General features: G+C 39.3%; 1 protein-coding gene and 2 pseudogenes across 1 annotated transcript; all 3 read right to left on the bottom strand.

The window, feature by feature from the left end:
* Window positions 1-30,123: 30,123 nt before the first annotated feature.
* LOC127105593 (DExH-box ATP-dependent RNA helicase DExH9-like) lies at window positions 30,124-30,652 on the bottom strand (annotated as a pseudogene).
* On the bottom strand, window positions 30,649-45,198 carry LOC127105582 (uncharacterized). Its single transcript, XM_051042779.1, has 2 exons — window positions 42,502-45,198; window positions 30,649-30,825 (listed from the first exon to the last, which is right to left on the bottom strand). Exons 1-2 carry the CDS (start codon window positions 45,196-45,198, stop codon window positions 30,649-30,651), a joined length of 2,874 nt encoding a protein of 957 aa, XP_050898736.1.
* Window positions 45,199-53,748: 8,550 nt separating this feature from the next.
* On the bottom strand, window positions 53,749-54,277 carry LOC127105574 (DExH-box ATP-dependent RNA helicase DExH9-like; annotated as a pseudogene).
* Window positions 54,278-72,089: the final 17,812 nt, after the last annotated feature.

Here is a 72,089-nt window from a genome sequence, read left to right as displayed (position 1 = left end):
CCAAATTTGGTCATTGATGATGCCAGAGTGCATGGGCGCGCATAGGACCATAAAATCGTTGCCATAAGTCCATAAATAAATGTTAGATAGTATGAATTCAGCTTGGATTGCAAGGCAAGTGTGCATTTGGATTTGAAGTTTGATCCTTGCCAAGTGATGACACCATGTTCATCCCATGTGCAACCTACGCATTCCTTGTCCAAAATGAATGAATTTGAGCTCTCTGGAAAGGTGAGATCAAGAGGAACAACTTTCATGTTCAACACCTTTTCATTTGGAGCTCGGAACTTGAAGAAATTTGAGGTGGAAGTTTGGAAATTTTTGACATATCAAATTTTTTCTAAGTGTCAAGCCATATGTCTCAATATTCCACCTTGCTTAACTTTTTATATGAGCTTCAAATGAGAAGAGTGTCTTCATAAAAGTTGTAGCTCTCTCAAATACCTTCAAAATCATCACCAATTTCATGTCATTTGGATTTGAAATGATAGAGTTATGCATTTTTGAAGTTTGGAAAAATCACTTGGTCAATGGTATAGGTCAAAAGTGACCTATAATGTAACCTCATATCACATGCTCAAAAATGTTGAATTAGCTCCCACTCCAAACATGAAAGTTGAAGTAGACACATTGAGTTTGATAGTGCAACTTGGAAATCTTTCATATCATAAAAATTGAGCAAGTTATGGCCTTGGGAAGTTGACTTTCAAATTAGGGTTTAGACAAAATAACCTATAACGTTTCAACATAGAAAATGATTTTCCAAGAAAAACAAGCTCTAGGTCTAAACATGAAAGTTATTTTTAATGTCATGTAGAGTAAGTTTTCTCTTGGAATCATTTTCATATGGTGAAAATTGTAGGAGATAGGGTCTAGGGAGACCCAGTTTTGATCAGATGAATCCATCTGGCCAACCACCATCAACCAACTTGCTAACTTCCAATTCTCTTTACTTTATTGGCTCATGGTAGATCATATATACCTAAGATTATGAATTTTTAAGTTTCCCTTGAGAAGTTTGATCAATTGGTGAGATAGCTTGTTGGAGAAGTTACTCAAGATACCTAGTCAAACTAGGGTTTCCAAGGCAAATCACCCTCAAACTCTTGAAGAAAACTTGATAAATATAATATGTAGAGAACATTGGGACTCATATATATATGCTCATAACCATTCTTGTATCAATTCTTGGTTGTGGTATTTGTTCATGAGGGTTGTGTGGTTTTAGGCTGCTAAGATGTGTTCATAATGACAGCAAATGTGCTGCATAATGCTGCTGTTCTTTTGAGGTACAAGGCATGGTTGTGGAAGCATGGACAAGTATGGTGAAATTGTACCTTTCTTACAATTCAAGCAACCAAGCAATGGCCTTCAAAAGAACAGCAGCATTATGCAGCACATTTGCTGTCATTATGAACACATCTTAGCAGCCTAAAACCACAGAAAAGAGGCAATGCAATGCTATGCAATGGACCATGATATGCTATGACCTAATATGAAAATGTATGCATAATGATAGGTGCAAATTTGAGGTGCTACAGCTGCCCCTATTCAATCAGCTGGGAACCCGAACGGATGATAGCAACGGCTGTCAGACTTTCAGGGTAAACAGGGATTGAATACCAAAGAACCGTAGAATTTGCACAGTACTGGATATGATACAAAAGAACCACGTCATTTACCGATGACAAATTGCATGACAGCTTCAGAAAAAGCAAAACCATTTACCGATGGTTGGAGAACTGGAAACTTGATATTTACCGATATCAACTTCAGCAAGACCATTTACCGATGGCTGCTGGGAAAACAACTTCTGAAAAGCGAAAACCATTTACCGATGGTTAAAAACCTGATATTTACCGATATCAACTTCAGCAAAACCATTTACCGATGGCTGCTAGGAAAACAACTCTGAAAAGCGAAAACCATTTACCGATGGTTAAAAACTTGATATTTACCGATATCAACTTCAGCAAGACCATTTACCGATGGCTGCTGGGAAAACAACTCTGAAAAGCGAAACCATTTACCGATGGTTAAAAACTTGATATTTACCGATATCAACTTCAGCAAGACCATTTACCGATGGCTGCTGGGAAAACAACTCTGAAAAGCGAAACCATTTACCGATGGTTAAAAACTTGATATTTACCGATATCAACTTCAGCGAGACCATTTACCGATGGTTGCTGGGAAGCAACTTGATGTAGAAAAGGAAGCAAGACCATTTACCGATGGTGGCTTCTAGGTGACTTGATATTTACCGATATCAACTTCAACAAGGCCATTTACCGATGGCTACTGCAACTGGGAATTCGATATTTACCGATATCGAAGAGAACCGGGCCATTTACCGATGGCATCTCCGCTTGGGGAGGGACAAAATCTTTATGGTGGAACCAGACAAGACGTTTACCGACGACTTCTGGGGATTTTGATTTTATTAACAAGAGAACAAAAAATGACCAGACATTTACCGATGACTGGGATGAGACTCGATGTTTACCGACATCGAAAGATGATGTTTACCGACATCCAAAGAATGACCAGACATTTACCGATGACTGGGAAGGCTCGACCAGACATCGACGGATGAATGGGATAAAACTCGACGTTTACAGACATCGAAAGATGATGTTTACAGACACCAAAAAGATCGACCAGACATTTACTGATGAATGGGAATAAGAGAAACACAACCAGACGTCAACGGACGAATGGGAAAAACTCATCGTTTATCGAAACCAACAGAGAGGTAAGTCCACATGGGGAGGGTACAACTAGACATCACCGGATGACTAGGAAAAACTCGACGTTTATCGACACCAACGGAGAGGAGAATACTTCACTTGGGAAGGAGGACACAACCAAATCATCAACGGATGATCGGGAAAAACTCGACGTTTATCGACACCAACGGAGAGGAGTAATCTTCTTCGGTCTGAATACCGGAAAATTGGCCTTGTGCCATGAGTACATCGACCTGATCGTCGGAAACTCCTTCGGTCTGAATACCGGAAAATTGGCCTTGTGCCATGAGTACATCGACCTGATCGTCGGAAACTCCTTCGGTCTGAATACCGGAAAATTGGCCTTGTGCCATGAGTACATCGACCTGATCGTCGGAAACTCCTTCGGTCTGAATACCGGAAAATTGGCCTTGTGCCATGAGTACATCGACCTGATCGTCGGAAACTCCTTCGGTCTGAATACCGGAAAATTGGCCTTGTGCCATGAGTACATCGACCTGATCGTCGGAAACTCCTTCGGTCTGAATACCAGAAAATTGGCCTTGTGCCATGAGTTCATCGACCTGATCGTCGGAAACTCCTTCGGTCTGAATACCGGAAAAACATGAGACATATTATCTAAAGCCGTCAAAACGTAGATAATACACTCGCATGGAAGATTATCCATAACCGGGTTGTGGGTTGCTAAATGAATAATCGACCGAAAAGAAAGGCATCTGGGTACCAGACTAGGTATGCAAAAGATGACCAATCAAAAGAGGATAAAGTTGCTAACTTGGAGCAAGTATCCAAAAAGAAAGTGAAGATCCAATGGGGACAATACTGTTTGATCAAAGCAAGTATCCAAAGGGGACAAGACCATTAATACCACAAAGAGGGGATTACATCTACCGGTTTGTAGGCAGGAAACCACGGAAAAGTAACCAGTCATCATCGGGATGAGCACAAAGGGTTAACTCCAGCAAGGGGAGAACGTGGGATTTTACAACTACCAGCTAGTGGGTAGAAAACCACAAAGATAGGACTTACAGCTACCGGTTCGTAGGTAGAGGCCAACAACAAATTCCGCTGAGGATGAAATGAATGAGTGCCGGTTAGTGAGCGATTATTCATTTATGCCCCAGGGCAGCACAAGAGACAGCCAACAGGAAGCCAATTTAGGATCGATCCAAAAAGGCAGACTGAAACAAGACTCATACTAATGAGGAAAGAACTCAATAGGGAAAACCCATCCCATTAGGGAGGGAATGGAAGCAACCGTCATCCACGAGGATGTATCTCAGTGGGGAAATGGCAGGAAAAGATTGACACTTTCTGCTTAAGGGGTAGACTCTACATGGAGAGATCAGACACACCCATATTTGCTTAAGGAAAAAAGAGACCCAAGCTGGCAAGACGCTAACAATTGGGGAGTAACACTGCTGGGGAAACCCACTCGACTGAGGAATCACTTGTTGGGAAAACACCAACCTCTCAACCATGCTGATGAACTCAATTCTGAAACCGATCCAAAGGCGCGATACTAAACTCTTTTCAACAACCCAATCTCGGCTGGTCACCACGGCCTAGGGCTAATGGATATGCTTGCTATGTTGATGCATGAGTTTTTTCTTGTTTTACACAATGCCCCATGATCATGGAAATGCTATGCACTAATGATGCAATATGTTATGCTTATCTAAATGATGAATGCATAAACACACGTCTCCTTCAGAGACAACACCAGGGAATTCCAGGAACTGTGCTGGGGAATGGTAAAGCGACTTCACTGGGAGGAAGACTCAACCAATCTTCAGATAGGATAAACCCTGCTTTGGAGAATGTCTGTTACTCTGCTAGGGATAACCCACGCGATCCACGGGTAGAATCAACTCAGCTGGGGATGCAGATATCAGTCTAATACAGAAACCCGTCCAATCCACTGGTGGGATGAACTCTGCTGGAGAAATAAGTACTACTCCACTAGGGACGACCCAACCAATCCATATGTAGGAGAATCACTGCTGGAGATGTATTTCATAAAACCCGCTCCACTCGGGGAACTTGCTGAGGAAAAACCACACCATTCTGCTGAGGAGAACGATCCTAGTGGAGAGAACAACAACCGTAGCAGTGAGAGTAACAACTCTGTTGAGGATGATAACACGTCATATCATACCGGAGATGAATTCCCACAAACCTTCTTGGGATGAGCACTCACGGCCATACTGGAGATGACAGCATCACAAAACCAATTGTTGGGGGACACGCCAACGGTCTACAGAAAAACTCCACTAGGGGACTCCCGGGGAAAATAGCTGCCAGGCGCTCAGCAGGGTTTGAGTCGACCGCAGGGTCGGCGCATAACATAGTGCATTTCCTCACGGGGAAAAACCACAAATATCTGAATTTTTGCAGATTTGCAGGGTTTGAGTCGACCGTAGGGTCGGCGCATAACATAGTGCATTTCCTCACGGGTCAGTGCACAAAGGCTTGAGTCGACCGCAGGGTCGGCGCATGAACCACGGGTCAGCGCACGCCGACCTATGGTCGACGTATACTGATATGATTTTCAGACTGTCCAAAACTGCAGGCTATGCGTCGATGCATAGACCTGCTATGGTCGACCGTTCGTGCGCAAACACAGCCTTTCAAGTAATTCCCACTTTGTTTGGAAAGCTGTCAAGTGGGTTGGTTGGTTTGTCACTATAAATAGAAGTTTAGTTACTTGTATCATACAACATTTGACAAATTGATTCAAGTGTACAAAGAACAAGAAAAAGTGAAATAGGTGTCCAAGATTCTTCATCTTCATCTTCAACATCTCACAACACATCAATTACACACAACCATTTTTGAAGTGCTTTGTGATTGGTTAAAGGTGATAACGTTCGAAGCCGAGATTGGGGAATCCGGTTCGGGTTGAAGCTTGCGATAGGTTTTTTCTTGAATAAAATCTTTAGGGTTTTGTTCTCCAAGACTGGTTTGATTTTGGGGGGTTTTTGGACGATTTCTTCATCAATTTTCAGCTGAGCGAAGGTGATTGAGAAGAGGAAGTCTTCATCAATCTAGTAGCAGATTCAGTGATATTGAAGGGAAGATTTCGGGTTCAATTTGTTGTAGTTGAGATCAGCCGGGCCGAGGGTTTGAAGAACTGAGTGTTATTCAACAAAGGGGCTGGAATCAGAGGTCTATCAACAATAATCGAAGGACTTGATTCACCTTGAATCAAGGAACAAGGAGTGGAAGCAACATTCAATGTCTTGAAAATTCTGTTGTATATTTGCTTGTCAATCCTTGTATAAACTGTTATACTCAACAGGTGATATCTATTAAAGCAATCTCAATTCTAATTTTAGAATTGAGGGCAGACGTACCCCGAAGCGAGGACGACGGGGGAACTGCCTCATCAAATCTTTGTCTTCTCTATTTTTCAGCATATTTGTTTTTAGCTTAACAATAAGTGATTTTTGTATAAGCACTTTTATCAAACCTTGATATTAATTGAGTAAGAAGTTAAAACTCTGTTTTTGAATCCCAAGTACAATAAGATATTATACTAGACTAATTGGAATCACTTACTCAACATAAATATCACTTGGAGTGTTTCTGCACACCAAGTGTTTGATAATTTGCCTAAACCAAAATTATCTTAGTTGTGTATCTAGTTTGGTTTGCTCTTTGAATCATTGGAACTAGGAATCCTAGCAAATGAAATAAATCATTGATAGTGTGACTAGTGTAGTGATTCTTATTCTACATTATCACTAATCCATAGGCTAGACGCATATCCGGTTTTCCAATAACCGTTCGTTTTAGACTATATTTTCCTCGGCCGCTTCCGCACTTAAAACATATTTTCAAAACCAATTTTTAATTGGTAGCGCCGACTCAAATTTTAACTGGGATCTATTCAACCCCTCCCCCTTCTAGATCCATGCCATAGTCTAACACATATAAATGAGAGATCAAAACCTCGTAGTTCGTGCTATAAATTTCAAAATGAGTGTGCTGTTTTTAACAAAATTAAGTTTGAAAGGCACAAAGGCCTGAAAATGGTTTGGATGAGTTAGTTCTTTTTGGATTTTTTGAAAGTTTAAATCAAGTATAGTTAAGTTTACTTACAAGTTTGATTTAAGAAATAAAGTTTGAAAATGCAATGGCATAAGGCCAAAGTTTCTACCTTTTTTGCAAAAATTGGTCTAAGTTTAGAATAAAAATAGTTCACACAAAGAAGGTTTTGAAAATGGAGGGAGAGATTTTGAAATTAAAGAAATGGGGAGAAGATGAAGAGACTATCCTAGATACAAGAAATTTAAGAGTTTAAAGTTGAAAAGATCTGACCAAATGGGAGAAATCCAATAGACAAGTATGTCAATAGAAACCCAGAATTCCCTTGGACTTTTTTAGACTCAGACAACATATAAATGCACAATTATCAATCTTGAAGAGCAAAGACATCAAATAAAGATGGCCTTATCCAAGCTTATCCACTTCAATGATCTTCTTTAGAATAACATATGTAGCAGATGAATTCCATAAGTCACAGGTTCAACATAACAACTTAACAAGGATCCATGTTGTAGATGAATCATGAGAGATCTTGAATGATGTATCAAATGAATTTAAACTTGCAAGTTCTTGGTCTCTCAACAAATTGGCATTGGCCAAGTCCATTAGCAAAGGAATGTTGCCTAAATTCTAAGTCCAATTAGGGAGATCAAAACAACAGTCCACTCAAATTGTCTTTTAGGGTTTTTGTTATTATTATGTGCATTAATGGTCAAAGACCAATCAAACAAACAAAGCAACAAAGTATATCACACAATATGGTCCAAGTGGACAAAGTGAAAATTGCATAAACATAAACAATTAGAATGATATGTACAATGACAAATGATAATAGAGCAATAAAGATAAATTGCATTAAAAGTAAAAGCTTGAAAGTAAAAGTTTATGGTTAGTAAGTTAATAGTTAGTCTTGTTTTGTTTTTTGATGTCAAGACATTCTTTGGAGAACACTCAACCCACTTGCCACAAACATGGATCCTTGAACCAAAACATCTTCCAAAGGAAGGAAAGAAGGCCAAGTTTCCACACAATACCATGGAAGAGGGGAGACTTACAATCTCACTAACTAGAATGCTTATGCCTTTGTGTCACAAATTTAGCGCTATGTTAAGCAATCGTAATTGGACTTATGTAAAAGTCACAACTATTTGAGGCCGGACAATATACTTTTGGTGTTAATGCATGTTGGAGACATAGTATTAAGAACTATGCTCATTAAACATACCACACACACAAAATATGCAAAGGTGTGGCCTAATCTCATCCATACTCATGTTAATCTTTCAATCAACTAACATTAGGACTTAGAGATGTCATTGGCCAATTGAAATGAATGGATGAAGAAGGGGGGATTAGATGAAGAGGGAAAGGGATGAATGAGATCACAAATTGGTCAAAGGAGGACTTTTACCAAATTAATATTATTCATTCATTTTGGGAGATGGAATGTACATTCCATCAATCCCCTAAGTCCAATAATATTAATTTAATAAAGTAAAATCAACCTTGACCAAGGCCCAACAACAAATGAGAAACTCAAATAAATTAATCCAAATGGTCAACACAATTAAAATGACATTTATTCAATTAGAAATAGTATTAAAATAATGCATTAAATTCAAATATGTTTTGTCCAACTCCTAAAATCACATCAAAACACCAAATATATGGCCATGTTATTTATCAAAGGTCAAACAAGGTCAAAGGACCTTGGATAAAAAATTTCATAATTTTTGGACATTTAAAAATATTTTTAAACAATTAAAAACAAATTAAAAATCAATTAATTCATGAAAAGTATTAATAGTGATCCAAAAAATAATTTTAATTCAGAATATGAAAGAGAAAAATATTTGAATTTTTTTGGTGAAAGTCCCATATTTTTTGGATCAATACTGAATTTAATATGAATTATTGAAGAAAATGAAATAAAAAGGAAAATCAGAAATTGAAAAAATACGTGGACCATCTGATCTCCCTCATTAATTGAGGTGGCAGATCTGATGATCCACAGCGCGCGTTCCACCAATGCACGAGTCCACTGTGCTGTGAACTTGGTAATCATAGTGCACGGCTTAGATTAGAACACGGGAGTTGGATCACACGGTCTAGACCTCAAACACATCATCACCGGAGCCAGAGCTCCGGTTGTCTTCTCTGGCGAGCCTCGTCGGACTGGTCATCATCAACCATCACCAAAATTTCAATCAGGGACATGATTTTAAAGAGAAAACACCATTGAGCACAAATATCACCTCCATTTATTCCAATTCCAACTATACTAAGAGATATGTGGAATTGAAAAATGAGGTTCATGATCTAAGTTGCTTCGATTCAGCATCAAAACAACTCAAACACCTTGCCTACATTAGTAGGACTTCAGCCAACACAATAATCAAGAGAATTGAACAAGAAACAAGGAGAATCAATGAGATCAAATTTTCTGCAAAATACCTTCAATGGAGGTCTGAGCTTGCTAGATCTTGATCTGAATCGTGCTTTACTTCACTCCAATTGCTTGCATAAGAGGAATGGAATGGCTTAGAATCAAAGGACTCCTGGAGAATTGAATTCCAAAACAGTGGAGATTCAAGCTCAAATTCAACAGAATTTCTCAGGTTTATCCTCTTGGTATGAAGGGTTTTCTGTGGGGAATCAAAGCTTGCGCAGTGTGTGTCCTAATTCTGAGAAATTGAGCTTCAACTTATAGAGAATTCAAGTGATAATTGCCCATTCCTTTCAAGTTTCCAATTTTGGAAAAGTGATGTAAGCAGCTGCATGGGCGCGCATAGGCCCATCAAATGATTGTTCAAAAGTCCATAATGAAGTTCAGATGCATTGGAGGTGGATTGGATTGCAAGGCACTTGAGCATTGTTGTTTGAAGTTTGATCTATGACACATGATACCAGCCTGTTTAAGCCATGCGCAGCCCATGCATTTCTCATCCAAAATGAATGAATTTGAGCTCTTCGAAAAGGTGAGATCAAGAGGAACAAGTTTGATATTGAACACTTTCTCATTTGGAGCTAGGAACTTGGAGATATTTGAGGTGGAAGTTTGGAAAATTTTGACATATCAAAAATTTTCTAAGTGTCAAGCCATATGTCTCAATATCCCACCTTGCTTAACTTTTTATGGTAGCTTCAAATAAGAAACGTGTCTTCATCAAAGTTGTAGCTCTCTCAAAGACCTTTAAAATGGTAACCAATTTCATGTCATTTGGATTTGAAATGATAGAGTTATGCATTTTTGAAGTTTGGAAAAATCACTTGATCAATGGTATAGGTCAAAAGTGACCTATAATGTAGCCTCATATCACATGTTCAAATAAGTTGAATTAGATCTCACTCAAAACATAAAAGTTGAAGTAGACACATTGAATTTGATTGTGCAACTTGGAAATATTTCATCTCATAAAAATTGAGCAAGTTATGGCCTTGGGAAGTTGACTTTCAAATTAGGGTTTAGACAAAATGACCTATAATGTTTCAACATAGAAAATGATTTTCCAAGTTTAAAACTGAAGTATTCGGCTCATGCAGGGAAACAACGATTTCACTAAGGAAAACGCGCACTCAACTCGACTGGGGAAACATTACATTTCCACACAGGAGGAGCAGAAATCTATTATCTACTACCTGTTACTGGGTAAGGAGATAGTAAAGATCTGACAGAGAGACCATCTGTCATTGGTTAGGATGAACATATCAAGGATGACTCGGTGAGGAAAAGCCAGGAAGAAAATTCATTACCGGTTACTGGGTAAGAATATCCTTGCTGGGGAAAACTGCAGAAAAATAGGATTTACAACTACCAGTTACTGGGTAGAAGACCAAGGGTGAGAATATTCGTCATCGATTAAGATGAACATATCAAGGATAAACTCGACAGGGAAGAAAATCCGTCATCAATTAATATGAACATATCAAGGATAGACTTGCTTGGGGATGTCAAGGAGGATACCCGTCATCGGTTAGGATGAACATATCAAGGATATACCAACTGAACAAAAAAAAGGGGAATTACATCTATCGAAAACTGGATAGAAAACCGTCGAAGAGAAAAATCCATCACCGGTTAGGATGAACATATCAAGGATTAAACTCTGCGAGGGGACCAAGTAGGATTTACAACTACCGGTTACTGGGTAGAAGACCAACCAAATAGAAAATCCGTCGCCGGTTAAAGTGAACATATCAAGGATAGACTCTGAAAGGGGAGAAAATAGGGATTACATCTATCAGTTACTAGATAGAATACTAGAGAGGAGAACATCCATCACCGGTTAAAGTGAACATATCAAGGATAAACTCCGCTCAGGGGAAAAGAAGTAGGATTTACAACTACCGGTTACTGGGTAGACGACCAAAGAAGAGAAAATTTGTCACTGGTTAAAGTGAACATATCAAGGATTGACTCTCTGGGGAACAAAAGAGTAGGAATTACAACTACCTTTTTACTGGGTAGAATACCAACAAGGAGAGAATATTCGTCATTGGTTAAAGTGAACATATCAAGGATAGACTCCACGGGGGAAGAAAAGATATCCGTCATCGGTTAGGATGAACATATCAAGGATATACTTTTCGAAGAAAAGATCCACTAAGGATACTGCTGAGGAGAAAAAGGGTACTTTTGCTGGGTATTGGGCAAGAAGAAACAAACCACAAACTAAGAAGAATATTACCAGTTATTGGATAATAGACTCTTAAGGGACCAAAGTAAGATCTAGAAAGAAAACGGTCAATCAAGACTCAACCCAATGAGGACATAACTCAAGAGGAGTAATTCTATCCAGAAAATTTGCTGGAGAGGAAACTGAAATAACAATCATCAACGAGGAAACAAAATTAGTGGGGAAATAGAGAAATGTTAAAGTCTTTTCTGCTTAGGGGCTGACACTCTATAATTGAAAGAGGACAGACACCAGATTTGGTATGGGGATAAAGTACCGCCATAACAAAGAATGAAAATCTCAAACAAATCAAATATGAAGATGCAAGATATGCAAATCATGAATTTATATGAATGTATATGCGTATGTGTATATCGTGATTATGCTGACAAAACGATCACGAGGGATACATAGGTGTCGCAAAGAAAATTGAATCACCGGTACAGCCCTCGGTCAAGCCATAAATCATGGAGACAAATTGCTGGAGAATAGAGAGATCAACATCCCAAAGGCTTAACACTAGCTGGGGAAGGAGATCTGTTGAGGTAAACACATCCAACTGTAGGGAATTTTAGGTCAACACCATGAAAATGGGAGACAACCCTGCTGGGGAGGAATCAAAAAGCTGCTCAAAAACCAGGAGGAACCTCTGACTGGGAGCAAAGATGCGACGATTGGTGGGGATACCAAAGCGATCTACTGGGGAGGATCAACATATCTTCTGATGACGATCTACCTGTTGAGGAAATACGAACTCTGTTGGGAAGGCCGAAACTCTGTTGGGGACAAGGACACGCCGCTGGGGATTTGAATCAATCAACTCAGCTAGGGAACAAAAAGAAACTCCACTGGGGAATCAAACACTCCACCGGGGAACTAAATCCGCTAACTGGTGATAACATCAATCTGCCGAGGAAATGAATCAATATAGACGCCTAGAGATACCCGAGGGTTACTGCTTGGGGAACCTCAGATGCTTCACACTTAAGGACTTGCTATCTATTGAAATGATGTTGATATTATTGTTACTTGCTTTGGAAAAGTTTTTTGCTTTTATATATTTAAGAAAACTTGATTTTGATTAAAAAATTTAATTTCAAAATGATCATAATAAAGTTTAAAACTATTGGCTGAAGTAAATAGGAATAGGAACAATTGGATAAAAGCTCAACTTTATTTATTGGAATGGTAGTCTGTAAATGACAAGACTCCATAGATTTTACAAAGTTAAAAAATGGTAATTTACATGGAAAAGGGTTACATTGAATACAAACGATCCTTAATCCTTCTACCAAATCTTGATATCCACTGTGTTTTTGCCCGCTGCTGAAGATGAACTGATGTCAACCCTTGTGCTCAAACAAGTCTTCAAAATCACTAAAGATCAGCAGAATGCAGTTACATGCCATAATCCCTAATTTTTGCATAAGGTGCCCCAGGGTAGAGTACTCAACTTATCGGGAAATTATTTTCTGTTTTTATGTCCCTAATTTTTGCCTGGATCGCCCTTTCAGGTTTTCAATCCACCGAGACGCTCTTTTTTGCCTAAGCCTCCCTTTCGGGTTTTCAACTTAGCGAGTTGTTCTTTTCTTTTTTAGGCGAAGTATTTCTTGACTGCATCTGCGTTCACAGAATGAGTGAACTCTTCACCATCCATAGTTGTAAGAATCAATGCACCGCTTGAAAAGGCTCTCTTGACAACATATGAGCCTTCATAATTGGGAGTCCATTTTCCTCTGGAATCTGGCTTGAACGATAAAATATTCTTGAGCACAAGGTCACCTTCTCTTAACATAAGAGGTTTAACCTTCTTATCAAAAGCTTTCTTCATCCTCTGCTGATACAACTGACCATGACACAAGGCGATTAACCTCTTCAATCATATTCAACTGGTCAAACCTGGTCTGATACCATTCAGCTTCAGTCAACTTGGCTTCCATGAGCACATGCAATGAATGAATCTTAACCTCTACGGGGAGTACTGCTTCCATACAATATACAAAAGAGAAAGGGGTTGCCCATGTTGAAGTGCGGACGGATGTACGATACCCATGTAAAGCAAACAGGAGCATCTCATGCCAATCCTTATACGTGACAACCATCTTCTGAATAATCTTCTTGATGTTCTTGTTCGTAGCTTCAACAACCCCATTCATCTTGGGTCTATAGGGAGAAGAATTATGATGTGCAATCTTGAAGTCTTTGCAAAGAGCTTCCACCATATTATTATTCAAGTTCGATCCATTATCAGTAATGATCTTACTTGGCACACCATAACGGCATATGATCTGATTCTTGATAAACCTTACAATAACTTGCTTGGTTACATTCATGTAGGATGTCGCTTCAACCCATTTTGTGAAGTAGTCAATTGCCACCAAAATGAAATGATATCCATTCGAAGCTTTGGGCTCAATCATCCTAATCATATCAATTACCCACATGGAGAAGGGCCATGGGGAAGAGATTACATTCAACAGTGTCGGAGGAACATGAATCTTATCAGCATAAATTTGACACTTGTGGCACTTCTTCACAAACTTGCAACAGTCAGATTCCATTGTCAGCCAATAGTAACCTGCTCGCAACATCTTCTTCGCCATTGCATGTCCATTGGAATGAGTACCAAAGGAACCTTCATGCACTTCGGTCATCAACAAGTCTGCTTCGTGTCTATCCACGCATCTGAGCAAAACCATGTCGAAGTTTCTTTTATACAGTATATCACCATTCAAGTAGAAATTACCGGATAATCTTCTCAAAGTCTTTTAATCTTTCAAAGATGCCCCAGGCGGGTAAATTTGACTTTGGAGGAAACACTTGATGTCGTAATACCATGGCTTCTCGTCTTTGATCTCTTCAACAACAAACACATGAGCTGGCCTATCAAGACGCATTACAGATAAATTGGGAACTTCATTCCAATACTTCACTACAATCATTGATGCCAACGTTGCAAGAGCATCTGCCATCCGATTTTCATCTCGAGGGATATGATGAAACTCAACCTTTGTAAAGAAAGTTGAAATCCTCCTCGCATAATCTCTATATGGTACTAAACCAGGCTGATTTGTCTCTCATTCTACTTTGATTTGATTCACAACCAAAGCAGAATCACCGAAGACATCCAAATATTTGATTATGAGATTCATGGCCTCTTCAACCCCCATAATGCAAGCTTCATATTCTTCCATGTTATTTATACACTTGAAAGTCAATCTAGCTGTAAATGGTAGATGCGTGCCTTGAGGAGTAATAACCACTGCCCCAATGCCATTTCCATATTGATTAACAGCTCCATCAAATACCATGCCCCAACGGGAACCAGGTTCTGGCCCTTCTTCTAGCAACAGTTCATCACAATCCTTCATTTTCAAGTACAAAATCTCTTCATCAGGAAAATCATACTGTACTGAATGGTAATCTTCAATTGGTTGGTGATCCAAGATACTACCTTTGATCGCTTTCTGAGATCGGTATTCAATATCATACTCTAATAACAACATCTGCCAACGGGTAATCCTCCCAGTTAAAGCAGGCTTCTCAAATATACACTTGATTAGATCCATTTTGGATATCAACAAAGTGGTATGATTTAACATATACTTACGCGGACGCTTAGCAGCCGAAGCCAATGCACATCAAGTTTTCTCAAGCATTGAATATCGAGTCTCACAGTCGGTGAATTTCTTACTGAGGTAGTAGATTGCAAATTATTTCTTCCTAATCTCATCTTGCTGACCAAGAATATAACCCATACTATCTTCTAGCACATTCAAATACATGATCAACAGTCTTCCTTCAACAGGTGGAGACAAAATCAGAGGCTCAAGTAGATATTCCTTGATACTATCAAATGCTTTTTGGCAGTCTTCGGTCCAATCACAAGACTGATCTTTCCGAATAAGCTTGAATATAGGCGCACATGTGGCAATCATGTGGGAAATGAATCTGGAAATATAATTCAAGCGGCCGAGAAAACATCTGACTTGCTTCTCAGTTTTGGGCGTAGGAATCTCTTGTATTTCTTTGACCTTGGCAGGATCAACTTCAATACCCTTCTCGCTGACAATAAAGCCCAACAACTTACCAGAACGAACACCAAAAGTGCACTTATTGGGATTCAAGCAGAGTCTATACTTCCTTAAACGCTGGAATAACTTCAATAAATGCTGAACAAGTTCCTCTTCATCAATCGATTTAGAAATCATGTCATCGACATAAACTTCAATCTCTTTATGCATCATATCATGAAAAAGAGTAGTCCTTGCTCTCAGGTAAGTTGCACCAGCATTCTTTAAACCGAAAGGTATCACTCTATAACAGAATGTTCCCCAGGGTGTAATGAATATGGTCTTCTCCATATCCTTGGGTGCCATCTTAATTTGATTATATTCGAAAAATACATCCATAAACAAAAAGACTTTGAATTTAGCAGTATTGTCTACCAACATATATATGTGTGGCAGAAGGAAATCATCTTTTGAACTGGATTTATTCAAATCTCTATAACCAACGCACATGCGGACTTTTCCATCTTTCTTCGGCACTGGCACGATATTGGCCACCCATTGCGGATACTCAGCAGTCACAAGGAAACCGGCATCAATCTGCTTCTGAACTTCCTCTTTGATATTCACAGCCATATCAGGATACGTTCTTCTTAACTTCTGCTTGACTGACGAGTATTCTGGCTTCAACGGCAATCTATGCTCCACAATATTAGAATCCAACCCAGGCATGTCTTGATAGGACCAAGCAAACACATCTGAATATTCTCGGAGAATATCAATCAACCCCTTCTTAGCATCTGGACACAGTCGAGACCCAATCTTGACTTCCTTCACATCATCTTCGGAACCCAAGTTGACTAACTCAATCTGCTCTTTGAACGGCTGAATAATTTTCTCATCTTGCTCAAGAAGACGTGACAATTCATCACTCATCGCTACATCACTTTCCTCCTCGGCTTCAAACACAGGGAATTCAAAATTTGGAGAAGGAGAAGGATCATTGTATTCAATGGGGTTAGGAACCAACCTGCATAATGATTTGATATTTTGATTTTAGAGATGTGAATTTGTGACCAAATATTATGCAGATGGACAATCATATTGTTTATTTATGTTTTTTGTGATTGTCATTTTCAGAAATAAGCAAAAAGTAAAAGTAAACATCAAAGATGTGGATGAATAGAATTAATTTTATTGATGATCAATTTAAAATGCCCAAACAATGTTCATTTCTCCCTTAGGCATAGGAGAAGGATTTTAAAATATAAAAGCAATTACTTAGATCGATGCAAAATAACAAGAATATCAACAACAGTCCAATTGTTGCATGTTTGTCCATGCATCACAAAGTTGGTGCAGTCTTCCTCTTCATTGTTCTCTAACACAGCAGCTAAGTGTTGTTCATTCCCATGAATGAACCCTCCGCTACGGAAACTGAGTTGCATCTCTTCTGATATAACGGTTGACGAGCCTTTTTGGAACCCCAAACCAGTTCTTCCTTTGTTGTCGACGACCTCTATCACGCGCCCCCACTGATCAACAGGACCTTTCTCAACAATCTTCTGCGCATATTTCAGAGAGGACATAGGTGCCCCAACTCTCTTCTCAGCAGCAATAGATAAGACCTGGGACGGAGTTCCAACCTCATCCTCAACTTCCACATAGGAGAAAGATGACAGATGGCTGACCAATAGCGCTTTCTCTCCTCCAACAATCACTAGTTTGCCATTCTTGACAAACTTGAGCTTCTGGTGCAGAGTGGAGGTAACAGATCCTGCCTCATGAATCCATGGCCTTCCCAATAAACAGTTGTAGGCCGGGTGAATATCCATTACCTGGAAAGTAATCTAAAAATCACTTGGACCTATCTTGACTGGAAGGTCCACTTCTCCAATGACTGTCTTGCGCGAGCCATCAAAGGCTTTGACAATTACTCCACTATACCTCATGGGAGCTCCTTGATAAGATAACTTTGACAATGTTGATTTCGGAAGCACATTGAGTGACGACCCAGTGTCAACTAGCACATTTGACAAAGCATATTCCTTGCAATTCATCGAGATGTGTAAAGCCAGACTGTGATTTCTTCCCTTCTCAGGGAGTTCTTCATCGCAAAAGCTCAAATTGTTGCACGAAGTGATGTTAGCCACTATATGATCAAACTGAGCCATGGTAACATCTTGCTCCACGTATTCCTGTTCTAGAACTCTCTGAAGTGCTTCTCTGTGCGCTTTAGAATTTAAAAGCAGAGACAAAACGTAAATCTTTGAGGGAGTTTGGAGTAACTGCTCAACTACGTTGAATTCACTCCACTTGATCAATCGGAGTACCTCATCATCATCACTATTGGCTTTCAAATTGCTGGATTCACCAGACTTATCTCTTGAACAACCAACATGATCTACACTAGGCACCTCCACCTTCTTACCAACAATCAATTCTTCCTTATTCTCCGGGAACACCGGTCCAAAAACTCGACCACTGCGGGTCACTTTCTAACATCTGCAATGCTCACCACTGAACTGGTCGTTGGCAATGGGACCTCTTGATCATTCTCTATCATCGTAGCATTTTATTGATACGGCACATCCTTATCAAATGCATACGGGATTGGGCCCGCCAACCGTATTACCAACGACGAAACTGATCTATTGTTGACGTTCGGGCTACTGTTGTTATCATACTGAATCACCAACCGCTCTGGTTGCTTGAAAACGGGAACGATGACATTAACATCGTCATCTATATGACGAGATTGAACAATCTGGATCATGCCTTCATCCATCAGACGCTGGATGTCCCTTTTCACAACAACACACCCCCTTGGGTTCACACTACAAATATCACAACCTTCGTGATCATGTTCACAGTCACTCACCAAACAGATATCTTTGTGCATCTGCACCAAAGACCTTTGGATAAACCGAACATCAAAAACTTTGAATTCGCCTGGACAACCGTCCACCATGTTCACTGAAGAATTCCCATGAGCGGGCAAGGGATTAGCTTTCACATTAGGCGCACGGTCTTCAAAAGACACCATGCTACTATTCATAAGCTTTTGCACCTCATATTTCAGCGGATAACAGTTCTTAATATCGTGCTCAGGTGCACCCTGGTGAAAAGCACAGTGAAGTTCAGGTTTATACCACCATGGAAGTGGTTCTGGTATCTGCGCTGGATTCCTAGGTTGAATCAAATTCTTGAGGACTAAAGATGGGTACAGTTCTGCATATGACATAGGAATCGGGTCGAAATAGGCCTTCTTCCTCTCGAAGCTCTGTTGTTGGTGATGATTGTTGTTGGAATTGTTGATGTTGTAAGTTATTGTTCTTTATTGTGGTTGTTGTTGTTGACGTTGATTTTGATACTGTTGTTGTTTTTGTTGTTGAATTGGTGTTGTTTGCTGATTTGAAAACACTCGAATAATGGAAGATACTTGATGATGATGATGTTGACGGGGTGGTAAATTTCTTCTTGCTCGAGGTCTTCTCTGCCTCCCACTGGTTATTGCATTTGTTTCATTATCCTTCCTCTTGCTGAAACTACTCCCATACTTCTTGCTAGCTGACGCCTCCTCTTTCGACAATCGTCCTTCACGGGCCCCTTCTTCAAGTCTCATCCCCATATTTACCATTTCGGTAAAATCACTAGGGGCACTGGCAATCATACGTTCATAGTAAAATGAACTCAGGGTTTTGAGAAAAAATTTCGTCATATCCTTCTCCTCTAAAGAAGGGGTGATCTGGGCAGCCAACTCCCTCCAACGTTGGGCGTACTCTTTGAATGTCTCCTTATCTTTCTGAGACATGGACCTCAGCTGGTCCCTATCTGGCGCCATATCCACGTTGTACTTGTACTGTTTCACAAGATCCTCTCCTAGATCATTGAAAGTGCGGATGCTTGCACTATCTAACCCCATATACCATCAGAGTGCAGCACCTGTCAGGCTATCCTGGAAATAGTTAATCAGCAGTTGATCATTATCTGTCTGGGTCGACATCTTGCGGGCATACATCACAATATGACTGAGTGGACATGAGTTTCCCTTATACTTCTCAAAGTCAGGCACTTTGAATTTTACTGGGATTTTGACATTGGGCACTAAGCACAGTTCAGCAACAATCTTCCCAAACAGATATTTGCCTCTCGGCATTTCCAGTTCGTTGCGCAACTCAAGGAATTGGTCCTTCACCTCATCCATCTTCTCATAGACATTCGGGCCCTCAGATGGCTCGGAGTGATAGATGTTATCTTCTACACGCGGCAAAGTATGCACAACTGGAGGTGGCACAAACATGACCGGGCTAGATGCCGACATGGAAGCAAAAGTTGGAGTGCAACCCTCTAGCACGAAATTAGGTAGCATTCCCCAAGGGAATCCAGCAGGCAGATTCAGAGCGAAGTGGGCGGTGGCAGCAGACACAGTAGAGGTAACCACTTCGAAAATAACTGTCCTCGCGGGAGGAGTTGCAGGAGTTGGAGAAGCTTGGCTCTGGGCAGCAAGAACTGACTCCATCATGGAAGTCAGTCGGGCAATCTCCTCTTTCAAGTCTCGGTTCTCTTGCTCAAGGTGTTCCATGATCTTTGGACGATTAGCTCTGGTGTTGTACCGGTGAGTCATCTTGGCTAAAGCACAGAAGAACACCAATCAGACACCTGGCAAAAACCTGCTCATGCAAAAGATGCTAGCTTCCTTAACTCTTTCAAGTCAGGACATCTGAAATTTTACTTCTTAGTGTTCCTTCGTCCATAATCCATGATCTGAAAATATTTGCAAACGATACCTCAGTTCCTTGAAATTTTGTGTGATGAATGTTATGATACACATGAGATGCATGAATGCAACAATCACAAGAAATGGATCACACACAAGGCAAACAAAGGTCAAGGGATGAATCAAATCATTGTCAAGATCAATCATCCATTTTGGTGGATTATGGTTTTCACCTTATCAACACCCAAGTTCCATTGATATTGACAAGACTTGATTGAATCAACCAAGAATCAAGGGTTTGTTTCAAATCACGAGCATGGAGTCTGGGTAAGAACCATACCAAAGGAGTGAACTAAGGATAAAAACCTGTAGATCATGTTCTAAAAAGTTCCCAGAGTCTTGATTCCATCTATCGAATATTACAGGTTAAGATGACTGACTCATTGACCCATAATATTCTCAAGAGAAACTCGTCTGAGCGTAGTATCGCGTAACAACTGTTATCAAGTCTACACCTGAACAGTTTCTACACTACGTCCTAAATAGGCCAAGATGGGTTAGATGTTCTAAGGTCCTCAGCTTCTCAGACCCAATTAGAAATAGTAATGCCTAACCACAAATACTTGTGTGACATTCCCAAATCCAAAGGAGTCTCCACTGAGCAGATGGATCTCAAGCCAACTTGTTAAGGACTATTCTACACAAGTCGAACATGACTATATCATCCTCCTACCTAAATTGCACTCAAGTTCGGGTTAGAACTTATCTCACCACTCAGAGATCACCAAGCACAACAAGCAGATTATATCACACATACATATATACAAACATCACATATATACAAATATATTCACACAAAAAGTAGGCTAAACCCACTGGAGACTACTCCCCAACAGAGTCGCCACTTAATTTATGTAGCGGGAAATTCATGATCATTAAGCTATTGACAAGCTAAAGATCAATTAACAAGAGTTGCCACCGCGCTTTTACTGTTTCCAAGGGAAAAGAGAAAAAGTACGAACAAAACCCAAATAGTAAGAAGTTTTCAAATAAAAACTAATAAAAGTCAGAGTTCACAGGTAAGGGGGTTGGTTACACAAAGGGAAGGTGTTAGCACCCAAAGTGTCCTAGGTACTCCTTGGGATCCCTTTTTGTGTGCATATGTATTTTTGTACAAAGTGATGTTTACAAACAAATAGAATGGTGGGATGAGAAAAGAATTCATTAATTATATTTTTGTGTTCGACAAGACCTTTGGTCTTATGCCTACGTACCAACATAAAAATGAGGGATCAAAACCTCATAGTTCGTGCCAGAAATTTTAAAGTGAGTATGTTGTTTTTAACAAAATTTAAGCTTGAAAGGCACAAAGGCCGAAAATGGTTTGAATGGGTTAGTTCTTTTTGGATTTTTGAAGGATTAAGTCTAGTATAATTAAGTTTATTTACAAGTTTGATTTAAGAAAATAAGTTTGAAAATGCAATGGTATAAGGCCAAAGTTTCTACCTTTTTGTAAAAGGGGTCTGAGTTTAGAACAAAATTAGTTCACACAAAGAAGTTTTGAAAAATGGAGGGAGGGATTTTGGAATTAAAGAAATGGGGAGAAGATGAAGAGACTACCCTATCCAAAAAACTTTAAAAGTTTAAAGTGGAAAAGATATAACCAAATGGGAGTAATCCAATAGACAAGTATGTCAATAGAAACCCAGAATTCCCTTGGACTTTTAGAATCAAGCAACACACAAATACACAATTATCAATCTTGAAGAGCAAAGGCATCAAATAAAGATGGCCTCATCCAAGCTTATCCACTTCAATGATATTCTTCAAAATAGCCTATGTACCAGATGAGTTCCATAAGTCATAGGTTCAACATAACAACTTAACAATGATCAATGTTGTAGATGAATCAACAGAGGTCTTGAATGATGTATCAGACGAATTCAAACTTGCAAGCTCTTGGTTCTTCAACAAATTGGAATTGGCCAAGTCCATTAGCAAAGGAATGTTGCCTAAGTTCTAAGTCCAATTGGGCAAGATCAAACCAATAGTCTACTCAAATGTCTTTTAGAGTTTTTGTTATTATTATGTACATTAATGGTCAAAGACCAAACAAACAAAGCAACAAAGTATATCACACAATATGGTCTAAGTGGACAAAGTGAAAATTGCATAAACATAAACAATTAGAATGATATGTACAATGACAAATGATAATAGAACAATAAAAGTAAATTTCATTAAAAGGAAAAGCTTGAAAGTAAAAGTTAATGGTTAGTAAATTAATAGTTAGTTTTGTTTTGCTTTTTTTTTATTTCAAGACATTCTTTGGAGAACACTCAACCCACTTGCCACAAGCCTGGATCCTTGAACCAAAACATCTTCCAAAGGAAGGAAAGAAGGCCAAGTTTCCACACAATACCATGGAAGAGGGGAGACTTATAATCTCACTAACTAGAATGCTTATGCCTTTTATGTCACAAATTAAGTGCTATGTTAAGCAATCGTAATTGGACTTATATATAAGTCACAACTATTTGAGGCCGGGCAATAGACTTTTGGTGTTAATTCATGTTGGAGGCATATTATTATGAACTATTCTCATTAAACATACCACACACAAAAAATATGCAAAGGTGTGGCCTAATCTCATCCATACTCATGTTAATCTTTCGATCAACTAGTATTAGGACTTTGAGATGTCATTGGCCAATTGATAATGAATGGATGAAGAAGGGGAATTAGATGAAGAGGGAAAGGGATGAATGAGATCACAAATTGGTCAAAGGAGGACTTTTACCAAATTAATATTATTCATTCATTTTGGGAGATGGAATGTACATTCTATCAATCCCCTAAATCCAATAATATTAACTTGACAAAGTCAAATCAACCTTGACCAAGGCCCAACAACAAATGAGAAACTCAAATAAGTCAATCCAAATGGTCAACACAATTAAAATGACATTTATTCAATTAAAAATAGTAAAATAATGCATTAAATTTAAATATGTTTTGTCCAAATCCTAAAATCACATCAAAACACCAAATAAATGGCCATGAGATTTATCATAGGTCAAAAAAGGTCAAAGGACCTTGGGGAAAAAATTCATTATTTTTGGACACTTGAAAATATTTTTAAACAATTAAAAACAAATGAAAAATCAATTAATTCATGAAAAATATTAATAATGATCCAAAAAATAATTTTAATTCTGAATATGAAAGAGATAAATATTTGAAATTTTTTGGTGAAAGTGCCATATTTTTTGGATCAATATTAAATTTATTATGAATTATTGAAGAAAATGGAAATAAATGGAAATTTAGAAAATACAAAAATACGTGGACCATCAGATCTCCCTCATTAATTGAGGTGGCGGATCTGATGATCCACAACGCGCATTCCACCAACACCTTAGTCAAGCGCGATGTAACATGAGTAATCAAAGGAATGACTGAGATTAAAACATGAGAATTAGATCACACGGTTTAGAGCAAAGACACATCATCACTGGAGCCAGAGCTCCGGTTGTCTTCTCCGGCGAGCTTCGTCGGACTGGTCATCATGAACCATCACCAAAATTTCAAACAGGGACATGATTTTAAAGAGAAAACATCACTGAGCACGAATATCACCTCCATTTCTTCCAATTCCAACTATATTGAGAGATTTGTGGAATTGAAAAATGAGGTTCATGATCTGAGTTGCTTCGATTTAGCCTCAAAACAACTCAAACACCTTGCCTACATTGGTAGGACTTCAGCCAACACAATAATCAGTGGAATTGAGCAAGAAACAAGGAGAGTCGAAGAGATCAAATTTTCTGTAAATTACCTTCAATGGAGGTCTGAGCTAGCTAGATCTTGATCTGAATCGTGCTTTGCTTCACTTCAATTTCTTGCAGAAGAGGAATGGAAAGGCTTAGAATAAATGGACTCCTGGAGAATTGAATTCCAAAACAGTGGAGATTCAAGCTCAAATTCAACTGAATTTTTCAGGTTTATCCTCTTAATGTGAAGGGTTTTCAATGGAGATTCAAAGCTGGCGCAATGTGTCTGTGGTTTCTGAGCATAAGGGCTTCAATTTATAGAGAAATTGGATGATATTTGCACACTCACTTTCACTTTCTAAAATTAGCAAATGATGAAAGCATGGTGCATGGGCTCGCACAGGCCTAGGAAATGATTGTTTGAAAGTCCAAAATGAAGTTCATATGCTTTGGAGATGGATTGGATTCCAAGGCAATTGAGCATTGTTGTTTGAAGTTTGATCCATGCCACATGATACCAGCATATTTAAGCCATGCGCATCCTATGCATTTCTCATCCAAAATGCATGAATTTTAGCTCTTTGGAAAGGTGAGATCAAGAGGAACAAGTTTTATGTTGAACACGTTTTCATTTGGAGCTTGGAACTTGGAGATATTTGACGTGGAAGTTTGGAAAAATTTGACATATCAAAAATTTTCTAAGTGTCAAGCCATTGTCGCACCTCGAAAAAATGGTGATACGACTTTAAAGCGAAGCACGATCGCACGCTCGCAATGATGGACTGAACAGAGTCGCCACCGAACTTTATTTATTCCCAACAATGGGAAAGGGAAAATATCGATAAAACCCCTAAAAGAAAGGATAAGATATGGTCATCTCAACCAATATCAGGGTTTGGGAGTCGATTACGCAAGGGGAAGGTATTAGCACCCCTCACGTCCATTGTACTCAACGGGAACCATTAGGTTAGTTGTATGCGTTAGTGTTAGTTGAAATATTAGGCTTTTCGAATTATTAGGTGGGAAAGAAAGAAAGGAAGATAATTTTTTTTGGATTTTTGACGAAGGACTAAACCTAAGTTTTTTATTAGTGGGCCTGACAAGATTTAAAAATCCTGCTCCTACGTATCTCAAAAGAGAAATCAAGGCTTACGTAGTTATGGGTAGAAAAATGTTTGTTTGTTGGTCGATTTTAGCGAAAGCTACTTTGTGTCAAATCGACGAAAACATTGTTGGACTACCCAAAACAGGTGGAGAAACATTGCCTTGCATTGTTTTGAAACAAAGTACCTTTCGTTTGTGAAAAGGTTTAAGAGATCAATCGCACGGCGGCGAGGAAAGAAATTGATTGATTTGATGTGTTTTGAATAATGGCGAGAACTTGGATGAGCGAGATATACATCTCGAATCCTAGTCTCAGGAGTGCACGGTATACACCATGTTCCATTTCCATCTTTATTGAAGAAGTATTAAGGTAGGAATTAGGTATTTTGAAGTTTGAAAGACGAGTACTTGTGACTTACAAGCTCTTATAGCTTGGGTCTAGTACTCGGGACTACGTCTGGACATTCCACCCAGGCAGTCTGTTTCTTTCCAATATTGCTAAGAAAATGATTCGAATATTTATGAATGTTTTGGAGGGAAGACGAATATTTATGGCTTACAAGCTCTTACAGCTTGAGCCTAATATTCGGGATTACGACTGGATATTCATCCAGGTAATCTTTTTCTTCCAACTTTATTAAGAAAAAGATTTGAATATTTGGAGTGTTAAAGAGAAGACGAATATTTACGGCTTGCAAGCTCTTACAGCTTGAGCCTAATATTCAGGATTACGACTGGACATTCCATCCAGGTAATCTTTTTCTTCCAACTTTATTAAGAAAATGGTTTAGATATTCATAACTATTTTGGAGAGAAGACGAATATTTATGGCTTACAAGCTCTTACAGCTTGAGCCTAATATTCGGGATTATAACTGGATATTCCATCCAGGATAATCTTTTTCTTCACGTTTTATTAGGAAGGTGAATTGAGATATTTACGGATATTTTGGTGAGAAGACGAATATTTATGACTTACAAGCTCTTACAGCTTGAGCCTAATATTCGGGATTACGACTGGATATTCCATCCAGGTAATCTTTTTCTTCCAACTTTATTAGGAAAAAGATTTGAATATTGGAGTAAAATAATCAAAGTACAGAGGTTTGAAAATATTGAAAGTTAAGTTGGTGTTGCATAAGAGCTCATTGTAAGAAGGCCCAAGAGTAAGCCATGTGAGGTTGATGGCGATGCTTAAAAGCAATCGACTTACAAGGGTATGGAAATGGGGACTCGACATTGAATCGAGAATTAGGTGATTTATTTTTGGTTTGAATTGTGTTTTGATCAATGAAATTGAAATGTTCTATCATGATTATAACGTGCCACGCACACAAAAATCAACAATTTGTACAAACGAGTAAATAAGCATAAATATGATAATTCGCATAAATCTCGAAAAAAAGAAGAATCACCACCCAAGTCATATTAAATAATTAATGATGATAATAATAAAAAAATAATAATAACAAAATATATGACTAATACTTAAGTATTGATAAAAAAATCTAATTTGATAAATAAAACATCATTTAAATTAAATATAATTTGTTTTTTTTTTGAAAGAAAAGGAAAAGAAATAATAGAAAACAAAACCAATTTTGCCATAAACAAAAACAACAAAAAAACGCAAAAAAAAGAAAAAAGAAAAAGGGGAAGTTTGAATGACCCTAAGGCCCACCACGGTACACCAACTCAGATAGAATGAGAGTGGGCCACAACCCAGAAGGCCCAAATGGGTAGGATCCATTCGGGTCAAATGAAAACCTAGACCCGGTCCAACTAATCCCTTCACATTCTGCCGGAGGACACGTGGGGAATAAAGCTCTCCAATTCCAACGGTCACATGGGGTGACCGAGAAAATGGCCATTAATGCAGAAGGAGAAACAAAACGGTAGTCCTCCTTGGGCAGTGGGAAAAATGTCATCATCAATTGCCTTAAAAATTAACTTTAATACAAAAGGAAAACTAAACATGAAGCATTCCCCTCCGCCCCAACCTTTCTCTTCTCAGCTTGAAACACTTACAAAAATAAGTCACAATCTATTTCTCCTTCCACGAACCGAACTTCAGTATTAAGGAAAAAAAACAAATGCAATGGACATCTACCAAATCCTGAACTCTAATCAACGACGTCAACCTCCAACATCAGACGACAAAAGGGGACAAACATTTTGCAGAGAAATGAAAACCAAGAATGGAAGAGATAAACTATGCACAGCTCGTGAATCTGGGAATGAAACGCAGAAAGGGGCAATAAATTTACCGGATCGGGGTACTTTGGAGCAGATGAACAGGTGCGCGACCACTTCTCTTCCTTTTCCTTTGGACTCAACGCTCTTATAGCTTTGCTTGGGTTCTCCAGAATAGCTCTGATTGCTTTTGTTGTGGTGTTCTTAGGGGTTCGTCTTCTTCCTTTTTGAACTGTCGCCGTTGAAAGAGTTTTCTTCGTGTTCAGTGGTGGCGGCTTCAGCGAGGATTCCTGTGGTGGCGGTGAGCTTGCAAGCCTCTGATTCTCCGTCTCCTTTCTAGGTTTTCGTCGCCTCAGAATTTAGGGTTTTTGAGTCTGTTGTCCGCCTCCGAATTTTTTGTCCTCTCCTTCACAGTACCCCTTCCGCTCCTATTTATCTCTACAACTTTAGGGTTTCGGATTGGTATATGGAGTTCAAAAGAGTATCTCTGCAAAATCTCTTTTGGGTTGTCAGGTTTTGGTCGCCCTATTTGATGTTTGGATTTGGAAAAGGTATTCTGAACCTATGCTTTTTCTTCTACTTTGTCTCCCTTCCATTTTGGGATATTTCTTACTGCTAATTGCTTGTGTTTTACCGCAGTGAAGGCTCTTGTAACCTTGAGGTTCGGTGTCGCTTTAGCACTTGGAAAAATGGTGGTGATTCAAGTGAAAAGGTAGGAAATGTAACTGGTACAGGATTGCAATAATTTCCTGCTACAACCTATTGTTGGTGCGACGTTTAACGTACAATTGCATTGTGAATTGGTAGGTTTGGCAATGGGATGCTGCAGGCTTGGTTTCTTGGTGTGCCGGCTAGTGAATAGACCATTTCACAAAGTTAGCATGGTCTGCTCATGTAACGCCGTCCTAATATCACTCTATTTCTTTTGGAAATCCCAATATCTTATCATTCAAGCTTAAATTTTCTTCATTTATGCAGGATAGCTCTGGCTTTGAACTCTTACACCCAAAGTCGGTCTCATCGTGCGCCAGTCTTGGGGTCTGCGGAAGTGCCGTCATGATTAACAGTTGAGGAGGATCGACTTATCATCTCATATAATCTATAAGCAGCTATCCGCCCTTGTTCAAAGGAGTAGAAATTTGTTGCTGCTTGATTCAATCCCAGGCCACTTAAAGTTACAACAAAAAGAAGCAGTTACAAAAATCACCACCGAGTGTTTTTCCGTGAATAATCAAGAATCTTCCAACCCAGAGCTGCAATGCACAAGAACATATTGCAAGTCCATACATGAGTCCAAGACCTAGCCCTTGAACAAAACTTATTAATATGCCATATCTAAGAGTAGCTTGCAGTGATGTTGCATATGAGTATTTGGCCAATGTTTCATTTGTAAATGCATACAATGTCCTTACATAGGAAATTGTCTGTTCAGCAATGTTGGCTGCTTCAACACATGCGTCTTGGATATTCTCTGCAAATTTTAACCAGATGATTTTAAATTGACTGTTATGGTTTGGTTTGATTTTTTTTGCAGGGTTATGATTGTTTTTATAATTGCAGGATTCACAACTTCCCAACTTTGCCCATTTTGAAAGGCATGTGCAAGCATTGGAAGAATGAGCATTTGCATTACAATCACCGATTGGTCATGCCCAAGTTGCTTTGATTGGAAAAGGTTGAGGAAATGTAACAGGAGGGCCTTTTTCATGCTCGAAGAATAGCCTTCTGCAACCTCAATGATGTAAGACTTCTTCAGGAATGCATAGTCGATCCGACTATGAAATAAGAATATGGTAAGTATGTCAAAGAGAACATTTACTTTGTTTTTTCATGTCTTAAGTAATTCAAGAAGCACTTCACAAGCCATTTACTTTCTTTGATTTGCACTAGGTTCAATTCCTGTTTATTTTCCAGCCGAGATATTCTAGCAGGTCTATGGAGAAATATATTTGATATTCCTCCCGCGGCAACAATAAAGGGACCCGTTGCTAACGTTATCAAAGCAATCTGCCAACAGTTGGTAAGGCCAATTACAAGACCACTGAATAATGTAGCCATATTATGAATATAATTTCCAACCTTTTCGCTAAGAGCAGACTGGATAAGCAGCACATCACTCAATACTTGACTCAGAATGTCTCCATTATTCCCGTAAGTATCGAAAAAACTCATATCCTGATTTAATAATACTTGAACATAGTTGGATCTAATGACAGTTGTTTGTTGTTCTCCAGTCAAAATCCAACATGAAACCTCAATCCAACCAGCAGCAAGAACTCCCGCTGCACTGTGAACAATGGTGAAAGCAAGCTCAGTGAACCTCTCAAACCTCTCCTACGATCCAGCCGGCTAATCATCCATCCTCAGCACATGAATAATCTTAGCAAAGTAATGCAAATAAACAACAAGCGTTGTTCCATGAGTATCTGTTTTGGTGACAGGGGACTGTACACATTGGTACTGACGGGAGGATCTGGTATTCTAGTGCAGTGCAATACAGTTGTTCTAGATAAAACAGTGATGAAACCACATAGCTCTGATGCAACTGCTCATACTTTGTCCTGAATAATCCTTAAACATGATTGCACCGGCTAATATTGTAAACAAAGTGAATAGTGCATAATAGATTGGAGAAACCACTGTTGTGTTCAAAGTATCCAATGCCATATTAAGGTGATTTAAACTAGTAATGATGCAGGAAATGCCGACCATTGTAAAAATCCATGTTTGAAAGTAAATATTTTGATTTGAACCATCGAATGTAAGTTTAATGGCTATGCCAATCGCTTTTACAATCATGACAGTCAATGATCCAATTATGGAGCATATCCCAATATAAACAAAGACATTAGTTTGGTCGGTAATCTGTATAAACAAAATGACAAGGATGTTGGTGCACCTTTGCCACCCAATCAGCAAATTCCTTGGCATTAGGGACAGTAGCAGACCTTTTTTATTGCATACTTCGCCAGATTTCAGTAGTCATCACCAAGCAAGAAGCATTGGGATCAACGATAACATCACCAGTCATCAAACCAACATCAGAAAACTCTTCTTTAAATTCTCTATACTTCTGGTTACGAAATGCCTTGATAGGAGAAGTGTAGATAACACGTTGACCATCTCGAAGTGACATAGCAATAACATATAAAGCCACAACAGTTTTCCCAGCAGATGTATGTGCAGATACCATAACGGATTCAGAATTTTCAAGACAACTAAATAGCTTGAGATTGAAAGGGATCAAGTGTAAACGGGAACTTCTTAGCAGGTTCTTTGGGTTGAGATGAATCAGAAGTAGTAGAAGATGAAGCGTGAACGTAGCCATGTGGATATGAAACATCGTGAAGACAATCGTATTGCACTTGTGAAGTCATTTTCGCTCAGAAGATTCATCCAGATACTTCTTCTTCAAGAGTTCATATTCAGGACCGAGAAGTTGAATATAGTTCACAACATCAAGGCCGATAAAGGACTCAGTTGTGAATTTCACGTGATCAGATAATGCTACGTGCTGCTCTTTGTAGATTATGTATTTTTTTTGGATAATCTATGATTTGCAATGAATGAAAATTGGTGTTTCTTGTAGCAAGACAAGGACCTCTCTTTGCATCTTAGAAACTTCATGTATTCATGCGATGAGATGTTTTTTTATTATAAGTTATTCATATGCCATGTACATTGATGATTATGATTGAATGAATGAACGAAGGAATCGAACTATGAATGAGTATGTGGAAATTCTTGAATATGAATGGAATTTTTTTCAATGTGAATGAAGAAAATATGAATGTAGATTTGAAAAATACGAAATAGTAAACATGAACATGAGTGAAGGATATGAAGGTGAATGAAGAAAGAATGCAAACGAGTGATTGATGGGGGGGAAAAATTTCAGGGTCAAAATCGGGGTATGACAGTTGCCCCTATTTAAACATCCTCCACCAGAGGAAAATGAAACAGCATTTTTCATCGGATCGCAGTGGGGGATGGTTAAATACCATGGAGACCCAGATTTTGAACCTGAAAAAAAATGAAAATGCTATGATATGATATGCATGGATGCAAGACTCTTTATTTATTTTATTTTATTTTTTGAATTTATCTGTTAGGGACACAGTGAATTCTTAACAGGAGATGCTACTGGACGGACTGATCTGTGGGGAATGTTGATCGTCCACAGGGAGACAGACAAATGGTAAAAACCAAACTCGCTGGGGAAAACGATCCTGCTGGAGAATCAGACACACACTAGAGAGTACTCAAAGTGAAACTCGATGGACGACACTTAGAATACAAGAGATTTCGACAGTAAGTTCACACATGACTTACTAAATTCGAATAAGAAAAATTTCTACAACAGGTTCATACATGACCTGATAATATTGAAATGAAAGCTCAACAACAGGTTCATACATGACCTAACAACATCAGAAAAAACAAAGAGAGTGTATCAACAAGTTCATACATGACCTGTCAACACTGAAATAATCATAGAGAAAGATTTTTCAAAACAGGTTCATACATGACCTGGTAATACTGGAACAAAGGCTCAACAACAACGGGTTCATACATGACCTGACAATGCTGGGGAATATCACGAAGTTTTGACAGCAAGTTCAAACTTGACTTAACAAACTCAGAAAAATTCAAAAAGAGTATATCAACAGGTTCATACATGACCTGATTACAAACTTGAATACTTTAAGAAAATTTCCACAACAAGTTCATACATGACTTGCCGACACTGGAATAATCGAAGAGAATTTTATCAATAGGTTCATACATGACCTAACAAACTCAGCAAAATTCCAAAAGAGTATATCAACAGGTTCATACATGACCTGATAACAAACTTGAACATTTTGAGAAAATTTCCAGAACAAGTTCATACATGACTTGACAACATTGGAAAGACTCTTCAAAAACAGGTTCAGACATGACCTGGGAATATTGGAATAAAAGCTTAACAACAACAGGTTCATACATGATCTGACAATGCTGGAGAATATCAAGAAGTTCTGACAGCAAGTTCAAACATGACTAAACAAACTCAGAAAAATTCAAAAAGAGTATATCAACAAGTTCATACATGACCTGATAACAAACTTGACTATTCAAAGATTTTAATTAACAGGTTCATACATGACCTGACATCACTTGGAAAAAAATCAAAGGGAGTTTTATCAATAGGTTCATACATGACCTGAGAATATTGGAAAACAAACAAAGGAACATCATTGGAGTTTTCTAACACAAAGAACCTCCAAGCTTCTGAAAATTCCTCAAGATGATAAGTCATACATGACTTTCACGGAACCATCAGGAAAGATAGGGTAATTAAACTCTCTGTACGTGCCAACAACAATTGGATTTTTAACCGTAAGTAATGGACTGCAACCAACTTTTAACGGAGTTTGCCAACAACAATTGGACTTTGAAAATGACTGCGAAAACCAGATGTTGGTTTAAGGGCACCAAAGACAAACTAGAATTAGAGGTCAAAGGATATAGGATCAACTACAAGACCTAGGTCAACGCAAAATGAGCACGAAGTACATTTCGGCTATGCATGATTTGGATTTTGCTTATATGCATGATGTATGAATGATCATGAAATGCAAATGCTGACAATATACAGACTGGAAATTAGGGAAAGCTTTATGAAGGTACTGAATCCTCAACACCAATAACTCAACCAAAGAAGTGAGTAAATGCATCAAAGGAGTATCTATGAAGCTGAATAGTTACAACTGGTCAAATAATCCTTCCAAAGAATGGTAAAATTGTGCTCTCTAGAGATAGATGTTGATCATCCAGGTGGAGTCTTGCAACTTGAGACTTGCGGGGAAAGACGAAAGATTTCCTTTTAATATTTTCACATGTCAAAGCAAAATTGTGTTTCTCAATATGTTGAAAAATTCTTTTTTGAGTTCAAAATTTCATTATTAACAAATAAATAACATTTTGCATAACAAAGAAAATCAGAGAAAAACAGAAAATGATAGAATTTGATAGGAAAACTTGTATTTATTCAAGAATGGTAGCACACAAATGGCGTAGCTCCATGGAATGTTACAAATTTGAAAATGGCAATAGGGAAAGGTTTACATTGAATCGCAATGACTACTACTATCCCTAATAACAATGGCTCCATGAGACCTTGCTTCTGAAGGGAGTAACTAGATTGATCTTCCATTTTTAGCTCTTCTATAACTGATGCAGTCTATGCCTTTTGTCCCTAATTTTTGCCTGGATCGCCCTTTCGGGTTTTCAATCCACCGGGACGCTCCTTTTTGCCTAAGTCGCCCTTTCAGGTTTTCAACTTAGCGAGCTACCATTTTTTTTATTTTTTTTATTTTTTTTATTTTTATCCCTAACTTTTTCCTGGACCGCCCTTTCGGGTTTTCAATCCACCGGGATTTGTCAGGCATAGTATCTTTTGACTGCATCAGAGTTCACAGGGTGAATGAGCTCTTCGCGATCCATAGTTGTGAGAAATAGAGCACCTCCAGAGTATGCTCTCTTTACAACGTATGGGCCTTCATAGTTGGGAGTCCACTTCCCACGTGAATCTTTGTGTACTGGCAAGATCTTCTTGAGCACGAGATCTCCTTCCTTGAACTCTTGAGGACGGACCTTCTTTTCAAATGCCTTCTTGATTTGTTGCTGGTACAATTGTCCATGGCACAGAGCGGTCATCCGCTTCTCATCAATGAGATTAAGTTGATCATAGTTATTCTGGATCCATTCAGCTTCATCCAACTTGGCTTCCATCAATATTCTCGTGGAAGGTATCTCTACTTCGATTGGGAGGACTGCGTCCATCCCATATACTAAGGAGAATGGGGTTGCCCCTGTTGAAGTGCGGACTGAGGTCCGGTATCCATGCAAAGAAAAGGATAACATCTCATGCCAATCCTTATAAGTTTTCACCATCTTTTGCAGGATCTTCTTGTTATTTTTGTTGGCAGCTTCAACAGCACCGTTCATCTTTGGACGATATGGAGAAGAATTATGGTGGTCAATCTTGAAACTCTCACATAATTCTGTCATTGTCTTGTTGTTCAAGTTTGAACCGTTGTCGGTGATGATCTTTCTTGGGATTCCATAGCGACAGATAATCTCCTTCTTGATAAAGCGAGCAACCACATGTCTCGTCACATTGGTGTAGGAAGCAGCCTCTACCCATTTAGTAAAGTAATCGATGGCAACCAGGATGAAGCGGTGACCATTGGAAGCCTTAGGCTCTATAGCACCAATCATGTCGATGCCCCACATTGAGAAAGGCCAAGGTGATGTCAAAACATTCAACAATGTTGGCGGTATATGTACCTTATCAGCGTAAATTTGGCATTTATGACATTTTCTTGCATAGCTGAAACAATCGGACTCCATGGTCAACCAATAATAACCAGCTCTCAAAATCTTCTTGGCCATGGCATGTCCATTCGCATGGGTCCAAAAGGATCCTTCATGAATTTCCTTGATTAACATGTCTGCTTCGTGTCTATCCACGCATCTGAGCAGAACCATGTCATGGTTTCTCTTGTAAAGCACATCATTGCTCAAAAAGAATTTGGACGATAATCTCCTCAGAGTTTTCTTATCCAACAATGTAGCATCTTCTGGATACTCTTGACTTAGAAGATATCGCTTAATGTCATGAAACCATGGTTTACCATCAGTTTCTTCTTCAATCAGCTGACAGTAAGCAGGCTCATCTCTTCGTTGGATTCTAATAAGCGGAGCTCCATTATGGAATCTGACTTGGTACATTGATGCTAATGTTGCCAAAGTGTTAGCCACTTGATTTTCTACTCTTGGGATGTGATGGAAAGTGATATCGTCGAAGTATTCTATCATCTTCACAACATGAGCACGATACGGGGTCAGCTTCGCATCACGGGTCTCCCATTCGCCTTTGACCTGATAGATCACTAAGGCTGAATCTCCATACACCTCAAGGATCTTGATTCGGAGATCAATTGCGGCTTCAAGACCAAGGATACAAGCTTCATATTCAGCGACATTATTCGTACAATCAAAACACAACCTTGCTGTGAAAGGGGTAAAGCCACCATTTGGATTCATCAAAACAGCTCCCACACCATGACCACTGTAATTGGAAGAACCATCGAACGCGAGCTTCCTTCGAGATCCTGGTTCTGGTCCTTCATTTGGGCCTGGGATCTCACAATCCTTTATCACCATGATATCCTCATCGGGGAAATCAAACTTCAACGCCTGATAGTCTTCAACTGGTTGATGAGCAAGATACTCTGCTAACACACTTCCCTTAATCGCCTTCTGGGTTACCTACTGGATGTCATACTCTGACAAAAGCATCTGCCAACGGGCAAGTCTTCCAGTCAAGGCAGGTTTCTCAAAGATATACTTTATTGGATCCATCTTCGAGATCAACAAAGTAGTATGGCAAACCATGTACTTCCTTAAACGACGAGCGGCCCATGCTAGCTGTTGCACCTCAAATTTGCACCCCCATTTGTACATTCATTTCATTTTTAGGTCATTAACATTGCATAATGCATTGCCTTTCATCAGTCAAAACTGGTCAGGAGAATTCATATGTGCAAGGAGCCAAGCATTTCCATGAGAAAAAGGCCCTATGGTTATTCACAAGAGCTTATGTGAACCCAAGATTCATTTTGAAACAACTTGGCCAAGTGTTAGAGGCTCAAAGTCCACAGTGCAGTTTCAGGTCATCTGGGGCCCATAAAAGTCAACTGCAAAGTCAACTGAGGGCTAGGAGGTGGAGAAATGGTTTGAGACACTTCATTCATGTCTAAAAGAGGGTTATTCAATATGTCAAACATCTACCTTGAAGATTTTGAGGCCAGATCAAAAGTTTCCCAAAATGGAAAGTGACCTGTAATTTCAAGTTTCCAAAAATGGCAAGTTTTTGGACCAACTTCAACTTGACTTTCCAACATCAAATAAGCTTCAAAATAAATTTTGTCCAACATTAAAGTTGAATATATTTCTCTCCCATTTCCAAAAAGTCCAAGATCATGAGCATCTGATGAATGGTTGAGGAGATATGATCCAATCATTGCCAAGTGTGCATGGAACTTCAAATGGCCATATCTTTTGATTCATAACTCCAAATTGAGTGGCTCTTCTTGCATTTTGCTTCTCATGACATGTAGTTTCTAAAACATTCATCACATTGCATGAAATTTGAACATATGATCATTTGCTTATTCATGAAGATTTTGGAGGGAAAATCATAAATTTAAAATTGGTGCATCATGAGAACTTTTTGCCATTGCCAATGTGTTTGGAAGATGATTTTGAGTGACTTTGACCATGTACATGGTACTGTTCACATGGGATTACTCCATGCACCATGCAATTTTCCAATTTTGTCAAAAAACCTTATTTTGCCAATCACCATTAACCAATTGCTAATTGCACTTTCAGTATGATTAGTACAACATATAAATACCATAATCATAACAGAATTTGGGAGGTTAATCATTTTTCACCATTTCTAGATCCAAATTCTCTCTCCCTCCAAAATTGTCTTCCAATCATAATTCAAATTTTCTTCAAATAACATTGTAATTTTATTTCATATTCTTGTTCTATGGTATTGATATAGTGCAGATCAAGCTTTGGATTGTGGAATTCGTGCAAGAATCAAGTGTAGCAAGCTCATGAAGGTGAATATGGAAATTCTGATTTGAGCTAGATCCAGCACCTGCCAAGCTTCAATTTCTTCATCAAACATCATTACAAGTGTTATAGAGTGGATTTGGATCATTCAACGCTTTGAATCGCGCGTTCCAAGAATCTGCTCTTCAAGAGGTCAAGTTTTCGAATCTCATAATTTTGCAACTCATTAGCATGTTCTTGTAGATCTATTCTTGCTGATGATTCTGGTGAAAAATTCATGAAAAATGATGCACTATAGCAGGAGATATGTGTGATTGAAGTTTTGCATTCATAAATGTTTTTCATCGATTCTCTTTGATCATGTTGAATTAAGCTTATTTGTTAGTTGATCTGTGATCTCCATGGAAAGAGCTTCATGTTGATGTACTCGTTTTGGATTTCTGGAAAATTTGTTCATGAACCTTCACTGTTCATCATCGTCTTCGTGGAGAAGACGATGTAGCGTCCGCTTTGTGACGGTGTAGCGTCCGTCTGGTTATTGCTGACGCTAACCTAGGGCTTTTGTTTTATTCGTCCCTATATTTGCCTTGCTAGCACTTTGATTGGTCCACATTTGTTCTGACCTTGCCACATAAGCGCTGACCGCCACCTGTTTTAATGAAACGCCGCGTTTCATTCTTATGGCGTGCTTCATTTCAAATTCATGCACGGTTCGATTCTGGCGTGTAGCACTTATTCAAATTAATTCATCAATTATGCATTTCCCTCCATAATTTCATGCCATGTGTTCATTTTGATTTCAATTTATTTTTCCAACTTTAAAAATTCATAACAAATTGAAAAATGCTCCAAATAATCCCTGGTTTTTTGCTACTTGTTCATTGAGATGTCCTCTATTTGATGATGTTAAATTTTGAAGTTGTGCATGGCTGGATTTTGGATTGTGCTAGACTTTGTGATCATGTGTACATTTGTGACCTTGCTCCATTCTTTCCATTGTAAAATGCTTGATTCTAATCCAATTGCCACAAAATTTTGCATGATGATTCTTGACATATTGATGGATGTTTTAGGCTTGGTTTGGTATTTTTCCCATTTACTATTTCTGTTTTATGCACATGTTTGTATGGTGTGACAATTTGTGTCACACATTTGGTTGATCAACTTGTGCAATTTAATTTCCATATCAAATGACCTCTGTTGATTCTGATTTTTTGTGTGATGATTGTATTGGATGTGTTGAATGCTCATAAACTTTTCTAGAATTATTTGAATCATGTCTGTTTTGATTTGGAATTTTCATTCTCAATGTCCTAATATGTGCTTTGAATTTGTCTTTGACTTCTCTTGCTTATTACATGGCCTTGCTTGATGATTTTGTTTTGGTCCTTTTTAGGACATGTTCATGTGTGTTTGAAGTTGCATTCTGTTGAATATTAGCTCCTGTTTTGAATTTTTTATTCACCTTTGACCCTAGGCTTTGACCTAGTGGTTTGGACTTACAAGTGAGCTTCGAATTTCAGGACCAAGCACCTAATCTCCATGGTTGATGTTGCTTCATCATGTGAATGTTGATATTTGCTATTGATTGCTAACATTTGTTTGCTTTGTAGGTTGATGATAATTCACTTGAGTTTACCTTATGCCTTGCACCAGTGTTGTCTGATTGGGATTGCCTGTTTGTTGTTGACTGTTGTCTGTGTGTTTGGATACTGTACTGATTTGTTTAGTTGTTTACACAGGTACCTAAGTGGCTTTAAGTTCATTCGAACTTTTCTTTGCTTGTGGTTGGCATACCACCTAGGTAATGACCTCTGACTTCATGTAGTCTGGAAGACCTGTCATGTTACTTTGGCAGGCACCTGTCTGAAGCCCTCCTTAAGAGGCAATGTCTGTGGTTGTTTACCTTTGTGCCTTGTACATTCAAAGACCTCCTAAGTGAAGAGGCATTGGCAGATAAAAGGGATGTGCAATCCATCCCCTGCTATTCAGTTGTGTCTTTCATCTTGCTCACACCATGTGTTGATGCGCTTTGAATAAAAACCCAAAATCTTGTTGTGTCAGTCATTCTGGAATAGAGCCCCTGATTCTGGACTCCCACACTTTCATTGTTTCAAGCTCTCCCAGGCCAGGGATAAGAGCTATGAGGTCTGACCCTCATCTACCATTTCATCTGCTTCACCCTAACTCTCAATGTTAGGGTTAAGAGCTCAAAACACCCCTTTCCAGTTGGCTTGTTTGTCGAGGTTGATATGACCCCTTGACTAAAGCCCAGCCTTGTATGAGCCAATTGTTTGCATATAGTGTGTGATACTTGTGCTTGTGATTACTCATGTGCTGTTTAGGCTAGCTTGATTCCTATGCAAGTTAGGATTAGAGACCTGAACATAGGGATCGTATGTATGACAACTTCTAGGCTCGAGTCGTAGTCTCCCTAGTAGCTTGTTATCTCCCTAGTCTCTGGTTAGGACAGAAATTTCTTTCCCTGTTAAGGGGAACTACGTCGCCCTGATCCTCATGCCAGATGAGGTACGTAGGCAGGAGATGAGCAGATCTCTCCGGGTGCCCTTTTTCTTTTTCAACCCTCTTGTTTGCTTGTTGGAGTCTGACATAAGTCCAGCGATGGGCAGTCGGTTTCCCGGGTTGGGTGTGTGTTTGGAGTCTGATGTAAGTCCAGCGATTGGCATTCGGTTTCCTGTCTGTGCTTCTTTGTTGGAGTCTGACATAAGTCCAGCGATTGGCAGTCGGTTTCCTGTGTGTGTTGTTTGTTCGGAGTCTGACGTAAGTCCAACGATTGGCAGTCGGTTTCCTGTTTGTGTTTTGTTTGGCGTGCGTTAGTCGAGCTATGAGTGCTCTGATTCTTCTCTGGTTAGAGAAGATACGTATGCATAGGATGCGATATCCTAGCGAGCACATTCCCCGAGTCCGTTTCCTCCGTCTTTCATCTGTGTTTCCTTCCAGTGTGTGTAGTATTTTGAGCAGTTTCTTTAGCAACCTTATTCTATTCTTTTGAGCGTGGATCCCGTCGAGTACGACGGATGCGTAGGGGTGCTAATACCTTCCCTTCGCATAACCGGCTCCCGATCCTATCAATCTCTGGTCGTAAGACCATTTCCTTTCCAGGTTTACTTCGAGCGTTTCCTTTCCCTCCTTTGGGATAAATAACGCACGGTGGCGGCTCTGTGTCTTTTCCCGCCGGTTTTTCGCGTAATGCGACACTAGCGCACAACAAGTTTTCTCCAAAAGTGAATATCGACTTTCACAATCGGTAAACTTTTTACTCAGATAGTAAATAGCATGTTCTTTCCGACCAGTTTCGTCATGTTGCCCTAGCACGCATCCCATTGATCCTTCAAACACAGTCATATACATGATTAATGGCTTTCCCGGGACAGGGGGAATCAAAATAGGAGGCTCTTGCAAGTAGTGACGGAACTTCTCAAAAGCATTTTGACAATCAGAATTCCATTCAACATCTTGGTCTTTTCGAAGCAATTTGAAGATAGGCTCACACGTGGCCGTCATGTGTGAGATAAACCTTGAGATGTAATTCAAACATCCAAGGAAACCTCTGACTTCTCGCTCGGTGCGTGGAGCAGGCATTTCTTGTATAGCTCGGACCTTGTCAGGGTCTACCTCAATTCCTCATTGACTAACAATGAAACCAAGCAACTTCCCTGAACGGACACCAAATGTGCATTTTGCAGGGTTTAATCGTAATCTAAACTTTCTGAGGCGTTCAAACAGCTTCTTCAGATGGTTCATATGATCTTCTTCATTATGAGATTTAGCAATCATGTCGTCAACGTAGACCTCTATCTCCTTGTGCATCATATCATGAAAGAGAGTGACCATAGCTCTTTGGTAAGTTTCCCCAGCATTTTTGAGACCGAAAGGCATGACCTTATAGCAAAAAGTGCCCCAAGGGGTGATAAAAGTGATCTTCTCCATGTCATCTGGAGCCATCTTGATTTGATTGTATCCAGAAAAACCATCCATAAAGGAGAATACAGCAAAATGTGCGCTATTGTCTACTAGAGTATCAATGTGTGGTAGAGGGAAATCGTCCTTTGGGCTAGCTCTGTTTAGATCCCTATAGTCAACACACATCCTCACCTTTCCATCCTTTTTGGGCACAGGTACAATATTAGCTACCCATTGTGGGTACTTTGCCACTACGAGAAAACCAACGTCAAATTGTCGTTTGACTTCTTCACGAATCTTCAGAGCCATATTTGGTCTTGTTCTTCGGAGTTTTTGTTTTACTGGCGGGCATTCTGGCTGAAGCGGGAGCTTGTGCTCAACAATGTCGGTGTCTAGACCTGGCATATCCTGGTATGACCACGCAAATACATCCACATATTCTTGTAGCAGCTTGGCCAATCTCTCTCTGATGCTTGCTTCAAGCGTGGTGCCGATTTTGACTTCTTTCTTCTCTTCCTCTGTGCCAAGGTTGATTGTTTCCACCGGTTCTTCATGTGGCTGAAGGGCTTTGGACTCGTGCTCGAGCAGCCTTGCCAGTTCGTCGGGGATGTAACAATCTTCTTCACCCTCCTCTTCCACTTGGTAGATAGGGGAGTCAAAGTTATGAGAGGTAGTAAAGTTATTGGATTCAACGGGGTTATCGTTTATTCTGCATGTTTGAATGATTGATTTCTTTTAGAAAAGTAAAAATAGAAAATGCATAAATGAAATATTTTTTTTTTGTTTTTGAAAAGATTGCCATTTTCTTAAGAGAAAGCAAAATAAATGAATTTTAAGAATTTAACAAAATGCCTTTCATTCATTGATAATGATTATTTGAAAATGAAAATGGGCCCTACAACATGATCCATTAGCCTTGGGCAAAGCTAAGGATTTGAAAGGAAAAATACAACAATTATTACTTTGACAAAGGAAAAATTTCGGGGATCTCAACCGCCTTCCAGTTGTTCAAAGCTGTCTCACACCGGTAAACCAAACATGGCTCATCTTCATTTGCGGTGCTATCTTCAATTGCATTGACTTGATCTCCATGGATGAATCCTGTGCTGAGGAATATTTCCTGGATGCTTCGGGTGTTGTCCTTTGTAGGGACTCGGGCTCCTTTCGCAGTGGAAGGCACATATCCCAGACCAAAGCGATCATGCTTCTCACAAATATCAATAAGTTGACCCCAACCTTCAGGGTTTCCTCCTTCAATACTAGACTTTGCACTTTTCAGAGACGCGAAAGATGAACAAGCTTTCCCAACAGGGTCCTTCATTTCCATAAAAGTGGCATTGGCTATTTCAAGAGCTTGGAAAGAAGTTTCCAAAGCGTCCTCATCAGCCTCAATGTATCTGAAGGATGAAAGGTGACTGACCACAAAGTCCTCCTCTCCAGAAATGATGATTAATTGATTGTCCACTACAAACTTCATTTTCTGATGTAAGGTGGAGGTAACTCCCCTTACAGCATGAATCCAGGGACGCCCCAATAAGCAGCTATATGCTGGATTAATATCCATGACTTGGAAATTAATCGGGAATACATGAGGGCCAATCAATATGGGCAATTCAACCTCTCCAATCACTGTTCTCCTGGAACCATCAAAAGCTTTCACTACCAAGGCACTAGGCTTCATAGCTGGTCCTTGATAAGATAATTTTGCAAGTGTTCTCTTTGGCATAACATTCTGAGAAGACCCGGTATCAACCAACACTCTTGCCAAAGCATCATCTTTGCATTTCACCGAGATATGGAGAGCACGGTTGTGATTTTGTCCATCCTCAGGTAATTCCTCTCCACTGAAGCTCAAAGTATTACAAGCTATGATGTTTGCAACTACTCCATCAAATTGGTCAACTGTTATGCTTTGCGTTACATGAGCTTGAGCAAGCACCTTCAACAAAGCTTCCCTATGGGCTTGGGAGTTCAATAACAGAGATAGAATAGAGATCTTAGATGGTGTTTGATGCAACTGGTCCACAACCTTGTAGTCACTTCTCTTGATTAACTTCAAGAATTCCACAGCATCTTCGGATTGGACCACTTCAGGTTCTTTAGCAGGAGTTACAACTGTTGATTCCTTGGTCGGCCCTTGAGGAGTCACATTGAATTCAGGCGTATAGATTCGACCGCTACGGGTCATTCTGCTCATTCCTGCAATATTGGTGACGTCTTCACCTACAGCTTTTGTCACTTCAGCGTCTGAACTTCCTTCAACAACCTTATCCACAGCAGTAATCTCATATTTCCAAGGCACAACCTTGGTGCTCTTGTATGGAAAAGGCGTGGGCATACATATCTCGACAGGCGACGGCTTACTGTTCACCGGGGCCACTCCACCACTATAATATGGGATTTCAACTGGTTCAGGTAAATTGAAACAAGGTTCAATCACCAACACATCCTCGTTCTTCACAGCACTGGATATTTGAAGCACTCCTTCATCCATCAAGTTTTGGATATTGTCTCGTACCACCTGACATCCTCTTGGGTATGTGGCACACTCTTCACAGTTGTCGTGATCAACATTAACCAGGCCAGCTTCCACCAATCGGGCATGAAATGCTGCCAAAGGAGTCTTAACATCCTCCACCTTCTCAACCATAACAACAGTAGATGCATCTTCAATGGCGTTCACCGTAGGATCTCCATGGGGAGGAAGAGGATTGTTCTTCACATTCGGTCCCATGTCCTTAAAAGACAAGATCTTGCTTTCAATTAGCTCATGAACCCTATGCTTCAGAGCGTAACAACCCTCTAAGTCATGCCCAGGGGAACCTTCATGAAAAGGACAGTGTGCATTAGGGTTGTACCATGGGGGAAGACGATCAGGTGGAGGTCCCATAGGCCTAGGAACCACCAAACCCTTTTGCAACAAGGAGGGATAAAGCTCAGTGTACGACATTGGGATTGGATTGAAGGTCGCCCTCTCCCCTTGCCTCCTATTCTGGTTCTGAGCATTTTGCCTCGACGCTTGAGCTCTCAGTTGTTGATAAACAGGAGCTGCTGGTGCTTGTTGATAAGCTGGATGAGCCGCAGCACGCTGTTGAACTGGAGTTGGTCGATAGACCGGAGGCGCTTGATAAGCCTGAGCAGGCTGTTGATTGAACGCAGGCGTCACAGCAGCCACGTATGGTTGCGGAGCATACTGAACATGATACATGGGTTGTTGATAGGGAATTGGTTGTTGAACATATTGTTGAGGTGGATATTGTTGTGGCCTCCTTCTTGGAGGAGCTCTTCCTTGACCAGCAGTCACAACATTTGTTTCCCCTTCCTTCTTTCTAGGAAACCCTCCAGAGAACTTCTTTGGATTAGCATTTGAAGTTCCAGCTACAGCCACCAGTTTGCCATTCCTTACGCCATATTCAACGCCAGCTCCTATAGCAACAAGCTCGGAGAATCCCAAAGAAGCACTTCCGACCATCTTCTCGTAGAATTGGGGTTGGACAGTGTCGATAAACAATTCAGCCAATTCTTTTTCAGCAAGAGGTGGTTCAACCTGAGAAGCCAGTTCCCTCCATCTCTGAGCGCACTCTTTGAAGGACTCCTTGTCCTGCTGGAACATGCTCTGCAACTGTCTTCTGTCAGGCGCCATGTCCATGTTGTATTTATAGTGCTTTATGAACGCGTCTGACAGGTCTTGGAAACACCTGATCCTATTCAGATCCAGACTTAGGTACCATTTGGAAGGAGCCCCACTCAAGCTGTCCTGAAAACAGTGGATCATCAGCTTGTCGTCCTCCACGTGTGCAGCCATTTTGCGGTAATACATGATAAGATGGCTCTTTGGACAAGTATGCCCCTTGTATTTGTCAAAGTCTGGAGTTTTGAATTTGACTGGAATCACCAACCTGGACACCAGGCACATTTCTTTGGCAGCAGATCCAAAGACGTGGTCTCCTTCTAGATCTCGGAACTTCTTCTCAAGGAGCTGCATGTTCTCCTTTACCTCCCTGAAGTCCTCAAACCTTACTTCGTCACAAGCAACAGTTGAGTCAACAGTCTGATACATGTGGTTTTGATCTTCATAATGAGGAACATGCCTAGAATAGGCGGCTGGTGGAACCACAGTATGGATGACTGGACGTGCGTCGGTGTAAACTGGTAATGGCACAGCTTGTTGGACAGATTGCCCCATGTCGTGCACCACCTCCGCTCGGGGGACGAAGTCATAGGGTAGCCCAAATGGAGGAAGGGTTGAGGGTAACGTCCTCTGGGGTGGGACTTCCACTGCTGGGCCCGTGGTCTCTGAAATCACGGTCGCTTGTGGAACCTCAAACCTGATGGTTAAAGCTTGCAACATCTCTCGCATCTGGGACATGCCTCCTTTGATTTCGTCTAGTTCAGCTCTAACTCAGGCGCTCTCTTGTTCTTGTTCAGCCATTCTCTGTCTTGCTCTGGCGCGAGTATTATACTGGTGTTGAAAATTCAGCGTGAAACTAGTGGAAGAAAAGGCGGAGTGAGACTCTTATTTTATTTTTTTTTGAAAATGTATGAATGCATTTGTTTGCAAAACTCTTAGTTATCTTTATTATTTATTCCAACAATGTTAGAATATAAGAACAACATGTAATAATTGAGACCCAAAATGACAACTTCCATTAATCAAAATCAAATTCGAATACAAAAGGATTTAACTTCAAGTACACATGATTCGAATACAAAAAGATTTAAACACCAACAATTCAAATTCAAGTACAAGTAAACTTAAGTTCTGTCTCAGCTCTTATGATCGTAGCCAGATCTGTGGTGAGCTCATTCATCATTTTCTTGATAAACTTGACGAAATTGAAAACTTGAGGAGGTGTGTTTTCTGGACACATACACCAATCCGCTTCCTGGAGTTTTTCTGGGAGTTCTAACATATTTAGGTTAACAAACCTAGCTAAGTTGCGGAACTTGCCATTCCATTCAACATAGAGCTCTTGGAGTTTCTGGATGACCTTTTGATCTTCATCTAAGGTTGCTCTAGCCTCTCTATACAACCTTTTCCTGTACACACAATCATTCTTTAGGAGTAAGTAGGCTGCATCACCTTCTTGGCTCTCCAAAACTGCAAACCTCCTAGTAGCTTCTTCCAACTGGTACCTGAGATGGTGACAGTTTCTTTCAGCTTCTTCCTTTTGGAGTATCTCGCGAGACAACTTTTCCTCGCATTTCTTCAGAGCGTCCCTCAAGTGACGGATTTGTGCCTCAAAGTCGAGCTTAATTTCTTTTTTATCCATAAGAGATTTATCCAACATTCTACCTAACTCACAGATCCTATACTCAGCTTTCTTGAGCTCTTCCTTCCTGGTTCGGATCACTGATGTGGAACCTAATAGGATATGATCAAGATCATCTTTCTGGTCTTCCAACAGCCTGGCTCTCTTGTTGCTATCCTCAAGTTCTTGGGCTTTTCCCTTACGTTCCTCTTTCAAATTCTGATTTTCCAAGCTAACTCGGTTCATCTGAATCCATAATTCAGTATTCTCCAATTCGAGCTCCTTAACCTTAGTAGCGAGTTTCTCCATGTCCTCAGGGAGTATAGGCTCGGGCTCAGGAGTTTTAGGAAAAGCTAAAGCCTTCAAGATGAATGGCAACTGGATTTCCTCAACTCTTTTTTTCACCCATTGAGTGTAAGATTCTTTGGCGAGAATGTTTCTTTTTCCAAACTCTTTACCCTTTCTTACAACCTTTAACCAAGCCTTTCGTACTGCTCTTACATCAGGATTGCTTGCTTGGATGTCAGAGAGCACAAATGGCTGTAAGTCCTTTGCGTCAGGAGGACCATCCATGGAGTAACCGTGTTGCATTCGAGATATCATAGGGTTATAATTGATGCAACCCTTGGTACCCAACAACGGTACATTAGGAAATTCCCCACAACTGACTATAATGTCTGGGGTTTCCCACTCTCGGATATACCATCTGATGGAACTTGCGGTGAGAGAAGCTAATTTTTGAGGAGACTTAAGTTCTTTTGCCACAAAAAGACCTTCTTCAGGCATGTGTTGCATGAACCAAGTGTAAAGCAAAGGAGCACAGCACAACAAAGTTCCACCCCTCTTTTCATGTCGAGCGTGAAGGGCATGGTAAATGTCGGCTAAGAGAAATGGTACTGGATTGCCAGAGAGAAAGACTTCTATGGCTACTTGATCCACAAATTTTTCAACATTCAGGAAGAGCACAATCCCATGGATCAATAAAGCCAAAACAGCATAGAATGCATTCCAATTTCCACTTTCCTTGAACTTTAGAGCTAAATCTTCCAAAAACATCGTGGCAAAACCTTTGCAACCCCCTTTTTCAACCCAATTGTCTCGAACAGTCGGGACATTGATACTTAGGGCCGAAGCTATCTTCTTTGGGCCCATATCTTCTTCGAGCTTTGGAAATGGATTAAAATCTTTCAATTTGAGACCCACGATTCTCTCAACTTCTTCCAAAGTAGGAGCTAGCTAGAAATCAGCGAATGTGAAACAACGCAGAGGTGGATCATAATATTGTGCCAGAGAGCCGATAATTCCATAGTCAACTTTCTTATTTAGAAGGCTCAAAATTTTCCCATAGTTTTTTCCGAACTCATCACGTCTGCTGAGAGACAAATCAGAGATCAAACTCTTCAGACTGTCCAACTTAGGTTCCTTGTACTTAAGCGTGAAAGTGTGTCTCATTGAAGTTGTCATTTTCAAGTTCTTCATTCCTGAAATATATAAGAGACAACTAAAGAGCTTGCTTTTTATGATGTTGATGCAATGTATGAATGTGATGCATTTTTTTTGTATAGGTTCAATAGGCTTAAGGCATGGATAAGTCTGATTGCTTTGTATAGAACATGGTCCTCACCAGGTATGGTCTAAGTTTTTTTAAAAAGGTCCCTAGAGTCATGGATCCATTAGACTGTTTGCTACCTGCGGCAACTTACTTGCCGGGCATCAACTCCATCTAAAGAATCTACTCTAAGTGAGGTTCTCGCATCGATCCAACGAGAAATACATCTCGCAGACCCACACTACGCAACCATCTTTCCTAGTTGGGCAAAGAACTAAGGTTCTACAAATGGTTCTCAGAGTCATGGATCCTAAAGAAAATATCGAAGCTTACGGCAACTTACTTGCCGAGCGACAACATCCTCTCAAGAATCTACTCTAAGTAAGGTTCTCGTACCGACCCAACGAGAAATACATCTCGCGGACCCGCACTACTCAACCTCGTCCTATCTTATGTTTTTACTCGAGACTCGGGAAAAAGTCTTTCCCACAAGGTTTGCAATCAGAGTATCCAAGTACCAAACCATAATCGAACCAATACAACAGATTCATATCAATATGACAATAGAGATAGTAAAAACAATAAAGAAAAGCCACATAGGTAAACAAACAAAGACACACAAACGACCTAACTAGGCTTGACTCACTTAGGGATGGGGTCCTCCCCAGCAGAGTCGCCATCTGTCGCACCTCGAAAAAATGGTGATACGACTTTAAAGCGAAGCGCGATCGCACGCTCGCAATGATGGACTGAACAGAGTCGCCACCGAACTTTATTTATTACTAACAATGGGAAAGGGAAAATATCGATAAAACCCCTAAAAGAAAGGATAAGATATGGTCATCGCAACCAATATCAGGGATTGGGAGTCGATTACACAAGGGGAAGGTATTAGCACCCCTCACGTCCGTTGTACTCAACAGGAACCATTAGGTTAGTTGTATGCGTTAGTGTTAGTTGAAATATTAGGCTTTTCGAATTATTAGGTGGGAAAGAAAGAAAGGAAGATAATTTTTTTTGGATTTTTGACGAAGGACTAAACCTAAGTTTTTTATTAGTGGGCCTGACAAGATTTAAAAATCCTGCTCCTACGTATCTCAAAAGAGAAATCAAGGCTTACGTAGTTCTGGGTAGAAAAATGTTTGTTTGTTGGTCGATTTTAGCGAAAGCTACTTTGTGTCAAATCGACGAAAACATTGTTGGACTACCCAAAACAGGTGGAGAAACATTGCCTTGCATTGTTTTGAAACAAAGTACCTTTCGTTTGTGAAAAGGTTTAAGAGATCAATCGCACAGCGGCGAGGAAAGAAATTGATTGATTTTATGTGTTTTGAATAATGACGAGAACTTGGATGAGCGAGATATACATCTCGAATCCTAGTCTCAGGAGTGCACGGTATACACCATGTTCCATTTCCATCTTTATTGAAGAAGTATTAAGGTAGGAATTAGGTATTTTGAAGTTTGAAAGACGAGTACTTATGACTTACAAGCTCTTACAGCTTGGGTCTAGTACTCGGGACTACGTCTGGACATTCCACCCAGGCAGTCTGTTTCTTTCCAATATTGCTAAGAAAATGATTCGAATATTTACGAATGTTTTGGAGGGAAGACGAATATTTATGGCTTACAAGCTCTTACAGCTTGAGCCTAATATTCGGGATTACGACTGGATATTCCATCCAGGTAATCTTTTTCTTCCAACTTTATTAAGAAAAAGATTTGAATATTTGGAGTGTTAAAGAGAAGACGAATATTTACGGCTTGCAAGCTCTTACAGCTTGAGCCTAATATTCGGGATTACGACTGGACATTCCATCCAGGTAATCTTTTTCTTCCAACTTTATTAAGAAAATGGTTTAGATATTCATAACTATTTTGGAGAGAAGACGAATATTTATGGCTTACAAGCTCTTACAGCTTGAGCCTAATATTCGGGATTATAACTGGATATTCCATCCAGGATAATCTTTTTCTTCACGTTTTATTAGGAAGGTGAATTGAGATATTTACGGATATTTTGGTGAGAAGACGAATATTTATGACTTACAAGCTCTTACAGCTTGAGCCTAATATTCGGGATTACGACTGGATATTCCATCCAGGTAATCTTTTTCTTCCAACTTTATTAGGAAAAAGATTTGAATATTGGAGTAAAATAATCAAAGTACAGAGGTTTGAAATTATTGAAAGTTAAGTTGGTGTTGCATAAGAGCTCATTGTAAGAAGGCCCAAGAGTAAGCCATGTGAGGTTGATGGCGATGCTTAAAAGCAATCGACTTACAAGGGTATGGAAATGGGGACTCGACATTGAATCGAGAATTAGGTGATTTATTTTTGGTTTGAATTGTGTTTTGGTCAATGAAATTGAAATGTTCTATCATGATTATAACGTACCACACACACAAAAATCAACAATTTGTATAAACGAGTAAATAAGCATAAATATGATAATTCGCATAAATCTCGAAAAAAAGAAGAATCACCACCCAAGTCATATTAAATAATTAATGATGATAATAAAAAAAAATATAATAACAAAATATATGACTAATACTTAAGTATTGATAAAAAAATCTAATTTGATATATAAAACTTCATTTAAATTAAATAGAATTTGTTTTTTTTTTGAAAGAAAAGGAAAAGAAATAATAGAAAACAAAACCAATTTTTCCATAAACAAAAACAACAAAAAAACGCAAAAAAAAGAAAAAAGAAAAAGGGGAAGTTTGAATGACCCTAAGGCCCACCACGGTACACCAACTCAGATAGAATGAGAGTGGGCCACAACCGAGAAGGCCCAAATGGGTAGGATCCATTCGGGTCAAATGAAAACCTAGACCCGGTCCAACTAATCCCTTCACATTCTACCGGAGGACACGTGGGGAATAAAGCTCTCCAATTCCAACGGTCACATGGGGTGACCGAGAAAATGGCCATTAATGCAGAAGGAGAAACAAAACGGTAGTTTTCCTTGGACAGTGGGAAAAATGTCATCATAAATGGCCTTAAAAATTCACTTTAATACAAAAGCAAAACTAAACATGAAGCATTCCCCTCCGCCCCAACCTTTCTCTTCTCAGCTTGAAACACTTACAGAAATAAGTCACAGTCTATTTCTCCTTCCACGAACCGAACTTCAGTATTAGGGAAAAAAACAAATGCAATGGACATCTACCAAATCCTGAACTCTAATCAACGACGTCAACCTCCAACATCAGACGACAAAAGGGGACAAACATTTTGCAGAGAAATGAAAACCAAGCATGGAAGAGATAAACTATGCACAACTCGTGAATCTGGGAATGAAACGCAGAAAGGGGCAATAAATTTACCGGATCGGGGTACTTTGGAGCAGATGAACAGGTGCGCGACCACTTCTCTTCCTTTTCCTTTGGACTCAACGCTTTTATAGCTTTGCTTGGGTTCTCCAGAATAGCTCTGATTGCTTTTGTTGTGGTGTTCTTAGGGGTTCGTCTTCTTCCTTTTTGAACTGTCGCCGTTGAAAGAGTTTTCTTCGTGTTCAGTGGTGGCGGCTTCGGCGAGGATTCCTGTGGTGGCAGTGAGCTTGCAAGCCTCTGATTCTCCGTCTCCTTTCTAGGTTTTTGTCGCCTCAAAATTTAGGGTTTTTGAGTCTGTTGTCCGCCTCCGAATTTTTTGTCCTCTCCTTCACAGTACCCCTTCCGCTCCTATTTATCTCTACAGCTTTAGGGTTTCGGATTGGTATATGGAGTTCAAAAGAGTATCTCTGCAAAATCTCTTTTGGGTTGTCAGGTTTTGGTCGCCCTACTTGATGTTTGGATTTGGAAAAGGTATTCTGAACCTATGCTTTTTCTTCTACTTTGTCTCCCTTCCATTTTGGGATATTTCTTACTGCTAATTGCTTGTGTTTTACCGCAGTGAAGGCTCTTGTAACCTTGAGGTTCGGTGTCGCTTTAGCACTTGGAAAAATGGTGGTGATTCAAGTGAAAAGGTAGGAAATGTAACTGGTACAAGATTGCAATAATTTCCTACTACAACCTGTTGTTGGTGCGACGTTTAACTGACAATTGCATTGTGAATTGGTAGGTTTGGCAACGGGATGCTGCAGGCTTGGTTTCTTGGTGTGCCGGCTAGTGAATAGACCATTTCACAAAGTTAGCATGGTCTGCTCATGTAACGCCGTCCTAATATCACTCTATTTCTTTTGGAAATCCCAATATCTTATCATTCAAGCTTGTATTTTCTTCATTTATGCAGGATAGCTCTGGCTTTGAACTCTTACACCCAAAGTCGGTCTCATCGTGCGCCAGTCTTGGGGTCTGCGAAAGTGCCGTCATGATTAACAGTTGAGGAGGATCGGCTTATCATCTCATATAATCTATAAGCAGCTATCCTCCCTTGTTCAAAGGAGTAGAAATTTGTTGCTGCTTGATTCAATCCCAGGCCACTTAAAGTTACAACAAAAAGAAGTAGTTACAAAAATCACCACCAAGTGTTTTTCCGTGAATAACCAAGAATCTTCCAACCCAGAGCTGCAATGCACAAGAACATATTGCAAGTCCATACATGAGTCTAAGACCTAGCCCTTGAACAAAACTTATTAATATGCCATATCTAAGAGTAGCTTGCAGTGGTGTTGCATATGAGTATTTGGCCAATGTTTCATTTGTAAATGCATACAATGTCCTTACATAGGAAATTGCCTGTTCAGCAATGCTGGCTGCTTCAACACATGCGTCTTGGATATTCTCTGCAAATTGTAACCAGATGATTTTAAATTGACTGTTATGGTTTGGTTTGATTTTTGTTGCAAGGCTATGATTGTTTTTATAATTGCAGGATTCACAACTTCCCAACTTTGCCCATTTTGAAAGGCATGTGCAAGCATTGGAAGAATGAGCATTTGCATTACAATCACCGATTGGTCATGCCCAAGTTGCTTTGATTGGAAAAGGTTGAGGAAATGTAACAGGAGGGCCTTTTTCATGCTCCAAGAATAGCCTTCTGCAACCTCAATGATGTAAGACTTCTTCAGGAATGCATAGTCGATCCGACTATGAAATAAGAATATGGTAAGTATGTCAAAGAGAACATTTACTTTGTTTTTTCATGTCTTAAGTAATTCAAGAAGAACTTCACAAGCCATTTACTTTCTTTGATTTGCACTAGGTTCAGTTCCTGTTTATTTTCCAGCCGGGATATTCTAGCAGGTCTATGGAGAAATATATTTGATATTCCTCCCGCGGCAACAATAAAGGGACCCGTTGCTAACGTTATCAAAGCAATCTGCCAACAGTTGGTAAGGCCAATTACAAGACCACTGAATAATGTAGCCATATTATGAATATAATTTCCAACCTTTTCGCTAAGAGCAGACTGGATAAGCAGCACATCACTCAATACTTGACTCAGAATGTCTCCATTATTCCCGTAAGTATCGAAAAAACTCATATCCTGATTTAATAATACTTGAACATAGTTGGATCTGATGACAGTTGTTTGTTGCTCTCCAGTCAAAATCCAACATGAAACCTCAATCCAACCAGCAGCAAAAACTCCCGTTGCACTGTGAACAATGGTCAAAGCAAGCTTAGTGAACCTCTCAAACCTCTCCTGCGATCCAGCCGGCTAATCATCCATCCTCAGCACATGAATAATCTTAGCAAAGTAATGCAAATAAACAACAAGCGCTGTTCCATGAGTATCTGTTTTGGTGACAGGGGACTGTACACATCGGTACTGACGGGAGGATCTGGTATTCTAGTGCAGTGCAATACAATTGTTCTAGATAAAACAGTGATGAAACCACATAGCTCTGATGCAACTGCTCATACTTTGTCCTGAATAATCCTTAAACATGATTGCACCGGCTAATATTGTAAACAAAGTGAATAGTGCATAATAGATTGGAGAAACCACTGTTGTGTTCAAAGTATCCAATGCCATATTAAGGTGATTTAAACTAGTAATGATGCAGGAAATGCCGACCATTGTAAAAATCCATGTTTGAAAGTAAATATTTTGATTTGAACCATCGAATGTAAGTTTAATGGCTATGCCAATCGCTTTTACAATCATGACACTCAATGATCCCATTATGGAGCATATCCCAATATAAACAAAGACATTAGTTTGGTCGGTAATCTGTATAAACAAAATGACAAGGCTGTTGGTGCACCTTTGCCACCCAATCAGCAAATTCCTTGGCATTAGGGACAGTAGCAGACCCTTTTTATTGCATACTTCGCCAGATTTCAGTAGTCATCACCAAGCAAGAAGCATTGGGATCAATGATAACATCACCAGTCATCAAACCAACATCAGAAAACTCTTCTTTAAATTCTCTATACTTCTGGTTACTAAATGCCTTGATAGGAGAAGTGTAGATAACACGTTGACCATCTCGAAGTGACATAGCAATAGCATATAAAGCCACAACAGTTTTCCCAACAAATGTATGTGCAGATACCATAACGGATTCAGAATTTTCAAGACAACTAAATAGCTTGAGATTGAAAGGGATCAAGTGTAAACGGGAACTTCTTGGCAGGTTCTTTGGGTTGAGATGAATCAGAAGTAGTAGAAGATGAAGCGTGAACGTAGCCATGTGGATATGAAACGTCGTGAAGACAATCGTATTGCACTTGTGAAGTCATTTTCGCTCAGAAGATTCATCCAGATACTTCTTCTTCAAGAGTTCATATTCAGGACCGAGAAGTTGAATATAGTTCACAACATCAAGGCCGATAAAGGACTCAGTTGTGAATTTCACGTGATCAGATAATGCTACGTGCTGCTCTTTGTAGATTATGTATTTTTTTTTGGATAATCTATGATTTGCAATGAATGAAAATTGGTGTTTCTTGTAGCAAGACAAGGATCTCTCTTTGCATCTTAGAAACTTCATGTATTCATGCGATGATATGTTTTTTTTATTATAAGTTATTCATATGCCATGTACATTGATGATTATAATTGAATGAATGAACGAAGGAATCGAACTATGAATGAGTATGTGGAAATTCTTGAATATGAATGGAATTTTTTTCAATGTGAATGAAGAAAATATGAATGTAGATTTGAAAAATATGAAATAGTAAACATGAACATGAGTGAAGGATATGAAGGTGAATGAAGAAAGAATGCAAACGAGTGATTGATGGGGGGAAAAATTTTCAGGGTCAAAATCGGGGTATGACAGCCATATGTCTCAATATTCCACCTTGCTTAACTTTTTATAGGAGCTTCAAATGAGAAAAGTGTCTTCATCAACGTTGTAGCCCTCTCAAAGGCCTTCAAAATGGTCTCTAATTTCATGTCATTTGGATTTGAAATGATAGAGTTATGCATTTTTGAAGTTTGGCAAAATCATTTGATCAATGGTATAGGTCAAAAGTGACCTATAATGAAGCCTCATATCACATGTTCAAAGAAGTTGAAGCAGACACATTGAATTTGATTGTGAAACTTGGAAATATTTCATCTCATAAAAATTGAGCAAGTTATGGCCTTGGGAAGTTGACTTTCAAATTAGGATTTAGACAAACTAACCTTTAATGTTTCAACATAGGAAATGATTTTCCAAGCAAACCAAGCTCTAGGTCCCAAAATGAAAGTTGTTTATAATGTCATTTAAAGTAAGTTTGCTCTTGAAATCATTTTCATATGGTGAAAATTGTAGGAGATAGGATCATTTGTATTCAATGTACCCATTTTCCATGAAAGTTACCATTTTCAACTTTGTAAAATCTATGGAGTCTTGTCATTAACAGACTACCATCCTATTAAATAAAGTTGAGTTTTTATCCAATTGTTTCTATTCTTATTTACTTCAGCCAATAGTTTTAAATTTTTATTATGATCATTTTGAAATTAAATTTTTAAATCAAAATGAAGTTTTCTTTAAAATATATAAGCAAGAACTTTTCCAAAGCAGGTAAAAAGAATATCAACAACATTTCAGTAAGAAGCAAGTTCTTAAGTGCGAAGCATCTGAGATTCCCGAAGCAGTTGACTCTTCGGGTATCCCTAGACGTTTGTGTTGTTTCAGTTCCTCGACAGAGCATTTGATCTCCAGTAGAGCCTATTTCTGTTCCCCAACTGAGTTGATTGATTCAAATCCCCAACGGTGTATCCTTGTCCCCGACAGAGTTTTGGCCTTCCCAGTGGAGTTTGTATTTCCTCAGCAGGTGGATCATCATCCGGAGATGTTTTGATCTTTCCCTAGTAGATCGCTTTGGTGTCCCCACCAATCGTCGTATCTTTGCTCCCAATCAGAGTTTTCTCCTGGTTTCTGAGCAGCTTTTGTTGATTGTTCCCTAGTAGGGTTGTCTCCCATTTTTATGGTGTTGACCTAAAATTCCCTACAGTTTGGATGTTTTATCCTCAGCAGATCTCCTTTTCCTATCCAGGTTTGAGCCTTTGGGATGTTGATCTCTCTGTTCTCCAGCAATTTGTCTCCATGATTGGTGGATTGACCGAGGATTGTACTGGTGGTTCAATTTCTTTGCGACACCTATGTATCCTTGGTGTTCGTTTTATCAGCATAATCACCATCTTTACATACGCACATACATTCATATAAATTTATGATTTGCATATCCTGCATCTTCATATTTGATTTGTTGGAAATTTTCATTCTCTGTTATGGCGGTACTTTATCCCCATACCAAATCTAGCGTCTGTCCCCTTTCAATTGTAGAGTGTCAGCCCCTTAAGCAGAAAAGACTATAACCTTTCTCTGTTTCCCCACCGAGTTTGTTTCCTCGTGGATGGTTGTTATTTCAGTTTCCTCTCCAGCAAATTTTCTGGATGGAATCACTCCCCTTGAGTTATATCCCCATTGGGTTGAGTCTTGATTGACCGTTTTCTTTCTAGCTCTTACCTAGATAGATATTTTGGTCGCCTAAGAGTCTATTACCCAGTAACTGGTAATATTCTTCTTAGTTTGAAATTTGTTACTTCTTGCCCAATACCCGGTAAAAGTACCCTTTTCACCTCAGTAGTATCCCTAGTGGATCCTTTCTTTGAAAAGCATATCCTTGATATGTTCATCCTAACCGATGACGGATATCTTTTCTTCCCCCGTGGAGTCAATCCTTGATATGTTTACTTTAACCAGTGACAGATATTCTCTTCTTTGGTATTCTACCCAGTAAAAAGGTAGTTGTAATTCCTACTCTTTTGTTCCCCAGAGAGAGTTAATCCTTGATATGTTCATCTTAACCGATGACGGATTTTCTTCTCCTTGTTGGTCTTCTACCCGGTAACCGGTAGTTGTAAATCCTACTTTTCCCCTGTGCAGAGTCAATCCTTGATATGTTCATCCTAACCGGTGCCGGATTTTCTCTTCTTTGGTATTCTATCCAGTAACTGATAGATGTAATCTCTATTTTTACTCCCCTTTTCAGAGTGAATCCTTGATATGTTCACTTTAACCGGTGACAGATCTTCTCTTTGATTGGTCTTCTACCCAGTAGCCAGTAGTTGTAAATCCTACTTTGTCCCCTCGCGGAGTTAATCCTTGATATGTTCATCCTAACCGGTGACGGATTTTCTCTCCGACGGTCTTCTATCTAGTTTTCGATAGATGTAATTCCCCCTTTTTTGTTGTTCAGTTGGTATATCCTTGATATGTTCATCCTAACCGATGACGGGTATCCTCCTTGACATCCCCAGGCAAGTTTATCCTTGATATGTTGATCTTAACCGATGACGAATTTTCTTCCCTGTTGAGTTTATCCTTGATATGTTCATCTTAACCGATGACGGATACTCTCCCCCTTTGGTCTTCTTCCCAATAACTGGTAGTTGTAAATCCTATTTTCTGCAGTTTTTCCCAGCAAGGTTATACTTACCCAGTAACCGGTAATGAATATTCCTCCTAGCTTTCCCTCAGCGAGTCATCCTTGATATGTTCATCTTAACCGATGACGGATGTTCTCTCTGTCAGATTTTTATTATCTCCTTACCCAGTAACAGGTAGTAGGTAATAGATTTTTGCTCCTCCTGTGTGTAGCACCTCAAATTTGCACCCATCATTGTACATACATTCTCATATTAGGTCATAGCATATCATGGTCCACTGCATAGCATTGCATTGTCCCATTTGCCTCAAGTGCAAGCCAATCAAGAAATTAGGTCAAACTGATCAGGAGATCAGTCAACCAAGCAAGCAAGGGTGTTTTTCATTGAGCCAAGGCCCTAGGGTTGGTCCAACATGTTCACATGACTTGGGGATCCATTTGAAGTGTTTAGGTCAAAGATTGGATGTTCAGAAGTCATCAGTCAATGCACAGTTTGCCAGAAACCCTAAAAGTCAACTGTTGGTCAACTGTCCATTTAATCAGTGATTTGATGATGGGATTTGGTTTGAGAGCTTATTCATGTACCAATAGGCCTCATATATCATGGCAAACACCATCATGGAAGAATTTGAAGCCAGATCAGAAATTTCCAAAAATGGAAACTGGACCTGTAATTGAAACCTGCCAAAAATGGAAAGTCTTGATCCTCAAACTTACATCATGATACAAGCTTCAAATGAATTTTTGCCCAACATGAAAGTTGAATATCTTGTTCTCCCATTTCCAAAAAGTCCAAGAACACTCAATTCCCATGTATGGTTGGCAAGTTATGATCGAATCATTTTCAGAATTTCTTGAACTTCAAAAGGCCATATCTCTCAAACCATTTGGCCAATTTGGGTGGGGTTTTTTCCCACAAGTCACATTTGATCCCCTCTTTCCAAAAATGTAACTTTCATGTACCAAAACTTCACCAATCAAAATGGCATTTTTGGACTTGCATGAATTGTTTTCAAGTGTGGTACAAAAGTGAATTTGTGAGATAATCATTTCCAACCATTTCTACCAATCAAACATGTTCTGAAAATGCATTTGTGACATGAACCAAGTCATTTTTATGCAGTACATATAGCCATTCCCAAGTTGCTTGAAAATTGGACAAAAGTACATTTTTTCACCAACTCTATCCCACATTTCCATGGACTTGGATTCAGTACCACAAAAACAGCAGAGGTACATCATTTTTTCTGCAAAATGAAACCCCTAGCTGCAGCCTCCTATCAAACAAAAAACTCTCATTCTCTCTCAATTGGCATTTTCACAAAATTGGATTTTCTGAGCAAAAACTCAAAAACACTCGAGCAACTCTTGTTGGTTTCTTCACCTAGCCATCATCTGGAGCTCTTTTGAAGCAGCAAATCCCAACTGTGCAGCACCTTTCATGTTCTGTTTTCTCCATGGACCAACAATGGTGACTCGCGAGTTGAACATTTCCAAGCATCATTGAGCAAAGTACTTCAAGCATCCATCATTTCAAAGCATAAGGAGCATCTGTTTGGATCTCTTGCAACCAGAAAACCACTGCTCCACTCTTTTCTTCGAAATCAAGTAAGTGCTCGAGTCTCACCATTTTCAAAATCATGAGATGCTTAGGATAGGTCTTTTGATGCTGAGTCCATTGCAACTTGAATCATTTGAATTGGTTAACTGTGCTGTGAGAAATCTGGATTTTCATTTTTGTGCTCAAACTTGTTTTTAGTCGATTTGCTTTGATGATGATGATTTAATGAAAACCATGGCTAGATTATGACTGTGCTTGCTTCACTTGTTCGAATGGTATGTGTAATTGTTGTTTCTGGGCATGTTGAAAATTTCGATTGCATGAGGATGATGAAGCTATGCTGTTCATGATAAACCCTAATATTTTTCCAGAAAACCCCTGTTTCACGTGTGCATGTGGGTTGGTTACTGTTCCATTTCATAATAGCCAATCAAAACATTTGGTTTTCTCGCCCCTGCACGCACCGTTTTGATTAATGAGGGGGGTATTTACTGAAATGCCACTCGGTCAATTGGTTGACTTGTTAATTCATGTTACTTTGTTCATGTTTGTTCCAAATTGTTACTTAACTTCCAAAATTCACAATTCACTCATTTCACATCCAAAAATCATGAAATTTTTTGAATCATGTTCATAAGAATGTCTACTATTTTATCATGATTTTTAATGATTTTTTGATTGGCTGGATTTTTAATGGCTTTAGGGTTCTTGACATGTATGCATATTTTATACCTTGTGCCAATTCAATTGTGAAATTGTGATGATGTATCCAATGACCCTGAATTTTTTTTGTGCTTAATCTACACTCATTCATGTTTGTTTTGATGTAGAGTTCTTGAATTTATCATGTTTGGTTATTGAGATATGAATTTTTGAAGTAGGGTGTGACAATTTGTGTCACACCAATGATATGCAACTTCCTGATTTTTGTTGACATGCTTCCTGGCTTCCAATTAATGTGAATTTTTGCATGAACCTTCCTGTATATGTCTAGTTGACTTGTGAATTTTCTTGGAATTAATTATGCCATTTCCTAATTGTTTGAGATTTTTCTCCCCTGTCTAGTCAAATGTTGACTTTGTGTGATACATGTTGCCATTCTATTTGGGAAATTCTCATATTTTATTGGATGATCATGAAATTTTACATGTGCATACTAGACATCTTAAGCTTTGCATTGGTGTTGATCCCATTCATTTATAATATGCCATCTCTGATTTATGAATTTTTCAAGTTGATGCATGATTGGTTGACTTCTTTGAGCATGTTCGAAATTGCTTTGACTTTCTGATTTTCATTGACTGCCTTCCACTTGTCCAAATGAGATGAAATTTGACATGCTTACCATGCTGTGGGTTGTGATTGGTCATGATTTATTTGGTGATTTTTGGAAATGTTTAAGATTGCTTTTGAGTTAAGTCTTGCTGTTGACTTCTATGAGCTTCTGTTTGCAACACTTTGACCTAAATTGTTCATGAAATGATGATGATGATTGATATGAATGTGAACCCAATTGGTTGTGTTTCTTAATTGTTTGAACATGATTTTGGATACTTGCCCTTTGCTATTTTGACTTTTTCATTCCTTTTTGACCCTAGGCTTGCCCTAGTGGTCCTGTTACTCACCTTTGAGCTCATGTTTTCAGGATGACCAACAAATGACCAATGAGACCAATTCTTTTTGATTGAGCTTGCTTAAATATCATTGTCTAACTTGTTTGTTTTGTAGGTGGCTTGGCTCACATGCCTTGAGCCTTGTGACTTGCACATTCATTTGCCTCTAATTAACTGTTGATGTCTGTTTCTCTTTGCTTTGTTTTGAAGTTGCATACTAACATCTGCTTGACCATTTCAGGTGCTTTTAGTTGCTCAGTTCCTTGTGAACTTTTGCTTTGCTTTGCTTGTATAAGCAATTTGCATTGAGGTATACTTCTAATCTTCATGTAGTCTGGAAGACCTGGCCTGTTACTTGGCCAGGCAACTGTCTGAAGTCCTCCTTAAGAGGCAATGTTTGTGTATGTTTAATTTTGTCCTTGTATAGAGTCAAAGACCTCCTAAGTGAAGAGGCAATTGGCAGAACCCAAGGGATATGCAACCTATCCCCTGCTATTCTGTGTGTCATCTGCTTTGCTCACACCACTGTGTTGATGCATTGCAGATACAAACCCAAGATCTTGTACAATCGTACAGTTGAGTCAGTATCAAATGTGTAGAAGGGTTCCCACTTTCTGAACCCACACATTTTTGTCTTAAGCTCTCCCAGGCCAGGGATAAGAGCTGTGAAGTCTTATCTTCACTCACCTTTCATCTGCTTCACCTTAGCCCCTCAATGGCAAGGTTAAGAGCACATTCACCCAGTTCCAGAGGTTTGTTTGTTGAGGTTGATATGACCCCTCGACTAAAACCTAACCCTTGTTTGAGCCACTAGCTTGTGTATAGTGTGTGCTATCTGTGCTTGTATGTTTGTTTGACTTGCTTCCTGTGCAAGTTAGGGTTAGTTTAAACTTGCTTCCTGTGCAAGTTAGGTTTTGCTTGGCTTGCTTCCTGTGCAAGTTAAGTGTGTGTGTGGCTTGCTTCCTGTGCAAGTCATGACTAGGATAGGCTGGCTCCCTGTGCCAGTTAGCTAGAAACCTTAACTTAGGGACGACTTTGCATGACAACATCTAGGCTCGAGTCGTAGTCTCCCTAGTGTTGTGTCTCCCTCTGTTATCTGGTTAGGCTAGTTCTTTTTCCCTCCGTAGGGGAACTACGTCGCCCTGATCCTCATACCAGATGAGGTACGTAGGCAGGAGATGAGCAGATCTCTCCGGGCGCCTGTGTCTTTATTTTGTGTTGTCGTGTGCTTGGAAGCTGATGTAAGTCCATCGAGTGGCATTCGGGTTCTAGTGTGGGTTTGTTGGTTCGGATGCTGATGTAAGTCCAGTGATTGGCATTCAGGCTCCATGTTTGCCTTCTTGAGTGCGTTTTGGTTCGGATGCTGATATAAGTCCAGTGATTGGCATTCAGGCTCCACGTTTGCCTTTGCCAGTGTTTGTTTGTGTGTGTGTCAGCCGAGCTACGAATGCTCTGATTCTCCTTCGTCCAAAGGAGATACGTATGCATAGGATGCGATATCCTAGCGAGCATGTGTCGTTTCCCCAGTCCGAACTACTTCGACTCTGATGTCTATGCCTGATAGACTAAGTAGGCCCAGGATGCGGTATCCTGCCGAGTCAGTTTCAGTCTGTTCTCTTGTGTCTCTTTCAGCCTGTGTGTGTGTGTGTGAGCAGTGTTTTAGCAACCATTTCCCTTCCTATTGTGCGTGGATCCCGTCGAGTACGACGGATGCGTAGGGGTGCTAATACCTTCCCTTCGCATAACCGACTCCCGAACCCATTCTCTTTGGTCGCGAGACCATGTTCTTTCCAGGTTTACTCTGAGCGTTTCCTTTCCCTCTTTTGGGATAAATAACGCACGGTGGCGGCTCTGTTGTTCTTGTTTTCCCGCCGGTTTTTCGCGTGATGCGACACTGTGTTGAAGTTTGTCTTCCCCAGTCGAGTTGAGTGCGCATTTCCTTAGTGAAATCGTTGTTCCCCTGCATGAATCGAGTATTTTAGATTTATCCTGACTTATTCGTATCTCCTGCATATGTTTGTTTTCTCGGCTGAGTCTTTCCATTTTCATATGGATTTCCTTGATTCCCCCAGTAGTTTTAAGTCGTAGTCTGGCCTACGCAACACCCTTTTATTCCCCCAAAGTCTTTGTTTCCCCGGTGAGTTTTCCTTATGGAATGCATTGTGCTCCTACGGACTTCCGGTCTCTCTGATTTATTTTCCTTTATGGCAATATTTCCCCATAGAGCATTAACTTTTGCATTCATACCATTTGCATCATGAGGTCTCTTAGGGACCAAAATTTGTTTCTATATGTTATTTAAGCCCATTCTACTGAGTCGACATGAAGATTTTAATCTTCTCCTCCTCAGTTAGAATGTCCTTAAATAGGGGCAGCTATAAGACCCCAATTTTGACCCTAAGATCCCTCATGCAATTCCATCATAAGCATTAGCATTGGGATCATACCTTGGCATTCTCCTTGTCCCTTTTCATTGGGTTTGTTTTGGGAGAGATCACCGAGCACGTTGTGATTATATCATACTTGTATTCTATCATTTTACTAACCAAAATACCAAAAATATGTCTTTGTATCTATCTAACTCTTTTGTAGGTAAGGGCATGATCTCCTTGATTCATTGATCACATCTAGGGTTTGAGACCCTCATGAACAAAGAGCACAACCAAGAATAAATTCAATAATGGTTATGTACATCATATATGAGTCCCAATTTTATCTACATGTTATATTGATCAAGTTTGCTTCAAGAGTTTGAGGGTGATTTGCCTTGGAAACCCTAGTTTGACTGGGTATCTTGGATAACTTCTCCAACAAGCTATCTCACCAATTGATCAAATTTCTCAAGGGACACATCAAATTTCATCATCTTATTCATATATGATCTACCATGAGCCAAGAAAGTCAAGAGAATTGGAAATTAGCAAGTTGGTTGATGGTGGTTGGCCAGATGAATTCATCTAATCAAAACTGGGTCTCCCTAGACCCTATCTCCTACAATTTTCACCATATCAAAATGATTCCAAGAGATAAATTACTCTAAATGACATTATAAAAAACTTTCATGTTGGGACCTAGAGTTAGTTTTGCTTGGAAAGTCATTTTCTATGTTGAAACATTATAGGTCATTTTGTCTAAACCCTAATTTGAAAGTCAACTCCCCAAGGCCATAACTTGCTCAATTTTTATGAGATGAAATATTTCCAAGTTGCACAATCAAATTCAATGTGTCTACTTCAACTTTTATGTTTTGAGTGAGATCTAATTCAACTTATTTGAACATGTGATATGAGGCTACATTATAGGTCACTTTTGACCTATACCATTGATCAAGTGATTTTTCCAAACTTCAAAAATGCATAACTCTATCATTTCAAATCCAAATGACATGAAATTGGTTACCATTTTAAATGTCTTTGAGATAGCTACAACTTTGATGAAGACACATTTCTCATTTGAAGCTCCCATAAAAAGTTAAGCAAGGTGGAATATTGAGACATATGGCTTGACACTTAGAAAATTTTTGATATGTCAAATTTTTCCAAACTTCCACCTCAAATATCTCCAAGTTCCTAGCTCCAAATGAGAAAGTGTTCAATGTCAAACTTGTTCCTCTTGATCTCGCCTTTCCGAAGAGCTCAAATTCATTCATTTTGGATGAGAAATGCATAGGTTGCGCATGGCATAAACAGGATGACATCATTTGGCATGGATCAATCTTCAAGTGACAATGCACATGTACCTTGCAATCCAATCCATCTCCAAAGAATTTGATCATTCATTTGGAATGTCAAACCGTCATTTGATTTCTCTATAAATTGAAGCCCTTATGTTCAGAATTAACACACACATTGCGCCAACTTTGAATCTCCATTGAAAACCCTGCACTTTGAGAGGATAACACTGATAAATTCATTTGAATTTGAGCTTGAATCTCCACTATTTTGGAATTCAATTCTCCAGGAGTCCATTGATTCTAAGCCTTTCCATTCCTCTCCTATAAGTAATTGAAGTGAAGCCAAGCACGATTTAGATCAAGATCTAGCAAGCTCAAACCTTCATTGAAGGTAATTTGCAGAAATTTTAAACTCTTCGATTCTCCTTGATTCTTGCTCAATTCCGTTGATTCTTGAGTTGTCTGAAGTCCTATCAATGTACACAAGAAGATTGAGTTGCTTTGAGGCCAAATTGAAGCAACTCAGATCATGAACCTCATTTTTCAATTCCACATATCTCTCAATATAGTTGGAATTGGATGAATTGGAGGTGATATTCGTGCTCAGTGATGTTTTTTCTTTAAGATCATGTCCCTGTTTATTATTTTGGTGATGGTTCATCTTAACCAGTCCGGTGGAGCTCACCGGAGAAGATGACCGGAGCTCTGACTCCGGTGATGAGGTGTCTCACCTCTGAACCACTTGATCCAAGTCCCACGTTATAATCTGGAACGTTCTTTGTGCTTACTCATGTTACAGCGCGTTTGACTAGGGCATTAGTAGAACGCGTGTTCTGGATCATCAGATCTGCCACCTCAATTAATGAGGGAGATCTGATGGTCCACGTATTTTTGAATTTTTTGAATTTCATTTTAATTCTATTTTCTTCAATAATTCATAATATATTTAATATTGATCCAAAAAATATGGGACTTTCACCAAAAAATTTCAAAAAAAATTCTCTTCCATATTCTGAATTAAAATTATGTTTTGGATCATTATTAATATTTTTCATGAATTAATTGATTTTTCATTTGTTCTTAATTGTTTAAAAATATTTTCAAGTGTCCAAAAATTATGAAAACTTTCCCTCAAGGTCCTTTGACCTTTTTTGACCTATGATAAATCTCATGGCCATTTATTTGGTATTTTGATGAGATTTTAGGATTTGGACAAAACATATTTGAATTTAATGCATTATTTTACTATTTTTAATTTAATAAATGCCATTTTAATTGTGTTGACCATTTGGATTGACTTAATTGAGTTTCTTATTTGTTGTTGGGCCTTGGTCAAGGTTGATTTGACTTTGTCAAGTTAATATTATTGGATTTAGGGGATTGATGAAATGTACATTCCATCTCCCAAAATAAATGAATAATATTAATTTGGTAAAAGTCCTCCTTTGACCAATTTGTGATCTCATGCATCCCTTTCCCTCTTCATCTAATTCCCCTTCTTTATCCATTCATTTTCAATTGGCCAATGACATCTCAAAGCCCTAATGCTAGTTGATTGAAAGATTAACATGAGTATGGATGAGATTAGGCCACACCTTTGCATATTTTTTGTGTGTGGTATGTTTAATGAGAATAGTTCATAATACTATGTCTCCAACATGCATTAACACCAAAAGTCTATTGCCCGACCTCAAATAATTGTGACTTTTATATAAGTCCAATCACGATTGCTTAACATAACGCTAAATTTGTGACATAAAAGGCATAAGCATTCTAGTTAGTGAGATTGTAAGTCTCCCCTTTTCCATGGTATTGTGTGGAAACTTGGCCTTCTTTCCTTCCTTTGGAAGATGTTTTGGTTCAAGGATCCATGCTTGTGGCAAGTGGGTTGAGTGTTCTCCAAAGAATGTCTTGAAATCAAACGCAAAACAAAACTAACTACTAACTTACTAACCATTAACTTTTACTTTCAAGCTTTTACTTTTAATGCAATTTACTTTTAGAACTTTATATCATTTGCCATTATACATATCAGTCTAATTGTTTATGTTAATGTAATTTTCACTTTATCCATCTGGACCATATTATGTGATATTATTTTGTTTTGTGTATACTTTGTTTGCTTGTGTGGTCTTTGACCATTAATGCACATAATAATAACAAAAACCCTAAAAGACTTTTGAGTGGACTGTCGATTTGATCTTGCCTAATTGGACTTAGAACTTAGGCAACATTCCTTGGCTAATGGACTTTGTAACACCCCGATGAAATAAGGATAATTATTTAATTTAAATTAATATAATATTTATTAATTTAATTAATTAATTGGATTATTATTATTATTATTATTATTGGAATTAAAAAAGGTCCCATTTGGTAAAAAGGGATATTTTTCACGTGAAAAGGAAAAAGAGACAGAAAAGTGGAAAAGGGCTAAGAGCCAGAGAACAAGGGTTGAAGAGAGGAAGAGCTTGAAGCTGCAGGATTGCCGGATTAACTCAGGTAAGGGGGGTTTATCGTCGATTAATGGGTATTATGGGATAACATGTAGTGGGTAGTGATAAAACATGGATTTGCCTCTGATTAGAATGATGTATGCTGAAAAATTGTGAAATATTGGATGAACGAAATACGGGTTTTAATTGGAGAAATTCGTAGGAATTAGATGTAATAATGGTAGGAATTGTGAAGTCGAATAGGGTATGATTCGTGTTAGATGATATGAACGATTACTGTGTAAAAATTGGATTGTAGGAGGTTGGATCTGAGGAATCTCGTGGTAGAGAAAACCATAGCAGATCTGGAAATTTGGTTTCTGGTCATACGCGTATGGCACTAGGCAATACGCGTATGAGATGGTCTGGTACGCGTATGGCACTAGGCAATACGCGTATGGATGAGGAAGATGATGTTTTGAACGTGGTTTGGTCTCTGTTGGTACGCGTATGGGGAAGTGGTACGCGTAGCATACGCGTATGAGATAGGTGGTACGCGTATGGGATTGGCTGAGAATTGGGCCATACGCGTATGGGACTAGGCAATACGCGTATGGGCAGGATTGTGATTTTTCTGTGCTGTTGTTGTGCAGTTTTTGGTTGTTCAGCTGAGTAATGTAATTTAGCTGATGTATGATAGAGTAGGGATCATTTCCCGTTGTTTTGAGCAGTATAGGTATTAGTAGAGTGTGTTAATGCTGTAATTGATTATGTGGTATGACATGATATGATTATGTGGTAAATATGTTGATGATGTATGATGGTATGCATAATGTTGTGAATGTATCTATCATGTATGAAATTATGAATGGACTGTTATGGCTTAGAGTGTGAGCATATGTCCATTGTGGATGATTGTTGATGTTTGCATGACTAAGTGATTTAGCTTGCATATTGTGGCCTTTATGGTGGTAGCTAATTCCCATGGTGAGGAATTAGTGAGTTAGTATTGTGGATTGTTGTTGATGTTTGCATGCTAGGTGATTAGCGTGCATATCATAGCCCTTGGGGTGGTAGCTAATTCCCATGGTGAGGAATTAGTGAGTGAGTCACTAGGTCTCAAATGAGTGGGACTAGTGAGCTTGGTAGCCGTATCTGGATTTGATCGGTGAGGTTGAACTATATGTTCACGAATAGTCGGTACCGCATGCATGGAGTCTCATTGCATAATGTATGTATGTATGGCGTATAATATGAATGGATGTATTCCAATATTATATGTGTGCTTTATGGTTGTGTTGAGTTTGAGTATGATGATGATGATGATTATGAGTTGATATTGCCGTTGCTGAATATGTGTTATGATTAGGGTGATGAAATGTGTTAACTTACTTAACATTTCATGATATTTTATAATGCTTATTATATCGATTGAGGAACTCACCCTTACAACTATTTTTCAGGTAACGAGCAGTGATTGAGTAGAAGCTAGTCCTTGGAGTCTAGTGTAGTTCCTTAGTGGGTCATGCTCTGGTAGATGTAACATCGGGACGGGATGTTTTACCTTATTTTCATTGTTGGTTGTTGAATGATCTTACCTGTAATGTGTTACCTGGTTTGCATGTTGTTGTTAATTTCTATCCGCTGCGAATTATGCAAATGTTTATTTTGATAAATAAATGAGTATGACCAGATATTTTGGAACACGGTGCGAAGTGTCACGTGTGACACCCTTAGTTGCTTATTTACTCTGATTTATGTTTTGATGTTTTAATGAAATTTTTGGGGTATTTAGAAGGGTGTTACATTAGTGGTATCAGAGCATAGTTGGTCGAGTCGAGTCGTAATTATTCTGTTTCCCTGTATGTGATAGGTGTTGTGTAACCCTATCCGTACTTATTGTTTTAGCTTGTTGAGTTTTCAGAATAGAGATGGCTGGAAGAGGTAGAGATGATGCTGCGATTGCTGAGGCTCTGGGTATGCTAGCTGGAGTACTTGGAGGGAATCCGAATGTTGTGGGAATGGGAGCTGCTCGTCAACTGAGTGAGTTCCAGAAGAACAATCCTCCAATGTTCAAGGGAGCATACGATCCAGATGGTGCTCAGAAGTGGTTGAAGGAGATCGAGAGAATCTTCCGAGTGACTGAGTGTGCCGATAACCAGAAGGTCAGGTTCGGTACGCATATGCTGTCAGAAGAAGCAGATGATTGGTGGGTTGCTACCCGCACTGAGTTGGAAGCTGCTGGGAATGCTGAGATCACTTGGGCGGTGTTCAGAGAGAGATTCCTGAGGAAGTACTTTCTAGAGGATGTCAGAGGAAAGAAAGAGATAGAGTTCTTAGAATTGAAGCAGGGCAACCGGTCTGTTACTGAGTATGTTGCTAAGTTCACAGAGCTGTCGAAGTATTACACTCCCTATAACGAGGCTACTGGGGAATTTTCAAAATGTGTGAAGTTTGAGAACGGGTTACGTCCCGAGATCAAGTAGGCTATTGGGTATCAGCGGATTAGAGTGTTTTCTGATTTGGTTGACTGTTGCAGGATTTTTGAACAGGATACCAAGGCTAGAGCAGAGAGCTATCAGCAAAGGATTGATAGGAAAGGCAAGAATCAGAATGATCGTGGGAAATCGTATGCAGCTGGAAAAGGTTTCCAGAGGCAGAGTGGGATGAGGAGACCTAGTGGGGGAGACTCCAGTGCCCCTGCTAAGTGTTTCAGATGTGGTCAGGCTGGACATCGTATCCATGAGTGTACCAGTAATGAGAAGAAGTGTTTCAAGTGTGGAAAAGGTGGTCATTTGGCTGCAGAGTGCCAGTCGAAGACTGTGACTTATTTCAACTGTGGAGAGGTGGGTCATATTAGCCCACAGTGTCCTAAGCCGAAGAAAGAGAACCAGTCGGGAGGCAAGGTCTTTGCTTTATCGGGTTCTGAGACTTCTGCAGATGATCGTTTGATCCGAGGTACGTGTTATATTAATGGCTTTCCTCTTGTAGCTATTATTGACACAGGTGCGACTCATTCCTTTATATCTTTGGATTGTGCTGTGAAACTTAAATTAAAGATATCTGAGATGCATGGTAGTATGGTGATTGATACTCCTGCGAAGGGTTCAGTGACTACTACTTCAGTTTGTTTAAATTGTCCTTTGAGTATTTTTGGTAGAGACTTTGGAATGGACCTTGTGTGTCTTCCACTAGTGCAGATTGATGTTATCCTGGGTATGAACTGGTTGGTGTTTAACCGAGTTTATATCAACTGTTTTGATAAGACTGTGATTTTTCCTGAGATTGAGGAAGGAAAGAGTTTGTTTCTATCAGCAAGGCAGGTGAATGAGGCAGTAGCAGATGGGGCAGAGTTGTTCATGCTGTTAGCTACTATGGAGGCTAAAGATAAACTGGTGATTGGCGATCTAGCCGTGGTGTGTGATTTTCCTGATGTGTTTCCTGAAGAAGTGAATGAATTGCCGCCAGAGCGTGAAGTTGAGTTCTCGATTGATTTAGTACCTGGTACTAGGCCGATATCGATGGCTCCGTACCGTATGTCTGCTGTTGAGTTAACTGAATTGAAGAGTCAGTTGGAGGATCTGTTGGATAAGAAATTTATTCGTCCGAGTGTGTCGCCGTGGGGTGCACCAGTGTTACTGGTTAAGAAGAAAGAAGGTACTATGAGGTTGTGTGTGGACTACAGGCAACTGAATAAAGTGACGATCAAGAATCGGTATCCTTTGCCGAGGATTGATGATTTGATGGATCAGTTGGTTGGTGCGAGTGTGTTCAGTAAAATAGATTTGAGATCTGGGTATCATCAGATACGTGTGAAAACTGAGGATATTTAGAAGACTGCTTTCAGAACAAGGTATGGACATTATGAATATTCTGTAATGCCTTTTGGTGTGACTAATGCGCCTGGAGTATTTATGGAGTATATGAATAGGATTTTCCATCCGTATCTAGACCAGTTTGTTGTGGTGTTTATTGACGATATTTTGGTGTATTCGAAATCTGAAGAAGAGCATGCTGAGCATTTGAGAATGGTTTTAAGAGTTCTACGAGAAAGGAAGTTATTTGCTAAACTGTCTAAGTGTGAATTTTGGTTAGAAGAGGTTAGTTTTCTTGGTCATGTGATTTCAAGAGGTGGTGTTGCTGTTGATCCTTCTAAGATAGAAGCGGTATCTAAGTGGGAAGCTCCGAAGTCAGTTTCTGAGATAAGGAGTTTTCTTGGACTTCCAGGTTATTATAGGAAGTTCATTGAGGGATTTTCTAAGTTGGCGTTACCGTTGACGATGTTGACTAGGAAGGGGCAAGCGTTTGTTTGGGACTCAAAATGTGAAGAAGGTTTCCAAGAGTTAAAGAGAAGGTTAACTACTGCTCCTATCCTGATATTACCAAGTCCGTCGGAATTATTTGAGGTTTACTGTGATGCTTCATTGTTGGGTTTGGGTGGTGTTTTAATGCAGAATAAGCAGGTTGTAGCCTATGCTTCGAGACAACTGAAGGTTCATGAGAGGAACTATCCGACACACGATTTAGAGTTGGCAGCTGTGGTGTTTGTTCTGAAGTTATGGAGGCATTACTTGTACGGGTCAAGATTTGAGGTTTTCAGTGACCATAAAAGTTTAAAGTATTTGTTTGACCAGAAAGAGCTGAATATGAGGCAGAGGAGATGGTTAGAGTTTCTGAAGGATTATGACTTTGGTTTGAATTACCATCCGGGTAAAGCAAACGTAGTGGCTGATGCATTGAGTCGGAAATCATTGCATATGTCTATGTTAATGGTCAAGGAATTGGATTTAATTGAGCGGTTTAGAGACTTGAGTTTAGTGTGTGAGAGTACTCACAATAGTATTAAATTGGGAATGTTGAAGTTAACGAGTGGTATTCTGGATGAGATTAGAGAGGGTCAGAAATCCGATGTTCTTTTGGTTGATAAGTTGACTCTAGTGAATCAATGTCAAGGTGGTGAATTCAGAGTTGATGAGAATGGTGTTTTGAAATTTGGTAATCGGGTGTGTATTCCGGATGTTACCGAACTTAAGAAGAGTATTCTTGAGGAAGGACATCGTAGTGGCCTGAGTATTCATCCTGGAGCTACGAAGATGTATCATGATTTGAAAAAGTTATTTTGGTGGCCGGGAATGAAAAGAGAAATTGCAAGTTTTGTTTATTCTTGTTTGACTTGTCAGAAGTCAAAGATTGAGCATCAGAAGCCGTCTGGGCTAATGCAACCGTTGGCTATTCCAGAGTGGAAGTGGGATAGTATCAGTATGGATTTTGTTTCTGGTCTACCGAGGACAATTAAGAATTTTGAAGCTATTTGGGTGATTGTTGATAGATTGACAAAATCGGCTCATTTCATTCCGATCAGAATGGATTATCCGTTAGA

This window comes from Lathyrus oleraceus, chromosome 1, assembly GCF_024323335.1.
Source record: "Lathyrus oleraceus cultivar Zhongwan6 chromosome 1, CAAS_Psat_ZW6_1.0, whole genome shotgun sequence".
NCBI classification, from domain to species: Eukaryota; Viridiplantae; Streptophyta; class Magnoliopsida; order Fabales; family Fabaceae; genus Lathyrus; species Lathyrus oleraceus.
Note: the sequence above shows the minus strand (reverse complement) of the source record. Positions and strands in the feature narration are given on the sequence as shown.

Coding starts and splice junctions, on each gene's coding strand:
- LOC127105582 (XM_051042779.1), bottom strand. CDS start 45,198: ATGCGAGAGATGTTGCAAGCTTTAACCATCAGGTTTGAGGTTCCACAA. Junction 30,826..42,501: donor CTATGAAGCCTAGTGCCTTG/GTAGTGAAAGCT, acceptor TGCAAATCATAG/ATTATCCAAAAAAAATACAT.